Consider the following 57,246-nt stretch of genomic DNA (forward strand, 5'->3'; position numbering starts at 1 on the left):
GCAGCTTCAGCGACGCTCACCTCAAACGCCCTCTGCCGCTCCAGACGACCCCTCTCGAAGCGGTGGTTCTCCTTGTAGATCTCCTGATTCCTTGCCTCTGAGGCGGCGTGTGTCGCGGCCACAGCGGTGGTAAGGCTCTTTGCATGCTCAACGAGGCGCTCCTCCTCCTCCCGCAGGAACTCGGTGTAGCGCGCAAGGCGCACATGCGGGCATCTACCTCCGCCTCCCGCCTTCGGGCGGCGGTGGCGGAGCAGGTGATGACCCCGGCGGCCGACGGTGGGCTGGAAGCCAACGACGGGGTGGAGGCCATGACCACCACCTCCCACCTTCGGGCCACGGTGGCGGAGCGGGTGATGCCCACAGTGGCCGGCAGTGGGGTGGCGGCCACGACGGCTACCTCCCGCCTTTGGGTCGCGGCGGCGGAGCGGGCGATGGCCCTGGCTTTCAACGGTGGTGTGGCGGCAACGGCGGCAGGCAACAGCTACCGACGGGCAGCGGCGGCGGAGCGTGTGGTGGGTCTTCCGCGCACACCCAACAGGGACACCACGCGCACTACACTACGTCGGGGACTGCGCCGCCGCCACGGTGTAGCCTCCCAGCTGGAGCTGTCCTCTGATGACGGCGGAGTGTCTGAGCGACGATGATGGACCGGTGCCATTGGTGATTGTGGGAGAAGCAGACGAGAGAAGCTATAGTGAGGGAGGGGAAAATGCGACGTGGGACTCACCGGCCGTGAGGGTTTTTATAGCAGGCCGGTAAGCATTGGGATTTTGGGGGATTTCACCGAGTCAGGCGGGAAGCTTGCGCGGGAACCCGCGAGGTTGCGCGGGAACGGGCTCAACTATGATTCATTGGCGCCACTGTTTGGCCAAAAGAACGTCCCCGCACGCTGCACAAGCTTGCGCTGTAAGCCGTCTGCGCAGCGGGGTGACAAGACGTGCGAGAGGAGGACGAAAGGCCACGTACACATATGGTTAATAAAAAAATTTTGCAATTTAATTACCTACTATACCACCGTCCTGGTTTATAAGTATGATTTAACTAATAAATACGAATGCATGTCGCCAAAGATTATATAGTTGGATTTGTATTTGAACATAGTTTCCAATTATATAATTTTTATAACATGCATTAACATTTTGTTGGTTAAATTTGAGGGCAAAGTATGGCACAGAATATAAATGAGACTATAGACTAGATGGAGGTGGCAGCATACGGCCGCTCTCTATGCAGCAACGCAACTGTCGGCCGGCTTGTAGGCGACCATTTCCTGTGTGTTCAACTGCTCTTTGCGTGTGGTTGCTTTCGGTTCAGGCGGCCGCGGCGCGCTCTACTCGCGTCCCCCCGCGTGCGCATTGCTCTCACGCCCCTCCGGGTGCTCTGCCCTCGTCCCTCCATGCGCGCTGCCAGTGTTTGGGGCCGGTGCACGATCACGCACGTTCGTGTGCAAGCGGTTGCACCGGGCGCGGCACGAAGATGCAGTTACCCGCTGCAAAAACTGCCATGCGGATACCCCGAGAATCCACGCCGCCCGGCCCCCTTTTATTCCTGCAGCCATTTACCTTCATCTCTCGTCTCACACGACACAATAAGCACACCCACAAGGATACATACAGAGAGGACATCCAGCGATTCCAATGGTGCTCCCAGCGGCCGACGACGACAGCCGCGGGCAGTTCACCACGCATCACGTAGTGGACACCCATATGAGGGGGAAGGCCCTCTCGGTGCTGTACACGAACGATCCAGTCTCGGGGGAGAGCTCCATCCAAACTATGGAGCAGTTCCTTGCTGAGGACAAGTACCGAGTGGTCGGCTTCGACCTCGAGTACACCATCGGTCGTGCCAGGCACGATTAAAAGGTTGTCATCGCCCAGTTGTGCGTGCGACATGACATCCTCGTCTACCACTACCACCTTGCCACAAGGTCTTGCGAGCATTTCTCCAGGTTTATCAACAGCTCCAACTACAGTTTCACTATGGTGGACACCACCAACGATCTAAAAGCGCTCAAGGTTTCGGACTTGAAATGCCCGAATCTTGTCAACATCCAGCATCACTACAAGGTCTAGGGCAGCGACAAAAACAAACTAAACTCCCTAGTTGACCTTGTCTCGGCCATCATCGACCCCTACTACGCGAAGATGAAGGAAGAGAGCAATAAGGACAAGAACGCCTGGCATAGTGTGTGGCATGAGAGACTGGATGAACAACATGTCAAGTACGCGGCCATGGACGCGTACACAAGCTATGAGAAGTACAGGCGGATCGTTGACATGAGGAACTGTCTTCTTCCTGATCCAGACAAGGGATCAAGCCACATAGCAGTGCCGGGAGCATCACAAGAAGTAGATGACTAGACGATCACTTATCCTACTTTAGAATGCATGCAATTGTTTATTGAGGTGTGTGCGAATGATCTGTCTAGTCACTTATGTAATTGGATGTTTATTTCAGTTATATATATGTGTGTGTGTGTGTGTTATTATACTGTAGATAGAGCAATTCACATGGCTTATTAGCAGCAATCGTATGTGTTATTATTGTGTTGCCTAATCACACACAATTCATCCCAGTGAATCATATGCTGTATATCGCACACGCCTTCATCTGGCTGCCCGTTTCTTTTGTTCCTCCTCATCCCAAATGGTTCATTGAGCTGAACCGTATGCCCTGCATCGCATACGCCACTAAACTCTAAACCGTGTTTGATGCATCCGTCATTGCGAATGTTTTGCACCTTTTTTGACTGTTTTACACCACCGTTTGCGATTATGGCATCGCGCACAGTTTTGTCGAAGGGTCTCTGATCGTAGTGTCGCGTTTGGACCATCCTGCAGTAGTGAAGGTATCAATCTAGTAGGAGACAATGCACAAATCACCTAATACCTGCACAAACAAACAAACAACTTGCACCCAACGCGATAGAGGGGTTGTCAATCCCTTCACGGTCACTTGCAAAATTGAGATCTGATAGAGGTAGATAAACGGTAAAGTAAATATTTTTGGTTTATAGATCGGAAACTAAAATATTGCAAAATAGTAGATCGGAAACTAATATGAAGGAAAATAGTAGATCTTAAACTTATATGATGGAAAATAGACCCGGGGCCATAGGTTTCACTAGAGGCTTGTCTCAAGATAGCAGATAATAAATATAGTGGGTGAACAAATTACTGTTGAGCAATTGATAGAAAAGCGCAAAGTTATGATGATATCTAAGGCAATGATTATGAAATATAGGCATCACGTCCATGTCAAGTAGACCGAAACGATTCTACTTCTACTACTATTACTCCACACATCGACCGACTCCTTCCTGCATCTAGAGTATTAAGTTCATGAAGAACAGAGTAACGCATTAAGTAAGCTGACATGATGTAGAGGAATTAACTCAAGCAATATGATGAAAACCCCATCTTTTTATCCTCGATGGCAACAATACAATACGTGTCTTGCTGCCCCTACTGTCACTGGGAAAGGGCACCGCAAGATTGAACCCAAGCTAAGCACTTCTCCCATTGCAAAAAAACCAATCTAGTTGGCCAAACCAAACCGATAATTTGAAGAGAATTACAAAGATATAAAATCATGCATAAAAGAATTCAGAGGAGATTCAAATAATATTCATAGATAAGCTGATCATAAATCCACAATTCATCGGATCCCGGCAAACACACCGCAAAAGAATATTACATTGGGTAGATCTCCAGGAACATCGAGGAGAACATGGTATTGAGAAACAAAGAGAGAGAAGAAGCCATCTAGCTACTAGCTATGGACTCGTAGGTCTGAGGTAAACTAATCATGCTTCATCTGAAGGGCAGGAGAGTTGATGTAGAAGCCCTCCATGATTGAATCCCCCTTCAGCAGGGTGCCGAACAAGGTCCCTAGATGGTATCTCACAGGTACAGAAGGTTGCGGCGGTGGAAAACTCTTTTTGTGGATACTTCTGGTGGTTTGGAATATATGTGAATATATAGGCGAAGGAATTAGGTCAGGGGAGTCACGAGGGGCCCACAAGGGTGGGGCGCCCTACCCCCCTGGGCGCGCTCTCCGTCCTTGTGGCCGCCTCATGGATCTTCCGACTTGATCTCCAAGTCTCTGGCATGTCTTCTGGTCCAAGAAAAATCATCGCGAAGGTTTCATTCCGTTTTGACTCCTTTGGTATTCCTTTTCTGCGGAACTCAAAAACAGGGAAAAAACAGAAACCGGTACTGGGCTCTAGGTTAATAGGTTAGTCCAAAAAATAATATAAAATAGCATATTAATGCATATAAAACATTCAAAACAGATAATATAATAGCATGGGACAATAAAAAATTATAGATACATTGGAGACGGATCAATGACGCTTTATGATTTTTTTGAGATTTGCAAATTACCTTATGAGGGCAGCGTTAGTGAACCGCGTCCTAGAGAAGTGGATGACTTTATTGCTGAAACTACTATAGGGGAAGAGAGAGGGGTGTCGGAAGCGGGAGTTACTAGCTTACATTTTCCTGTTTTGCGCTATTATTCATTATTTGCGGGGAGATGTCTGATTGGTCGTGGGGAGAGTGGAGGTCGTAGTGCCCCTGACCTTGCTATTTTGTGTCGTGCTTATATTGTGATAGGACTTTTAGTTTGGGCGCTATTGTTTCTCGTTAGTTAAACACAAACCGCACGAAGGGTCCCATTTGTGGAGGCATTTATGCCTCCCGCCTTGCTTAACATTTTGAGATACCCATTAGGCTTGATGATAAGGAGGAAATGTTGTTACCCACTAAGTATTTAGACTATGCCAGTATGGTAGCACGTGATTTTATTAAGAAGTATAAGGACAAGAAACTCCTCTACAACCTAGTATTTAGCCAGGATACTTGTGAGACTATTGCTCTATCTGCTTCTTGTTGGTTCGATATTCGTTCAGGCAAGTACACTATTATGCCCGAGGACATCTACAGATTTTGGGGTCTTCCACAACCCCCAGTACCTAAGCCAGCACCAGTTCCTGATCCATATCAGGAGCCCATTTTCAGTGGGAGCCATAGGAGCTCGCCAACCAATGGAACCCTCGGGACCCTCTGGAGTATCGAGGAGAGGGTTAGTTCGAGCTGTGGCCTTAGACCAAATTAGGCCAAAAGCCTAAGCATGGGGGAGTACGTATCTCTCACCGACATTACATTCATGTTCACACACTCATTCCAGTTGTGGGCGTTCATACTTTTTTATTGTACTATCCATGCTAGTTTATTTTTCTCGCTTTCTTCTTGTGTGTTTGAAAAACTTTGAGAAAATCCAAAAAAATAGTTCTCGCTTATTTTTAGTTTTCTTTTCCATGTTTATTTAGTAGTAGTATTAAAAGAAAACCCAAAAAGGTTTCTCATTCTTCTTTTGCTTGTTGGGAGCTTTCCCGTGTAAATTGATTTTTTTCGTTCTTGTTTTTCTTTCTTCAGAAAAACAAAAACTCCAAAAATATTTCAGTGTGTTTCTTTGAAATTCTTTTCTTTTTCATTGGGTTGAGAGGAGAAGACCACGATGAAAATGTTGAGTGGCTCTCATATGCATTATTGTTGATCTAACAGAGAGCCCATATTACCTTGTCTTCTCCTTTGAATAAATGTTTGCAGATCCCAGCTTAGTCCAATGCACGTGCACTCCTATTATTATCCACACCATTCGGTCGTGCGAGTGAAAGGCAATAATGAAAATATATGATGAAATGATTGAGATGGAGAAAAGCTGGTACGAACTCGACCTATTTTGTTTTTCTAAATATGATTAGTTCATCGTTCTTGATTCAGCCCATTATGAATGAAACATGTTTGCAATGACAATTAGATATTATAGTTATTCATGCCATGCTTAATTAGCTAGGAGTTGATAATGATTTACCTTGCGTGTCAACATGCTTTTAAAATGGTTGTGATGTAGTATGATAGGATGGTATCCTCCTTTGAATGATTCGAGTGGCTTGACTTGGCACATGTTCACACATGTAGTTGAAACAAAAACAACATATCCTCCACGATATTTATGTTCATGGTGATTTATATCCTACTCATGATTGCACTCAATGTTGGTTAATCTCAATGCATGTTTATGACCATTTTCGCTCTCTAGTTGGTCGCTCCTCAATCTTTTGATGGCATTCACTTGTACTAAACGGGAATACTGCTTGTGCATCCACTTCCTTAAACCCAAAGTTGTTCCATATGAGTCCACCATACCTACCTATATGTGGTATCTACCTACTGTTCCAAGTAAATTTGCATGTGCTAAACTCTAAACCTTCAAATAATAATCTATTTTTTATGCCCGAATCGCTCATGTAGCGACTTGGGGCTGTCCGTATCTTCCATGCTAGGTGGGTTATTCTCACGATGAGTGTTTATTCACTTGTCATTCATGAGAAAGTGGATGGTATTCGGGATGCCTACTTCCATGCTCAAATCAAATCAAAATTTAGTTAAACAAAACTTCCCAGGACTGTTGTTGGTATGGACGGTACCCGTGGATTCGGATCAGCCATGGAGTGTGCTTGTTGGTGGAGGGGGAGTAAAAACTTTACCATTCTGTTTGGGAACCACCTATAATGTATCTAGCATGGAAGATACCGAGATCTCTTGGTTGTTATGTTGACAATGAAAGCATACCGCTCAAAATTATATGCATCTCTGTTTTAAAAGCTCGAGCTCTGGCACCTCTGTAGATCCCTGCTTCCCTCTGCGAAGGGCCTATCTATTTACTTTTATTGCTAGGTCATCATCCTCTTATAAAAAGCACCCGTTAGCGAGCACCACTGTCATTTGTATGCTTTGATATTCATTTATATTGAGTATGAGTGTGACTGGATCTCTTTTGCCATGAATTATAATGTCTAGTCAGTCCTTGATCTTCAGGGGTGCTCTGCATTTATGTTTTGCGGTCTTAGGAAGGGTTAGCGAGATACCATTTTGTCATATCATATCATGATTGTTTTGAAAAAGTGTCGTCATCCGAGATTTATTATTATTGCTCGCTAGTTGATTACGCCATTGATATGAGTAAATGTGAGACCTAAATGTTATTGTGAATATGGTTAGTCCATAATCTTTGCGGAAAACCTGAATGCTGGCTATACATATTTGCCACAACAAGATCAAATAGAGTTTGTAAAAGTTTTTCTTCGTCACTTCCATTTTATCAACTGAATTGCTTGAGGACAAGCAATGGGTTAAGCTTGGGGAGTTGATACGTCTCCATCATATCTACTTTTCCAAACTCGTTTGCCCTTCTTTTGGACTCTAACTTGCATGATTTGAATGGAACTAACCCGGACTGACGCTATTTTTAGCAGAATTGCCATGGTGTTATTTTCGTGCAGAAATAAAAGTTCTCTGATTGACCTAAAAATTTACAGAGAATTTTTTTCGAATATATAAAGAATATTGGTGCAAGAATCAACCAGAGGGGGCAACTAGAGGCCACAAGCCCTGGGGGTGCCCTGTAGGCTTGTGGGGCCCCTGGAGCTCCTCCGACCCCAATTCCAACTCTATAAGTACCTATTTGCGGAGAAAAAATCAAAGAGAAGGATTCATCACGTTTTACGATACGGAGATGCCGCTGCCTCTTGTTCTTCATCGGGAGGGCTGACCTGGAGTCCGTTCGGGGCTCCGGAGAGGGGGATTCGTCGCCATCATCATCATCATCAACCTTCCTCCATCACCAACTTCATGATGCTCACCGCCGTGAATGAGTAATTCCATCGTAGGCTTGCGAGACGGTGATGGGTTGGATGAGATTTATCATGTAATCAAGTTAGTTTTGTTAGGGTTTGATCCCTGGTATCCACTATGTTATGAGATTGATGTTGCTACGACTTTGCTATGCTTAATGCTTGTCACTAGGGCTCGTGTGCCATGATTTCAGATCTGAACCTATTATATTTTCATGAATGTATTTGTGTTCTTGACCCTATCTTGCAAGTTATAGACACCTATTATGAGATATGATCCGCATACCCCAAGGTGACAATAATTGGGATTCTTTCCGGTGATTACCGTATTTTGAGGAGTTCATGTATTCATTAAGTGCTAATGCTTTCTTCTAGTTCTCTATTAAAAGGAGGCCTTAATATCCCTTAGTTTCCACTAGGACCCCGCTGCCACGGGAGGGTAGGACAAAAGATGTCATGCAAGTTCTTTTCCATAAGCACGTATGACTATATACGGAATACATGCCTACATTATATTGATGAATAGGAGCTAGTTCTGTGTCACCCTAGGTATGACTGCTACATGATGAATATCATCCGACACAATTATCATTGCCGATCCATTGCCTACGAGTTCGTCTCATATTGATCTTTGCTAAGTTACTTTCATTGCTACTGTTGTTACAATTACTACAAAACTGCTACTGTTACTTTCGCCATCGTTACCGTTACTTCCATGCTACTTTGCTACTAAATACTTTGTTGCAGATATTAAGTCTTTCAGGTGTGGTTGAGTTGACAACTCAGCTGCTAATACTTGAGAATATTCTTTGGGTTCCCTTGTGTCGAATCAATAAATTTGGGTGGAATACTCTACCCTCGAAAACCGCTGCGGTCCCCTATACTTATGGGTTATCAAGACCGTCGGTGATTTGACACGGCGGCTCCTGCAGCGGCTTGGATGCGGGGTGGAGTGGAGTCGTTGTTGACTACAGAAGTAGTTTGCTTGCTGGGCGACCATAATTTTCAACATCTCGATGTCGTTCTGGGATTTGACTTCAAATGGTGTATTCCTTGTGATTGGAAGCGCTGCGAGGTTGGTGGCTGCTGCTAGTAAGTTATCCATGGAGTTGGAGAAGTGACCCGGCGGTGTCAGGAAATGATCTGGAGTCGTCCTGAAAGACGATGGGTGCAAGGTCGGCTCAAGGTAGCGTTGTTGAGCTGACTGACGAGGCTAGGCCGGCGGCGGCTGCCCGTCTCCATCCTAGGGCATGGCCCGATTTAACTAGGGTATAATCGAAGCCTCCGGAGTGCTTGACCCAGCACCCGGAGCAGGCGTGTTGAATAGACACATGGGCTCATAATTGGGGGGCAGACGACTCGCGTGCCGACTTCGATGAACCACATCTGAAGCACTTCGTCATAGGCCCATTTTCTAGGCCTATGTCTTCAGGTGCTCCACCTCATTGTGAATCTAGGCTTGCATGTCCACCATGCGAGTATTCTCAGTGTTGATATCTTCCCGAGCCTTGGCCATCTGCTCGCGAAGTTTAGCTACCTTTGCATTGCGCTCTGCCTGGTTCTCCGCTGTTATCGGTGACTTTAGGAGTGTCGCAACAAGGCGACCAGCACCGAAAGAACTTGAGCCGGTAGCTTGACCGGACCAACAGCGTACAGAGCCGATGTTGAAGTTTCGATTCCTCCCATGGCGCCTGCTGAAGGAAATATGCCCTAGAATAATAAAGTTGTTATTTATATTTCCTTATATCATGATAAATGTTTATTATTCACGCCAGAATTGTATTAACCAGAAACTTAGTACATGTGTGAATGCATAGACAAACAAGGTGTCACTAGTTTGCCTCTACTTGACTATCTCGTTGAATCAATGATGGTTATGTTTCCTAACCATAGACATGAGTTGTCATTTGATTAACGGGGTCACATCATTAGAGAATGATGTGATTGACTTGACCCATCCATTAGCTTAGCACGATGATCATTTAGTTTGTTGATATTGCTTTCTCCATAACCATACATGTTCCTATGACTATGAGATCGTGCAACTCCCGAATACCGGAGGAACACTTTGTGTGCTACCAAACGTCACAACATAACTGGGTGATTATAAAGGTGCTCTATAGGTGTCTCCAATGTTGTTTGTTGAGTTGGCATGGATCAAGATTGGGATTTGTCACTCCGATTGTCGGAGAGGTATCTATGGGCCTCTCTATGTGACGCCCTGAGACCGTTGTGCCAGGTGTCTTCCGGTGTTTTGTTGTTGTTGCCTTGTCATTTGCTTGTGTGCCACATCGAGAGCGTTATAAGTTGGTATCAGAGCCTTCCCTGACTTAGGAGCCCCCTGCTTGATCGAATCATTGGCGTTGTTGAGTCTAGAAAAATGTTTTGAGTCATTTAGGATTATTTATATCGGAGAGTTAGGAATTGTTTTTACTCCTCAGTCCCTTCGTCGCTCTGGTGAGGCATCCTGACGTAGAGTTTTGACTCTTCTCTTCTAAAAATTTCACTAAATTTTTTTTAGGATCACGCGAGTATCTTGGAATCGTTCCGATGGTTTTGTGACGAGAACATTGTTCTTGGTGCCTCCTGACATTTAGGGGTTGTGGCAGTGTCCCGGGGAGTTGAGCTCCGAGGTGTTGTCGTCACAATTTTATCGTTGTAGTTCTGGAATACCTGAGTTTCGCCGACATCGAAAATCTCTTTTATGCAGTTGTTGGTGAGATAACCTCGACGCAACCCAGTACTGGGGCGGGAGTTCGGGAGTATCGCCATAACTCGTATAACGGATGCTTTTCGAAGGTTGAGGTAAACGATTTCCGAAGGTTTCTTGGTTATGCGTTGAAGTATGGATACAGCTGGATGTAGGATTTGCTAGTTTTGGGTGAGATATTATGCTTCCCCTGTATCCCCAACACCTGATTGCATAACCGGAAAATTTCAGGAGTTTATAAGTGGGAATTCAAGTAGCTCTTAGGATATCTTTCCGACAGATGTATGATATGAAATTGGGGTTCGACGTCTAGTGGTCCGCCTATCCACGGTTGGTTTTACAGTGGTCTCGTTGTGTCTTAAAGAGTCCTTGGCTATGCTGACTCGTGGACGCTTCGTATGTCATGTGCACTGCCTTGTACATGATGGTGATGTACGATCGAGCCCGTGTGGGCCCCACCACGAAAACTTCGGACGAAATCTCAATCATATGTTTGTTCCGGCTTATTTTGCAAGCCAATCCTTTGTTTTGTTCTTTGTTGTGGTATTCGAGTTGCTTCAATGTCAAGTGTTGATTCCATACCTTTTCTAAGCGGTGTTCGCATACTCCTATGTGAATACCAATCCTTCATGATAATCGAGATTGTCATGTCAATCCTTTTCAACCGGCGTGTTTTTCTTCAAGTGGATCCGATCATTTCAACGTTTGCAAGATCCAATCTCAGTTTTCTGTCAACGGTGTTTGCTTCATCCGTTCCAAGTAGCCTTTGTTTTTCCGCCCACCCACCCCTTTTTCTTCAAGGACTCATATATCTTAATAAAGTATCCATTTTATTCATGTGAAGACTCTTCATTCTTGTCTTTGAATGTTCTTCTCCGGTGATGCTCATAAGATTCTAACGGAGCCTCAAGTTCATCATTCTTCATTCTTTTCATCTCCGGTGGATTCAAGTCAAGATTTGTCGATTATATCCTTTTATCATTTCAAATGCTTACTTATGCCGGTGCACCTCTTAATCTTCCCCGCTTGCTATTCAATTGTTCCGGAGTGTTCAAGATATCTCGAAGATTCGTGTTTCCACTCTGCTTTCGTAATCCTTTCAAGCTCTTTCGAGATTGTTATCTCATTCTAGCCATTTAATTCAACCGGTGCAACCTCTCTTTTAAATCTTTTCAATGATGTATCTTTTTTTTGACAGAAAGACTGTAGGGGAACCCCCTACAGTATAATTGGTGCAACGAACCCAACTTGCAACCTCTCTTTTAAATCTTTTCAACTTTCAACGGTGTATCTTTTGAGTGGGCCCTAACCCACAGGTCTTTTCCCAGGTTCTTACCTGACTCTTCTTATTTTCCCGGAGCTATCCTAAATTCTTTTTGAAGTTTGACGTAAGAACGAATCAGCATCAGTCAAATGTATTTCCCCAAGATCTTTCAAACTCTTTTCATTGTTGGCTCAACCTCTTCGCTTTCATTCTCCCGGGGTGTCTCATCGATTAATCATGGTGGTGTTTCTCATCATCATTCTCAGATTTGAAGACCGAAGAAGATTTTTCCTCCATATCTTGTTCCATTCGCTTCAAGATTCATGGTTCTAGCGTCACGCCATCCTTTCTTAATTGTTTTCGATTCTAACAATTCTTTTCTTCCTTCCGGAGCAATTCAGAAGTCTTTTCAGTTCTCCGAAGGCCATCAATTCAGGATTATTCATTCTCAGCTTTCAGCTATCATTCTCCAAAATCATACCGGTGCATCGTTCAAGTATTCTCTTATCAGCTCGTGATCTCTTCGTTTCACTTGTATCTAAATTCTCTCAAGCATCTTCGTTCATTTGCTAATTCTTCCCAGTGTTTCTTTATGTTATCTTCGTTCATTTTCAATTCTTACGGTGGTTCGTTCAAGATGTCTCTTCCTTCGTTATCATATCAATTCATTCGTTCTTTTCGATCCCGACCGGTGATTCGTTGAAGATCTTCCCAAGTTTGAGCTATACCTCTCTCTAATCCTTTCTATGAGAATAAGTAGTGTGCCAAATCCATTGGTTTTCATCAATTTAATTGGTGAAGGATAAGCATAATGTAATTCTTATTCTTGTTTCATTGAGTGAATTCAATTCCTTATTCCGTAGGTTCATCATATCACATTCTCGGTTCGAGAGGCTTTATCTTTTCTTTTCCAAGAGTTCCAAGCTCTCGCAATTATATTATCACGGAGATCTATCTAAATCATTACAAGGTTTCACCTCATGTTTTCAACTTCACTTTCTTTTCGTTATCCTTTTGTTACCGGAATTCTTCATGGAGGCTCTACATGATGGCCCATCAAGCATTTAATTCCTTTTCGAAGTTTTCATCAAGATTCTTCTCTAAGGAGCTCAAGTATTCTTCATCTTGCATTCCGAAGTGCTATTCGTTCAATCCTATCTTTTGGAGGTGGTGTTATGTCATTTTTGATAATTTTCCTTCGTGTTTCATGATTCACAAGTTATCAAGAATGAGATATTTTAAATCCATCAATCTCGTCATTGGAGTTATCTTCGGTTATATTTCACCTACAGCCTTACCTAAGGATTGTTGCTATCTATGGTGCTCATAAATGACCCAAGTTCTTCATTTATCCTCCCGGTGAAATAGTTTCTCATCTCCTTGTAATATCAATCCAATCAAATCTTTTCCGTGAGTGGCAAGTTGTCACCTCATAATTTTGAGATGTCTTCTATAAGTACATATCAAGCTTATCCTTTTCGTTGTTGGTTTTCCAACAATTCCATTCGACCCTTCTCCTAAAGATGCTTTCAAGCTCATTTGAGGTAGAAGATGTTGTTTTCTTCTCCGTTCTTTTGATTCCATTCTTTTATCTCTTACGGAGGCATTGAGGTGTTGCTCTTTTCACTCATCATCTCGGATTGTTAGGACCATGTTCTTTTCGTGCTTATCCTTTTAACCGGAGTGTCGTGTCCTCTTTTCAAGTATCCTCTCATCTTGTCAAGTTCAATTCCTTCCATTTACAGGCGGAGTGCTCTCCAAATTATATCATTCTTATTCCTTCCCTATCTTGTTTTAACCAGAGTTTTGTGCCCCTTTGCTCAAGTTCTTTTCGCCTTATCAAGCTTTGCATCTCTTTTCAACCAGAGTGTTGTCCGAATTTGTTCTTCCTTATTACTCTTTCCTACCGGAGTGCTTTCAACTTTGTTCTTCCTCGTTCCTCTTTCCTAACGGAGTGCTTTCAACTTTTCTCATCTCCGTTGTATTTTTTCTCGAAATGGCTTAACCTTTTCAAGGTTCTTTGGTTTCACTCTTTTGTCAAAGAAGCAACTTAGTTTTACCTCTTCTCTTTCTCTTCCGTTTTCCCTCCGGTGCCATTCTAGATCTCGGGACGAGATCCTCTCGTAGTGGTGGAGTGTTGTGACGCCCCGAGACCGTTGTGCCAGGTGTCTTCCGGTGTTTCGTTGTTGTTGCCTTGTCATTTGCTTGTGTGCCGCATCGAGGGCGTTACACTCAGTAATGTACATCACTATAAGCCTTGCAAGCAATGTAGCTAATGAGTTAGTTACAAGATGTAGCATTATGGAACGAGTAAAGAGACTTGCCGGTAACGAGATTGAACTAGGTATTGAGATACCGACGATCGAATCTTGGGCAAGTAACATACCGATGACAAAGGGAACAACGTATATCGTTATGCGGTTTGACCGATAAAGATCTTCGTAGAATATGTAGGAACCAATATGAGCATCCAGGTTCCGCTATTGGTTATTGACTGGAGACATGTCTCGGTCATGTCTACATAGTTCTCGAACCCGTAGGGTCCGCACGCTTAACGTTCGGTGACGATCGATATTATGAGTTAATGTGTTTTGATGTACCGAAGGTAGTTCAGAGTCCCGGATTTGATCACGGACATGACGAGGAGTCTCGAAATGGTCGAGACATAAAGATTGATATGTTGGACGACTATATTCGGACACCAGAAGTGTTCCGGATGATTTCGGAGAAAACTGGAGTGCCAGAGGGGTTACCGGAACCCCCCGGGGAAGTATTGGGCCTTAGTGGGCCTTAGGGGAGAGAGAGGGCAGTACCCCAAAAGGTGGCGCCCCCCTAAGGGGAGTCCGAATAGGACTAGGGGAGGGGGCGCGGCCCCTCTTTCCCTCTCCCTCTCCCTCTCTTTCCTTCCCCCTTCTTCCTAGTAGGACTAGGAAAGGATGAATCCTACTCCTACTAGGAGGAGGATTCCTCCTCTCCGTGGGCGCCACTAGGGCCGGCCGGCCTCCCCCCTTGCTCCTTTATATACTTTATATACGGGAGCAGGGGGCACCCTAGGACACACAAGTTGATTGTTCCAAGCCGTGTGCGGTGCCCCCCTCCACCATAATCCACCTTGGTCATATCGTAGCGGTGCTTAGGCGAAGCCCTGTTCTGGTAGCAACATCATCACCATCATCACGCTGTCATGCTGACGAAGCTCTCCCATGAAGATCTACTGGATCGTGAGTTCGCGGGACGTCACTAAGCTGAACGTGTGCAGATCGCAGAGGTGTCCTACCTTCGATGGTGGGATCAGTCGATCGTGAAGACGTACGACTACATCAACCGCGTTGTCATAACGCTTCCTCTTACGGTCTACGAGGGTACGTAGACGATACTCTCCCCTCTCGTTGCTATGCATCACCATGATCTTGCGTGTGCGTAGGGAATATTTTGAAATTACTACGTTCCCCAACAGTGGCATCCGAGCCAGGTTTATGCGTAGATTTTATATGAACGAGTAGAACACAAAGGAGTTGTGGGTATGGGTATATACATATTGCTTGCCGTCACTAGTTGATTCTTGATTCGGCAGTATTGTTGGATGAAGCGGCCTAGACCGACATTACACGTACGCTTACGCAAGACTGGTTCTACCGACGTGCTTCACACACAGGTGGCTAGTGGGTGTCTGTTTCTCCAGCTTTAGTTGAATCGGATTCAATGAACAGTACTTTGCCTACAAGATGGAGGAGAATAGCTCAACGAGTGAGCATGAGCTCAGAATGTCTGAGTACTACAATTACTTGAATCAAGTGGGAGTTAATCTTCCCGATAAGATAGTGATTGGCAGAGTTCTCTAGTCACTATCACCAAGTCACTAGAACTTTGTGATGAACTATAATATGCAAGGGATAACGGAAACGATTCCCAAAGCTCTTCGCGATACTGAAATCGACGAAGGTAGAAATCAAGAAAATGCATCAAGTGTTGATGGTTGACAAGACCACTAGTTTCAAGTAAAAGGGCAAGGGAAAGAAAGGGAACTTCAAGAAGAATGGCAAGCAAGTTGCCACTCCCATGGAGAATCCCAAAGCTAGACCCAAGCCTGAAACTGAGTGCTTCTACTACAAAGGAAATGTTCACTGGAAGTGGAACTACCCTAGGTACTTGGCGGATAAGAAGGATGGCAAAGTGAACAAAGGTATATTTGATATACATGTTATCAATGTGTACTTTACTAGTGTTTATAGCAAACCCCTCGGTATTTGATACTAGTTCAGTTGCTAAGAGTAGTAACTCGAAACGGGAGTTGCAAAATAAACAAAGACTAGTTGAGGACGAGGTGACGATGTGTGTTGGAAATGATTCCAAGGTTGATAAGATCACCATCTCACACTCCCTTTACTTTCGGGATTAGTGTTGAACCTAAAATAAATGTTATTTGGTGTTTGCGTTGAGCATAATATGATTGGATCATGTTTATTGCAATACGGTTATTCATTTAAGTCAAAGAATAATTATTATTCTATTTACATGAATAAAACCTTCTATGGTCATACACCCAAGGTGAATGGTTTATTGAATCTCGATCGTAGTGATACACATATTCATAATATTAAAGCCAAAAGATGCAAAGTTAATAATGATAGTGCAACCTATTTGTGGCACTGTCGTTTAGGTCATATTGGTGTAAAGCACATGAAGAAACTCCATGCTGATGGGCTTTTGGAATCACTTGATTATGAGTCACTTGATGCTTGCGAACCATGCCTCATGGGCAAGATGACTAGGACTCCGTTCTCCGGAACAATGAAGCGAGCAACTGGCTTATTGGAAATAATACATACTGATGTATGCAATCCAATGAGTGTTGAGGCTCGCGGCGGGTGTCGTTATTTTCTGACCTTCACAGATGATTTGAGTAGATATGAGTATATCTACTTAATGAAACACAAGTCTGAAACGTTTGAAAAGTTCAAAGAATTTCAGAGTGAAGTGGAGAATCATTGTAACAAGAAAATAAAGTTTCTACGATCTGATCGCGGAGGCGAATATTTGAGTTACGAGTTTGGTCTTCATTTGAAACAATGTGGAATAGTTTCGCAACTCACGCCACCTGGAACACCGCAGCATAATGGTGTGTCTGAACGTCATAATCGTACTTTATTGGATATAGTGCAATCTATGATGTCTCTTACCGATTTACCACTATCGTTTTGGGGTTATGCATTAGAGATGGCTACATTCACGTTAAATAGGGCACCATCTAAATCTGTTGAGATGACACCGTATGAACTGTGGTTTGGCAAGAAACCCAAGTTGCCGTTTCTTAAAGTTTGGGGCTGCGATGCTTATGTGAAGAAACTTCAACCAGATAAGCTCGAACCCAAATCGGAGAAATGTGTCTTCATAGGATACCCAAAGGAGACTGTTGGGTACACCTTCTATCACAGATCCGAAGGCAAGATATTCGTTGCTAAGAATGGATCCTTTCTAGAGAAGGAGTTTCTCTCGAAAGAAGTGAGTGGGAGGAAAGTAGAACTTGACGAGGTAAGTGAGTGTTGGGGAACGTTGCAGAAAACAAAAATTTTCCTACTCGTTTCACCAAGATCATCTAGGAGTTCATCTAGCAACGATTCACTGGATGCATCTACATACCTTTGTAGGTCGCGCACGGAAGCGTTCAAAAGAACGGTGATGATGTAGTCGTACTCGACGTGATCCAAATCACCGATGACCAGCGCCGAACGGACGGCGCCTCCGCGTTCAACACACGTACGGGACGGGAGACGTCTCCTCCTTCTTGATCCAGCAAGGGGGAAGGAGAGGTTGATGAAGATCCAGCAGCACGACGGCGTGGTGGTGGATGCAGGGCGTCACAGAAGCAGGGCTTCGCCAAGACTACGAGGGAGAGACGTAACGGGGAGAGAGGGAGGCGCCAGGGGCTGGGGTGAAATCCCTCCTCTCCCCCCACTATATATAGGGGTGCCATGGGGGGGCGCCGGCCCTAGTAGATGAGATCTACTAGGGGGGCGGCGGCCAAGGGGAGGTTTCCCTCCCCCCCAAGGCACCTAGGGGTGCCTTCCACCACATGGACTCTTCCATGGTGGAACCCTAGGCGCATGGGCCTATAGGGGCTGGCGCCCCAGCCCACTATGGGCTGGGTTCCATCCTATTTCAGCCCATGGGGCCCTCCGGGATAGGTGGCCCCACCCGGTGGACCCCCGGGACCCTTCCGGTGGTCCCGGTACAATACCGATAACCCCGAAACTTGTCCCGATGCCCGAAACAGCACTTCCTATATATAATTCTTTACCTCCGGACCATTCCGGAACTCCTCATGACGTCCGGGATCTCATCCGGGACTCCGAACAACATTCGGGTTTCTGCATATACATATCTTCATAACCCTAGCGTCACCGAACCTTAAGTGTGTAGACCCTACGGGTTCGGGAGACAAGCAGACATGACCGAGACGACTCTCCGGTCAATAACCAACAGCGGGATCTGGATACCCATGTTGGCTCCCACATGCTCCACGATGATCTCATCGGATGAACCACGATGTCGAGGATTCAATCAACCCCGTATGCAATTCCCTTTGTCAATCGATATGTTACTTGCCCGAGATTCGATCGTCGGTATCCCAATACCTCGTTCAATCTCGTTACCGGCAAGTCACTTTACTCGTACCGTAATGCATGATCCCGTGACCAGACACTTGGTCACTTTGAGCTCATTATGATGATGCATTACCGAGTGGGCCCAGTGATACCTCTCCGTCATACGGAGTGACAAATCCCAGTCTTGATCCATGTCAACCCAACAGACACTTTCGGAGATACCCGTAGTGTACCTTTATAGTCACCCAGTTACGTTGTGACGTTTGGCATACCCAAAGCACTCCTACGGTATCCGGGAGTTACACGATCTCATGGTCTAAGGAAAAGATACTTTGACATTGGAAAACTCTAGCAAACGAACTATACGATCTTGTGCTATGTTTGGGATTGGGTCTTGTCCATCACATCATTCTCCTAATGATGTGATCTCGTTATCAATGACATCCAATGTCCATAGTCAGGAAACCATGACTATCTGTTGATCAACGAGCTAGTCAACTAGAGGCTTACTAGGGACATGTTGGTGTCTGTTATTCACACATGTATTACGATTTCCGGATAATACAATTATAGCATGAATAAAGACAATTATCATGAACAAGGAAATATAATAATAATGCTTTTATTATTGCCTCTAGGGCATATTTCCAACAGTCTCCCACTTGCACTAGAGTCAATAATCTAGTTACATTGTGATGAATCGAACACCCATGGAATTCTGGTGTTGATCATGTTTTGCTCTAGGGAGAGGTTTAGTCAACGGATCTGCTACATTCAGGTCCGTATGTACTTTACAAATCTCTATGTCTCCATTTTGAACATTTTCACGAATGGAGTTGAAGCGACGCTTGATGTGCCTTGTCTTCTTGTGAAACCTGGGCTCCTTGGCAAGTGCAATAGCTCCAGTGTTGTCACAAAAGAGTTTGATTGGCCCCGACGCATTGGGTATGACTCCTAGGTCGGTGATGAACTCCTTCACCCATATTGCTTCATGTGCTGCCTCCGAGGCTGCCATGTACTCCGCTTCACATGTAGATCCCGCCACGACGCTCTGCTTGCAGCTGCACCAGCTTACTGCTCCACCATTCAACATATACACGTATCCGGTTTGTGACTTAGAGTCATCCAGATCTGTGTCGAAGCTAGCGTCGACGTAACCCTTTACGACGAGCTCTTCGTCACCTCCATAAACGAGAAACATTTCCTTAGTCCTTCTCAAGTACTTCAGGATATTCTTGACCGCTGTCCAGTGTTCCTTGCCGGGATTACTTTGGTACCTTCCTACCAAACTTACGGCAAGGTTTACATCAGGTCTGGTACACAGCATGGCATACATAATAGAACCTATGGCTGAGGCATAGGGGATGACACTCATCTCTTCTATTTCTTCTGCCGTGGTCGGACATTGAGCTGAGCTCAATTTCACACCTTGTAACACAGGCAAAAACCCCTTCTTAGATTGATCCATATTGAACTTCTTCAATATTTTATCAAGGTATGTGCTTTGTGAAAGACCTATGAGGCGTCTCGATCTATCTCTATAGATTTTGATGCCTAATATATAAGCAGCTTCTCCAAGGTCCTTCATTGAAAAACTCTTATTCAAGTAGGCCTTGATGCTGTCCAAGAGTTCTATATCATTTCCCATCAAAAGTATGTCATCTACATATAATATGAGAAATGCCACAGAGCTCCCACTCACTTTCTTGTAAACGCAGGCTTCTCCATAAGTCTGCGTAAACCCAAACGCTTTGATCATCTCATCAAAGCGAATGTTCCAACTCCGAGATGCTTGCACCAGCCCATAAATCGAGCGTTGGAGCTTGCACACCTTGTTAGCATTCTTAGGATCGACAAAACCTTCCGGCTGCATCATATACAATTCTTCCTTAAGGAAACCATTAAGGAATGCCGTTTTGACGTCCATTTGCCATATCTCATAATCGTAGAATGCGGCAATTGCTAACATGATTCGGACGGACTTTAGCTTCGCTACCGGTGAGAAAGTCTCATCGTAGTCAACCCCTTGAACTTGTCAATAACCCTTAGCGACAAGCCGAGCTTTATAGATGGTCACATTACCATCCGTGTCTGTCTTCTTCTTAAAGATCCATTTATTCTCTATGGCTCGCCGTTCAACGGGCAAGTCAGTCAAAGTCCATACTTCGTTTTCATACATGGATCCTATCTCGGATTTCATGGCTTCTAGCCATTTGTCGGAATCCGGGCCTGCCATCGCTTCTTCATAGTTCGAAGGTTCACCGTTGTCCAACAACATGATTTCCAAGACAGGGTTGCCGTACCACTCTGGTGCGGAACGTGTCCTTGTGGACCTTCGAATCTCAGTAGGAGCTTGATCAGAAGTATTTTGATCATCATTAACTTCCTCTCTAGTCGGTGCAGGCACCTCAGGAACATTTTCTTGAGTTGCGCCATTTGCCGGTTCAAGAGGTAATACTTCATCAAGCTCTACTTTCCTCCCACTTACTTCTTTCGAGAGAAACTCTTTCTCTAGAAAGGACCCATTCTTGGCAACAAAGATCTTGCCTTCGGATCTGAGGTAGAAGGTGTACCCAATAGTTTCTTTTGGGTATCCTATGAAGACGCATTTTTCCGACTTGGGTTCGAGCTTCTCAGGTTGAAGTTTCTTCACATAAGCATCGCATCCCCAAACTTTTAGAAACGACAGCTTAGGTTTCTTCCCAAACCATAATTCATACGGTGTCGTCTCAACGGATTTCGACGGAGCCCTATTTAAAGTGAATGCGGCAGTCTCTAAAGTATAGCCCCAAAAAGATAGCGGTAAATCAGTAAGAGACATCATAGACCGCACCATATCCAATAGAGTGCGATTACGACGTTCGGACACACCGTTACGTTGAGGTGTTCCAGGCGGCGTGAGTTGTGAAACTATTCCACATTTTCTTAAGTGTGTACCAAATTCGTGACTCAAGTATTCTCCTCCATGATCTGATCGTAGAAACTTGATTTTCCTGTCACGTTGATTCTCAACCTCACTCTGAAATTCCTTGAATTTTTCAAAGGTTTCAGACTTGTGTTTCATTAAGTAGATATACCCATACCTACTTAAATCATCAGTGAGGGTGAGAACATAACGATATCCACCGCGAGCCTCAACACTCATTGGACCGCACACATCAGTATGTATGATTTCCAATAAGTCGGTTGCTCGCTCCATTGTTCCTGAGAACGGAGTCTTGGTCATTTTACCCATAAGGCATGGTTCGCACGTGTCAAATGATTCATAATCGAGAGACTCTAAAAGTCCATCTGCATGGAGCTTCTTCATGCGTTTGACACCTATGTGACCAAGGCGGCAGTGCCACAAGTATGTGGAACTATCATTATCAACCTTACATCTTTTGGTACTCACATTATGAACATGTGTAGCATTACGTTCGAGACTCATTAAGAATAAACCGTTCACCATAGGAGCATGACCATAAAACATATCTCTCATATAAATGGAACAACCATTATTCTCAGATTTAAATGAGTAGCCATCTCGAATTAAACGAGATCCCGATACAATGTTCATGCTCAAAGCTGGCACTAAATAACAGTTATTGAGGTTTAAAACTAATCCCGTAGGTAAATGCAGAGGCAGCGTGCCGACGGCGATCACATCGACCTTGGAACCATTCCCGACGCGCATCGTCACCTCGTCCTTTGCCAGTCTCCGTTTATTCCGCAGCTCCTGCTGTGAGTTACAAATATGAGCAACGGCACCGGTATCAAATACCCAGGAGTCACTACGAGTACTGGTAAGGTACACATCAATTACATGTATATCAAATATACCTTTTGTTTTGCCGGCCTTCTTGTCTGCTAAGTATTTGGGGCAGTTCCGTTTCCAGTGACCCTTCCCTTTGCAATAAAAGCACTCCATCTCAGGCTTGGGTCCATTCTTCGGCTCTTTCCCGGCAGCTTGCTTGCCGGGCGCGGCAACTTTCTTGCCGTCCTTCTTGGAGTTCTTTTTACCCTTGCCTTTCTTGAACTTAGTGGTTTTATTGACCATCAACACTTGATGTTCCTTCTTGACTTCTACCTCCGCTGATTTCAGCATTGAGAACAACTCAGGAATGGTCTTTTGCATCCCCTGCATGTTGAAGTTCATCACAAAGCTCTTGTAGCTTGGTGGAAGCGACTGGAGGATTCTATCAATGACCGCATCATCCGGGAGATTAACTCCCAGCTGAGACAAGCGGTTATGCAACCCAGACATAGTGAGTATGTGCTCACTGACAGAACTATTTTCCTCCATCTTACAGCTGAAGAACTTATCGGAGACTTCATATCTCTCGATCCGGGCATGAGCTTGAAAAACCATTTTCAGCTCTTCGAACATCTTGTATGCTCCATGTCTCTCAAAACGCTTTTGGAGCCCCGGCTCTAAGCTGTAAAGCATGCCGCACTGAACGAGGGAGTAGTCGTCAACACGTGTCTGCCAAGCGTTCATAACGTCTTGGTTCTGTGGGACGGGTGGATCACCTAGCGGTGCTTGTAGGACATAATCTTTCTTGGCAGCTATGAGGATGATCCTCAGGTTCCGGACCCAGTCCGTATAGTTGCTGCCATCGTTTTTCAGCTTGGTTTTCTCTAGGAACGCGTTGAAGTTGAGGACTACGTTGGCCATTTGATCTACAAGACATAGTGTAAAATATTTTAGACTAAGTTCATGATAATTAAGTTCATCTAATCAAATTATTAATGAACTCCCACTTAGATTAGACATCCCTCTAGTCATCTAAGTATTACATGATCCGAGTTAACTAGGCCGTGTCCGATCATCACGTGAGACGGACTAGTCAACGTCGGTGAACATCTTCATGTTGATCGTATCTTCTATACGACTCATGCTCGACCTTTCGGTCTTCTGTGTTCCGAGGCCATGTCTGTACATGCTAGGCTCGTCAAGTTAACCCTAAGTGTTTTGCATGTGTTCCAAGGCCATGTCTGTACATGCTAGGCTCGTCAACACCCGTTGTATGTGAACGTAAGGATCCATCACACCCGATCATCACGGCGTGCTTAGAAACGACGAACTTTAGGAACGGTGCACAGTTAGGGGAGAACACTCCTTGAAATTTTTATGAGGGATCATCTTATTTACTACCGTCGTTCTAAGTAAACAAGATGCAAAAACATGATAAACATCACATGCAATCAAATAATAATCGTGACATGATATGGCCAATATCACATAGCTCCTTTGATCTCCATCTTGGGGCTCCATGATCATCTTGTCACCGGCTTGACACCATGATCTCCATCATCATGATCTCCATCATCGTGTCTCCATGAAGTTGCTCGCCAACTATTACTTCTACTACTATGGCTAACGCGTTTAGCAATAAAGTAAAGTAATTTACATGGCGTTTCTTGATGACACGCAGGTCATATAAAAGAATAAAGACAACTCCTATGGCTCCTGCCGGTTGTCATACTCATCGACATGCAAGTCGTGAATCCTATTACAATAGCATGAACATCCCATACATCACATATAGATCATTCATCATTCATCACAACTTTGGCCATATCATATCACAAACCACTTGCTGCAAAAACAAGTTAGACGTCCTCTAATTGTTGTTGCAAGTTTTTCGTGGCTGAATTAGGGTTCTAGCAAGAACGTCTTCTTACCTACGTTAAAGCCACAACGTGATTTGTCAACTTCTATTTACCCTTCATAAGGACCCTGTTCATCAAATCCGCTCCAACTAAAGTGGGAGAGACAGACACCCGCCAGCCACCTTATGCAACTAGTGCATGTTAGTCGGTGGAACCGGTCTCACGTAAGCGTACGTGTAAGGTTGGTCCGGGCCGCTTCATCCCACAATACCGCTGAAGCAAGAAAAGACTAGTAACGGCAAGAAAGTTGAAAAATCTACGCCCACAACAAATTGTGTTCTACTCGCGCAAGAAGAACTACGCATAGACCTAGCTCATGATGCCACTGTTGGGGAACGTTGCAGAAAACAAAAATTTTCCTACTCGTTTCACCAAGATCATCTAGGAGTTCATCTAGCAACGAGTCATTGGATGCATCTACATACCTTTGTAGATCGCGCACGGAAGCGTTCAAAAGAACGGTGATGATGTAGTCGTACTCGACGTGATCCAAATCACCGATGACCAGCGCCGAACGGACGGCGCCTCCGCGTTCAACACACGTACGGGACGGGAGACGTCTCCTCCTTCTTGATCCAGCAAGGGGGAAGGAGAGGTTGATGAAGATCCAGCAGCACGACGGCGTGGTGGTGGATGCAGGGCGTCACAGAAGCAGGGCTTCGCCAAGACTACGAGGGAGAGACGTAACGGGGAGAGAGGGAGGCGCCAGGGGCTGGGGTGAAATCCCTCCTCTCCCCCCCCCACTATATATAGGGGTGCCATGGGGGGGCGCCGGCCCTAGTAGATGAGATCTACTACGGGGGCGGCGGCCAAGGGGAGGTTTCCCTCCCCCCCAAGGCACCTAGGGGTGCCTTCCACCACATGGACTCTTCCATGGTGGAACCCTAGGCGCATGGGCCTATAGGGGCTGGCGCCCCAGCCCACTATGGGCTGGGTTCCATCCTATTTCAGCCCATGGGGCCCTTCGGGATAGGTGGCCCCACCCGGTGGACCCCCGGGACCCTTCCGGTGGTCCCGGTACAATACCGATAACCCCGAAACTTGTCCCGATGCCCGAAACAGCACTTCCTATATATAATTCTTTACCTCCGGACCATTCCGGAACTCCTCGTGACGTCCGGGATCTCATCCGGGACTCCGAACAACATTCGGGTTTCTGCATATACATATCTTCATAACCCTAGCGTCACCGAACCTTAAGTGTGTAGACCCTACGGGTTCGGGAGACAAGCAGACATGACCGAGACGACTCTCCGGTCAATAACCAACAGCGGGATCTGGATACCCATGTTGGCTCCCACATGCTCCACGATGATCTCATCAGATGAACCACGATGTCGAGGATTCAATCAACCCCGTATGCAATTCCCTTTGTCAATCGATATGTTACTTGCCCGAGATTCGATCGTCGGTATCCCAATACCTCGTTCAATCTCGTTACGGGCAAGTCACTTTACTCGTACCGTAATGCATGATCCCGTGACCAGACACTTGGTCACTTTGAGCTCATTATGATGATGCATTACCGAGTGGGCCCAGTGATACCTCTCCGTCATACGGAGTGACAAATCCCAGTCTTGATCCATGTCAACCCAACAGACACTTTTGGAGATACCCGTAGTGTACCTTTATAGTCACCCAGTTACGTTGTGACGTTTGGCATACCCAAAGCACTCCTACGGTATCCGGGAGTTACACGATCTCATGGTCTAAGGAAAAGATACTTTGACATTGGAAAACTCTAGCAAACGAACTATACGATCTTGTGCTATGTTTGGGATTGGGTCTTGTCCATCACATCATTCTCCTAATGATGTGATCTCGTTATCAATGACATCCAATGTCCATAGTCAGGAAACCATGACTATCTGTTGATCAACGAGCTAGTCAACTAGAGGCTTACTAGGGACATGTTGGTGTCTGTTATTCACACATGTATTACGATTTCCGGATAATACAATTTTAGCATGAATAAAGACAATTATCATGAACAAGGAAATATAATAATAATGCTTTTATTATTGCCTCTAGGGCATATTTCCAACAGTGAGGAAGCTAATGATGATGATCATGAAACTTCTGATCAAGTTACTACCAAACCTCGTAGGTCAACCAGAGTAAGATCCGCACCAGAGTGGTACGGTAATCCTGTTCTGGAAGTCATGTTACTTGACCATGACGAACCTACGAACTATGAGGAAGTGATGATGAGCCCAGATTCCGCAAAATGGCTTGAGGCCATGAAATCTGAGATGGGATCCATGTATGAAAACAAAGTGTGGACTTTGGTTGACCTGCCCAATGATCGGCAGACCATAGAGAATAAATGGATCTTCAAGAAGAAGACTGACGCTGGTGGTAATGTTACTGTCTGCAAATCTCGATTTGTTGCAAAAGTTTTTCGACAAGTTCAAGGAGTTGACTACGATGAGACCTTCTCACCCGTAGCGATGCTTAAGTCCGTCCGAATCATGTTAGCAATTGCCGCATTTTATGATTATAAAATTTGGCAAATGGATGTCAAAACTGCATTCCTTAATGGATACCTTAAAGAAGAGTTGTATATGATGCAACCAGAAGGTTTTGTCGATCCAAAAGGTGCTAACAAAGTGTGCAAGCTCCAGCGATCCATTTATGGACTGGTGCAAGCCTCTTAGAGTTGGAATATATGCTTTGATAGTGTGATCAAAGCATATGGTTTTATACAGACTTTTGGAGAAGCATGTATTTACAAGAAAGTGAGTGGGAGCACTACAGCATTTCTGATAAGTATATGTGAATGACATATTGTTGATCGGAAATAATGTAGAATTTTCTGGAAAGCATAAATGAGCGTTTGAAAGGAGTTTTTCAAAGACCTCGGTGAAGCTACTTGCATATTGAGCATCAAGATCTATAGAAATAGATCAAAACGCTTGATATATTTTTCAATGAGTGCATACCTTGACAAGTTTTTGAAGTAGTTCAAAATGGAACATCAAAGAAAGAGTTCTTGTCTGTGTTGCAAGGTGTGAAGTTGAGTAAGACTCAAAGCCCGACCACGGTAGAAGATAGAGAGAGAATGAAAGTCATTCCCTATGCCTCAGCCATAGGTTCTATAATACCAGACCTATTGTATACCCTGCCCTTAGTTTGGCAAGGGAGTACAATTTTTGATCTAGGAGTGGATCACTGGACAGCGGTCAAAATTATCCTTAGAGGACTAAGGAAATATTTCTCGATTATGGAGGTCATAAAGAGTTCATCGTAAAGAGTTATGTCGATGCAAGCTTTGACACCGATCTGGATGACTCTAAGTCACAATCCGGATACATATTGAAAGTGGGAGCAATTAGCTAAAATAGCTTCGTGCAGAGCATTGTAGACATAGAAATTTGCAAAATACATATGGATCTGAATTTCACAGACCCGTTGACTAAACTTCTCTCACAAGCAAAACATGATCACACCTTAGTACTCTTTGGGTGTTAATCACATGGTGATGTGAACTAAGATTACTGACTCCAGTAAACCCTTTGAGTGTTGGTCACATGGCGATGTGAACTATGGGTGTTAATCACATGGTGATGTGAATTATTGGTGTTAAATCACATTACAATGTAATCTAGATTATTGACTCTAGTGCAAGTGGGAGACTGAAGGAAATATGCCCTAGAGGCAATAATAAAGTTCTTATTTATATTTCCTTATATCATGATAAATGTTTATTATTCATGCTAGAATTGTACTAACCGGAAACTTAGTACATGTGTGAATACATAGACAAACAGAGTGTCACTAGTTTGCCTCTACTTGACTAGCTTGTTGAATCAATGATGGTTATGTTTCCTAACCATAGACATGAGTTGTCATTTGATTAACGGGATCACATCATTAGAGAATGATGTGATTGACTTGACCCATCCGTTAGCTTAGCACGATGATCGTTTAGTTTGTTGCTATTGCTTTCTCCATAACTATACATGTTCCTATGACTATGAGATCATGCAACTCCCGAATACTGGAGGAACACTTTGTGTGCTACCAAAAGTCACAACGTAACTGGGTGATTATAAAGGTGCTCTACATGTGTCTCCAATGTTGTTTGTTCAGTTGGCATGGATCAAGATTGGGATTTCTCACTCCGATTGTCGGAGAGGTATCTCTGGGCCCTCTCGGTAATGTACATCACTATAAGCCTTGCAAGCAATGTAGCTAATGAGTTACTTACAGGATGTAGCATTACGGAACGAGTAAAGAGACTTGCCGGTAACGAGATTGAACTAGGTATTGAGATAGCGACGATCGAATCTCGGGCAAGTAACATACCGATGACAAAGGGAACAACGTATATCGTTATGCGGTTTGACCGATAAAGATCTTCGTAGAATATGTAGGAACCAATATAAGCATCCAGGTTCCGCTATTGGTTATTGATCGGAGACATGTCTCGGTCATGTCTACATAGTTCTCGAACCCGTAGGGTCCGCATGCTTAACGTTCGGTGACAATCGGTATTATTAGTTTATGTATTTGGATGTACCGAAGGTAGTTTAGAGTCCCGGATTTGATCACGGACATGACGAGGAGTCTCTAAATGGTCAAGACATAAAGATCGATATATTGGACGACTATATTCGGACACCGGAAGTGTTCCGGGTGATTTCAGAGAAAACCGGAGTGCCGAAGGGGTTACTGGAACCCCCCGGGGAAGTATTGGGCCTTAATGGGCCTTAGGGGAGAGAGAGGGAAGTAGCCCAGGAGGTGGCGCCCCCCCAAGGGGAGTCCGAATAGGACTAGGGGAGGGGGCGCGGCCCCTCTTTCCCTCTCCCTCTCCCTCTCTTCCCTTCCCCCTTCTTCCTAGTAGGACTAGGAAAGGATGAATCCTACTCCTACTAGGAGGAGGATTCCTCCTCTCCTTGGGCGCCACTAGGGTCGACCGGCCTCCCCCCTTGCTCCTTTATATACTTTATATACGGGAGCAGGGGGCACCCTAGGACACACAAGTTGATTGTTTCAAGCCATGTGCGGTGCCCCCCTCCACCATAATCCACCTCAGTCATATCGTAGCGGTGCTTAGGCGAAACCCTGTTTCGTTAGCAACATCATCACTGTCATCACGTCGTCGTGCTGATGCAGCTCTCCCTCGAAGATCTACTGGATCGTGAGTTCGCGGGACGTCACCGAGCCGAACGTGTGCATATCGCGGAGGTGTCGTACCTTCGGTGCTGGGATCGGTCGATCGTGAAGACGTACGACTACATCAACCGCGTTGTCATAACACTTCTGTTTACGGTCTACGAGGGTATGTAGACGATACTCTCCCCTCTCGTTGCTATGCATCACCATGATCTTGCGTGTGCATAGGAATTTTTTTGAAATTGCTACGTTCCCCAACACCTGCTGCCATTGAGTCAAGAGCCAGTGCAATGCCTGCCATGTAGATAGTTGTTCGATGGAGCGGCTCGTGATCGACTGGAGCCGGTTCATCATCGGAGTAGCCCCCAAGTCTGCCATTGTATAGCGGGAGGATCGACTCAGTGTCCCCGACCGATGACTCACCGTCGGAGTAGACAAGGGTGTCCCCTCCAGACGCGGAGTTCTCTGCGAGATCAACCCCCTAGGTGAAACCGACGAAGACATGATCCCGACCGACTTGAGCCCGGGCTGGTCGCGTGCGCCGAGCCGGCTCGACGATCTTGGTGCAGATGTCCGGCTCGGGTCCTGATTCGCCGATTTTGCCGATGAAGGTATGGATCTTACTGAAGGGGACCCGGTACCCGTACTCGATTGAGTCAGCCTCGGGGCCCCAACCTAAATCGTCTATGTAGAGTTTGCCGCGGCGACTCTTGGTCATGCAGCCGATTGCATATCCCTCGATCCCTGGGAGAGCTTCCTCCAAGAACTTAACACCACCGAGCGATAGTCCCGTGGTGGGCGCCAACTGTCGTGGTTTTGTCACGGCAGATGTCCTCAAAAAGGACTTAGTCGTGAGGCCATCGCAGCTAGGTAGTAGCTCAAACGGGGTTGATCGGAATCGAGAGACACGGGTTTACCCTGGTTTGGCCCCTCACGGTGGAGGTAATAGCCTACTTCTTGCTTGATTGATCATTGCTTGGGATCTAGATTACAAGGGTGCAACTTGGCTAACCTAATACTCGAGAGCTTGTAGCTTGGTCCTTTCTACCTCAGGGGCTCCCCTTTATATAGGTTGAGGCCCTGAGTTTACAACAGAGTTCGGATCATAGTTGAACCCGTGCCCTAATCTGTTTTCTAATTATCTTACTTCCGAAGTAAAGGAAATTCCTTCGTCTCCTTATCAAACCGGTGTCCCAGGCACTGGGCCATGAGCCGGCTTGCTTCATGAGTCGCCCTCTAGGCCTTGAACCTCTGGTCATCACGGCCCGTATGATGAATCTGTTTCTTCAAGTCGCCATTGGATAGGGGTTATATCCCCAACGGCTCCCGTTCATTCTTCTATTATGATGGTTTCGCCTAAACAAAAAAACCATCTGTGGGCTTGTTATGTTGTGCCCCCAGCACGTACTTTGCATATTTTATTTCCGAACCTTGTTGTTTGTGTGTGAATTTTCGTTTTCGGATTGATTCTATGCTTATGTGCTTTATATTTATAATAAAGCGGGACACGATTTCCTTTCGGTAGAGACGCTCCGTGGTACAGGCACTAAGAGCAGCCTAGGTGTCAATGATAGATTTACATACGACCAGACGACTATTGGGATGCCTAATAAAGGGAGAGCCCGTTCATAACTTTGCTCTAGCTCATGTTCTTGCTTCCGTGGCCATGTTGGTGAACCAGTTATGATCACGCATGCGTGTAGTACGTTAGTTATCCCTATCTCTTGGAGTAATAATAGTTAGTCCACTGGCGGCAGTAACAAACAGGGTTGAAGGCGAAAAGGGGGCCGTGTTAGGCAGGTTCGCATGATTGGTCCGGCCGGCCGGTTAATCTATCATCCGGGAGACGGAATCATGGAGCTGGAGCTCCCTTTTCCGGCCACTGTCGGCCTCGTCCCTCCACTCACCGCCGTAATCCGCCTCCTCGCCGATGTGACCGATGCCGCCGGATGCACTGCATGCCACTTTAGACCGCGGCCATGCCAGCCAGCCGGCGCGTCCGTCGACACGTCGCCAGTGCGTTCCCGCAACTGGCCTCGTTAATCATGCAAGCCCACACACGTTGCAAGGCGATGCGCCAACGTACGGTTCGAGAATTGACACACAAACACCGTGCAAGGGCAGCCCAACTTCCTTGTTTTGACTTTTTTTTCATTATTAGCTTAGCGTGATCTGATCCTATGTGCAAAAAGGTTTTGGATCTGATCTTTTTCTACCGCAATTGTCTTCGAAAAAGACCCTACTACCATGGTCTTTGACGGTGGATGTGTTACCCTACGTCATGGTCCATGACGGTACGGACTTCATCTTTGGTTATTGCATGTGTGCCTCTATTATAATTGCATGCATGTCCCTATCTTCAAAGACCATGACGGTAGGATTTTTCGCACCGGGCATGATGGTGTAGGTAAGTCCTATCGTCAAAGGCATCAGCGGTAGGTTGTGCTACTCTATCATCAAAGACAATTATGATAGAAAAAGGATCAGATCCAAAAAGAAAATACACGTAGGATTAGATCGTGCTGAAGTTAAGAAAAATGGTCAAAACAGTGAATTTGTCCGCAAGGGCACTCGACGAGAGGTAACTTTTCGGACGCAGATTCCCTGGCGTGGGTGCACCGCACGCAGGGCAACGGGACAAAGACGGCAGAGGAATGTGCCAAGGGAGGCGGTGGCAGCCCGGCAGGGGCGGAGCAGAGCATGCAGAGCAGGTGACTGACGCCTCGTCGTCGTCCGCTCTGCTCAGCCTCTGCTGCGTGCCGACGGGGAGGGAGGAGGAAACCGCCGGGGCAAACCGAACGGCGGGCCAATCATGCGCGGCCCGAGCCCCCGCGCGGCGCGGCCTCGGCAATTTTTTAGCCTATTCCGCGCGCGGCCGCGACGTGGAGCGCCGAGCAGCAGGGAAATTTTGATTCCCCCTCGTCGGGGACGGGGAATTTTCTGGCTTCAGACCGCAGATTCCCTGCTACTACTTGGGTCAGCTGCCATGATCGCCGGATAGATAGATAGACATAGACGGTAGATTCCCCAATAAACAAGTTTATCGGAAACGCATGCACGTACGTAGGAGTACATGCACACGCATACGCGTAGGGTTTCCCTGCCTGTGCAGGTGCAGCGGAGATCACTCACACGGACACGATATGCCTGTGGCCGTGGAGTTTCAGGTGGTACGTGTACACTATAGCTGGTCCATCGGGGTTGTGGTGGCGACATCATAGGAGCGGCGCCTTATCCACGGTACGCGGAAGAGACCAAGGGCGGCACAGTGGGGCGGGCACGGGAGCCACGTCGCGATGCCGACGCCGGGCGCCGGGGTCCGGACCGGCCGCGCGTGGTCCGTCCGTCCAAGCTCCGTCGATCCCCGACCCGACCCCAACCCCAACCCGGCGCGCCACGGCCAGGGACAGCGATCGGACGATCCATCGACCACCTAAGAAAAGCCAGCACCGGGCGGGCGATGGCCCCTGCGTGGACCGAGGGTCAATCCAGGCACAGGCCAAACTGTGGGGCACTTGTGTTCCCCCTCCACGCCCTCCTTTCCAAGAGCACATGTGATTTGGACGCCTTTAAGGTGAACTCATAAAAAGCTTATCTCGGTCTAGTCATCTGGTGGCGGGCGAGAGCATGTATGGCCGCTAGAATCTATACATGTCTCCGGGCTCTTTCATGCACAATGTTTGGATCTAGCTAGCCTATAGCTAGAAAAGTATACTGCGTTGCACAGTGGTCTAAAAATGAATAGGGTGTTTTGTACACTTATCATGATTCACATCCGCATTCACTTTGTAGTGCACAAATGGTTATCTCTTTCTTGCTTTTGCCATGACACAAATGGCCATCTCCAAAGTGTTATTACCTGCAAAGAAAAAAGTATTCAAGCGTTAGAAACAAATAACTCAAAAATGTTTGAACGAAAACGCATGAATTTGAAATGACATGTATCATGCGATCCTATAGGAATCAAAACCACATAAAAACTTTAAAGTTGTCGCTTGAAAAAGGAACCCAATCCTGGCGACCGTTCGCCAGGAAACGATGGCAAGTGCGACACCCCAAGATGGCAGTTTACGTGGTTGGGGGTGGCGTTTTGCAAAACTATCATATCATTTTGTAAAATGTGGGGACTTTTGGGCATAAATTGACACCGTAAGATCTAAATCCAACTGCTCTGGGCATCCGATTTGATCCCACCCCAGCGGACGTTTGTCAGATAGCATTTTTGATGGAAAAAATGCATGATGTGTAGACACAAAGAGAAAAAACATGAGGTAAGACGTCATGTTTGGTTTCTTGCAAAATTTTCCATGCTCTATTCCATAGGAATTTCAAAGGAAAGTAGGATATGAACTTTTTAATTCCAAATGGTACGAAACGAAAATTACTTGGATGACATACTTTAAATTATCGTTTCCCTTTGCTCGAAACATAGCCTAAAGCTAACGGTTATACACTCGTGTAACACCTTAGCTAAAAACCACTAAAATTTTGCCCCACCTTAATTAGGTTATAAATGTATACGTAGATACCACATCGGTATATATCTTACTTCCTTTTGAGTGGATATATATCTTACTGTCCATTCCACTTTTCCCAAAAACGTTTACCTTGAACCAACAAATTTTCTTTTGCAAGTGTAGCTGAATATACACAAAATGGCGATGCAGAACTAAGTTTTTTCGTGTGTGGAGGCAACAATGTGGTAGTGTGGTACTAAGGGCAACTCTAGTAGAGTCGTCATATCTGCCCGATCACCATAATAATCGTTATTATGGTTTTTTTTCCTTTAAAAGGGCATTTTAGAGGAGTGGCCAACCATGTCTGGGATCACTGTAATTTATGGACTGCCCTCCATATCTGGCCTCCTGGTTGTCATACATGGCAACTCGGGGCTGCCTTTTGAAGCGCACGTCATATGGCAGTTACACGTATATTGCATGTGACGTGAAGAAAACTTCACGTCATCCCTCGCCTAACGTAGGATGGTAGTGAGGTTGGGAGATTGAGGGACAGAAGGAGCTGGAGGCCAACAAGGAATGGAAGAAGTTGTTCCACTCGTAGCTCTTCTTTGTTTAAAGCTTAACTCACATTTCGAGACCAAAGAAAAAAAAAGGAATGTACCATTGTCGATTGACTCGCGGTTATGGAGTGAACAAAGTTTAGATTTTTGTGTGTTGACCTCATAGTCTCCATATCTATATGAAGCACAGTACATATGCGATATTGAGACTGTCAATATGCCAACTCTACTAGAGTTGCTCTAAGTTGGCGACAGTTACTTCACTGGCGTAGGCAGCTCCTTCCTCCGAGAACAAACTAACATTACACGCGCGCTAACTCAATTCTCTTTTTAACCCGGACATAATCCTTTTTCATTAATAACTGAAATATCTGAAATACATCTATCCATAACCAGAGAAGAAAAAGGAAAAGCAAGTTCAACGCACCACGCGTTAACTCAGTTCAACGCTCCAAATTTCTCCTTGCATATCCGACGGCCGCAAACAAACGGTGACACCCAATTCACCCTGGTTTCGGTCAGTAGAAAGTGGCAAGGTTCCACAGCCCCTCGCGAGTCAACATCACCGTCATGTCATCCCCCCAACACACAACCTCACCTTCACCGGGACACGGCGAGAGAACGGTGCCCGGAGGCGCCAAGCTGACACCCCGGAGACAGCCGACGAAAAGGAGAGCACCGTTGGTAAAAAGATTCTTTTGTCCTCCACCGGCTGAATCACCACCCGAGGAATGTTACCCCCTCTCACTCGCTCGCAGCAACCGCACTAGCGCGCCATCGACACTATATATAGCGCGCCCGAAGCTTCTGTCTTCACCAAGCAACACATTCCCTCGCTCGCTCTCGCCTCATAGTCCAACGCTCCAATTCCCGGCCATCCTGCTAGCTAGCTCGACCGATCGTGCCCATGGACGGCGGCGGCGGCAACAGCCCGGACCTGCAGCCGGCGGAGCCGGTGCGGTCGCGGTGGACGCCCAAGCCGGAGCAGATACTGATCCTGGAGTCCATCTTCAACAGCGGCATGGTGAACCCGCCCAAGGACGAGACCGTGCGCATCCGCAAGCTCCTCGAGCGCTTCGGCGCCGTCGGCGACGCCAACGTCTTCTACTGGTTCCAGAACCGCCGCTCCCGCTCCCGCCGCCGCCAGCGCCAGCTCCAGGCGCAGGCGCAGGCGCAGGCCCAGGCCCAGGCGCAGGCGTCCGCCGCCTCCTCTGGGTCGCCGCCCGCGCCTGGCGTCCTCGGCTCGGCGGCCTCTTCCACGTCGCTCGGGCTGTTCGCGCACGGAGGCGCCGCGTACAGCTCGTCCTCCTCATCGTCGTCGTGGCCGCCCTCGCCGCCGTCGGTGGGGATGGTGGGGGACATGGACCAGTGCGGGGGCGGCGACGACCTGTTCGCCATCTCGCGGCAGATGGGGTACGCGGACGGCGGCGGCGGCGGCTCCGGGTCGTCGTCGTTCTCTGCGGCCGCCGCGCAGCAGCAGCAGCAGCAGCTCTACTACTCGTGCCAACCTGGTGAGCCCCGCCATGCCATGCATGCCTCGCGCTACCGATGCATGTTTTTGTTCCTCCCAAGTTCTCAACCATGAACAATTCGATCGCACATGCATGCAAGCTAGTTTACGAAATTTCTAATCAACATTTCGGCTTCTTCCTTGATCGGTCGATGGAATTCATTCATTCATTCATTCTTCTTCTTCTTCTTCTTCTTCTTCTTCTTCTTCTTCTTCTTCGCTATAGATTCGGTACAAGAAAATCGTATTGTTTACTTTTTCACCTCTTGTTTGGATTATAACATCAGTGAAGAGATACCTCATGCATCATACATAAATCGGAGGCAATCGAAAAGTTTCAACCAGAAGTTGCATTGTCTTTGCTTTGTTCTTGCATGTATGGACAAACTACAAGTAGTTTCGTGTATGTACTACTTTTGGATCATCGCCGTAATTCTGTTAAAGTTGTCATATATTAGTGGCTTCATTTTTAGTTTTAGTTTTCTATCTGGTAAATAGAGCACAATTGTATTATTTGTTAAAATTCTGTCTCTTTGTTTTAATTGTTTGTTTCATAGGAGTACATGTTTTCAGCCACTTCTAAGGCCAAAAGAGACATGCGCAAGTCAGGCATAATTTCCCCATAATTAGCAACAAACAACCCCATTACATGTATGCTTGTTCTGGTCCAAAATATCACAAGTATTTAAGGCAATGACACAGTCTTCAGGATGAACTCTGACCATTAATCTATGTGCAAACATGTCGTCTCACCTTAAAAAACAGTTAGTGCACATTATAAAATTTTAAATGTAGTAGTAAATATCAATTTCATTGCATGGACGCTTGTACTAGTTCTTTCTTTAAACTTTGAAATGTACTACTACTCCATTTTGGATGGGTGTGGTGCTTAATTAACTGTAACTAATTTAGCCATGTTGAACTCATTCCAAGTTTGTAACCACATTCTATGCTGCGTGCATTATATAATTCTATACTATAGTCGACGCACGCGTGCATATGTACTATGTTAAGCATGCCTGCTCTGAATTTTCCACATCAAACAGCTCATGCATGTTCAGAACAAGGGAACACATTAGCGCGAATATTGGAGGCGTACCATGCCAGATAGCTGATGGGATGTTAATATTTCTTAGAGCTTAATAGAGTATTGATGGTGATTTGTTTGCGTGCGCGCGTGCAGCGGGCATCACGGTGTTCATCAACGGAGTGGCGACGGAGGTGCCACGGGGCCCCATGGACCTGCGCTCCATGTTCGGGCACGACGTGATGCTCGTCCACTCCAGCGGCGGCCTCCTCCCCGTCGACGACTACGGCGTGCTCATGCAGAGCTTGCAGATGGGCGAGAGCTACTACCTGGTCAGTACTCAGTAGCACACGCTGAAAATGCATGCACATACGTATATGATAGACACATCCGATCAACACTAATTCGTGCAAAATGTGTCTTCTCATTGTGCTGTCTTGTAATTTCCTGACGATTGGCAGGTCGCGAGGTCAAATTAATCGAGCTGGCTGGTCGCTGATTGGTGTGAAATTTGAACTGGTTCCTCCGATCGTTGGAGACGGACGCATGCATGCTGCAGGTTTCAGTTAATCTCTCGATGCAAACGGAAGCTTCTTCTAATTAGGACGTACTGTGGAGTGGAACTGGCGACTGCACGATGGGTCGAGAGGCAAGCAGTCCATCAACCGTGCATGCATACGCCATGCCCGTACGTGCCTGGTCGATTGATATAGCAGCAGCTTATAGATATAGCGGCAATATACACTTATAGTGCACCATGTGTCCGGTCCAACATATATCCACCTATGTAATCAATCAACCAAACCATATGCATGCATACCACTGTCACTGTGAAACAGCATTGCAGCCGATGATATCGTGTAGCGTAATCCTAAATTTCACCTCTGCCCGGCCGTCCGAGTCATTCTTTTACCTTACATAATTCCTCTGTATCTGCTTCGTCGAGATCAATGTAACGCCAGATAATACTACAGAGGAGATGTGCACTGTTTCTGCATGGCACGTACGTACAAAAATGTTGCTGTGCACATCGCCGAACCGTAGCTCGCTCGTAGGCGCGGAGATTCCCCCACGGCCACGGGCGGACGTGTCGAGCGACGCCGGGAACAGGTGGGTCGCAAGTGGCGAGCTCACCGCCCCGTGCCGACCAAAAGGAGGACACCGCGTGTCAAAAAGCACGCACACATGTCATTTTCCACCATACTTTTCTCCAACGCGCGCGCGGCCGGGTTCGGAGCTAGGCCTTGGATCTGGTGACCATGATTGACTAATCGAGCATGCACTTGCTCCTCCTCCTCCTGCTTTGGGATCAGATCAGATAAACTACTATGGGTAGTGTAATCTGCCTTCCCTAGCTCATGGACTTTGGTCACCCGCAGCCTACCCTAGCCGATGTATGTCGGTCGAGTGGTGCCTGCCAAAGTGCTGTGGCGTGCATTATCAGTCAGGAATCTACCCGCTTCCCACTAGGAGTACTATATGTGCCAGTCAAACTTAGACACCACGGAAATTCAGTAAGCAACACGCACGCTTTCACGTCTGGCTAGCCGGAGCTTTGACCGCCTCTGCTCTCCGCCTAACATTTGGCTGCGGGGTTGCATCAAAGCTACCGATCGACCAAACGTTATTCCTTCAGAAGAGCCAAAAATGCGCCCAACCTCCAATGGATCAACCAAACGTTGATCATTCAGAAGAGGCAAAATGCAGTGACAGTGAGAGTGCTGCAGTGACGGGCCTCTTACAGGCAGGCCCTTTCGAGTTCCTGCAAGGAGTACACTACTGTATTACACTGCTTCTACTTCAGTGCAGTGCAGGGAGCAAGCATTTTCAGGAGCAAAAATATCCGTTTCAGTGGCAGAGTTAGAATGCTGACACATCTGCTGGGAAGTGAAGAAAAGATGCATGGTGGAGCATGAACAGAAAGAGGCGCTGCACCGAGTCACCGGTCACATCCGCAAAGAGCTTACCGAACCATTGATAAAGAGGGGGCTTTACGACTTGGGAGACTTCCTGAGCTTACAGATCGATGTTGATATAAAGGCGGCACAGTGTGTAGTAGAACAAAGACAAAGACAGGGGCGTCTCAACTAATCAGAATGCAGGCCACAAAGGTGACCAACCACTACTAATTTGGCTTCTAGATAGATAGATAGATAGATACCCATAGCTTACAACCACCACTGGTCATCACTCACATACACACAAATTCCATTCCAGAAGAGAAGCAGATGCATCAGAAAAAATTTCTTCAGAGTTGAACTTCTCGTCAGCTGATTTGTGTTTCTAAATCTTGTGGTTCTCAGTAAACATGCCATGTTCTTGTGGCCATTAAGCAGAACACCTGTATGCATTAAGCAATGCTATTAACAATTATTATCATTGTACAACCAAACACATGCCGACGGTCTGATCTGAACCCGGTGGAGTGTTACAGGCTCTACAAGAAAATTACAGGGTAAAAAACAACACCACTATCCCAATAGTACAGTTGCACAACATCTACATCGCCGATCAGTGCTCAGACAACCATCATTTTCTTGATATAGCATGCTTGAAGAAAAGTAAAAACACGACAGGAGTTTCCCGTATCACGTCGTCTCCTGGAAGGACGCAAAGCGGGATTGAGCCGCGGGGTTCGCTTGCATGACGCGGGCTGCGTTCGACATTTGCTCCCTGCCACCAGATTTCGGCTGGAACGCTCTAAACATGCCACGCTCGCCAGGTTCAATCCCGAGGGTGGTCCAGATCGAACTCTTTGCAGCTTCGTCGGGGTCATCTATCCGGAGCGTCTTCGGAATCCACAAGGATCTTTCTGCCTTTTCACCACCTTGCGGTTCAGAATCTCTCGGGTGTTTTCCGAGGACTGGAGAACCACTATCTGAACATGTACTACTGCTTGTGGGAGGTGCTGCTGACATGTTATAAGCAGGTCCAAGCCACGGCGCGCTCCACGCGCCATTAGGCCAGGGAGAAACCAATGGCCAGATGGAAGGCGGCATTACAGGGAAAGGAATGGGTGGGCCACAGAATCCTGGCATCGGCACCATTGGTGGAAAGTTCCATTGAATGTTACCTCCATGGCCATTTTCTGAACAATTTGCGGGTTCAGCTGGGACTGGGCACACTGGTGCTGCCATGGCAGGAACACCATTCCATGCTGGATTCCATGGGTACATAAAAGGGGCACCGGGAAAGCAGGGTATAGGAGGCATGGGAGTGACGCCGTTGCAATCCCCGGTAATTCCATTTTGATGTGCCCCAACTGCTACTTTAACTGACTCAATCCATGGATTATCAGAAGTTGTTGCTGAAGGTGGACAGGTCTGGTTCTCACCATTTCTGGGATGTGCTGTTGACGCAGGGTTGCTGTTCTTATTCTGCTCTTCAACTCTCAACAAAGAAGCCATGGAGTTAGGTAGAGTTGAATCAGACCCAAACTTAACTGCTGGTTGATTTTCCTTTATAGGCAATGGAATGACGGAAGCATCACCTCCAGGAGCGGATAGACTGCCTCCTGGAATCAATATACCGTTACAGTTTGTGCTGGAGCTCTTACTCTTGCGCCTACCAGCACCGACAGGGAGGTTTCTCATGCTTCCACCTGCCGTCCAATACCTTTGACAACCCCTGCAAAAATGCCTTGGTTGGTGTATGTTGTAATTGTTGTAGTAACAGAACTTTGTGTCCATGCTGTTACACCGAGGACATGGCAGAATCTTGTCTGGCTTCTTTAGGACCTTCTCTTTGTTTGATCCATCACCCTCGGTCTTAGCTGCTTCCAGTGTGGATTCTGGTTCAGTCATCTCATCACCGTTGGATGTCTGGTTCTCACACGCACTCGAACTATTAAGGCCAGAATTATTTGGTTGACTAAGATTTAAGTCCGGCGGTGTGCATGAAATTTCCTCAGTGATCCTTGTGTCTCCTGTATCTTTGCATGAATCCTGATGATTAGATAAAGAGTAAGTTAAACAAGATGAATGGCAAAGAAACACGTATGTTTATGATAGGATAATAGAACAAACAATAACATATACAAATCCAAGTACTAAAAGCCTTTAATAAATTAATTGTATCTAAGTCATTCACAAAAATGGCATTTTCTGAAATAAACACATAGCTATAACACCATTTGAGCAATGAATGTCTAGTCTATCTTCAATGCTTGTTATATACACAAATATATTTTCGGCAACTAGGAAAGCCTTCTGTGTGTAACATCTTATTTTGTACGGAAGCACACACGACACGACAGTGCACGATACTGGCACGATGGCAAATCCAGCCATTTGCTACTGTTTTATACTTGTCCATGGACGGTGTGATACGCAAATCATGCAATTATCAGCTGGCAGACGTCGTCCCTGTAGCGGTGCTCTACTTTGCAAGAGGCAGCAAGCTTAAAAAGACGTACCAATATCTAAATAGTATCAGAAAACCAATTAGTTTGCTTCCAAGGGGATATGGTTGATTTGACTGGGAAACATGACTTGTTCCATTCTTGAATCTGGATGATGGCTATTGTTTTTCTTGCACTCAACATATATTTCTATGTGGCAACACTGACAGACTTTTCCCATGATAGTGCAGAGAGCTTAAAACCTATGGTTACCAGGCAAACATGATGTACATGGTCGAACTCTGGTTTGTGGTTCGAACTTTCAGATGTAAACTAAAAAATTTATAACTTCTAGGAAATTTGGGACTAAGCACAGTGGGCACAGGTGAGTCCAACTGTCGTCAACGATACTATGAATCCATAATTGCTGCTGCGGACCAATCTAAGATTCCAGGACAGTTAAGCTCTATATAGGAACAGAATTTCAGACTAGAAAGAGAAAGGCAACTGTGCATCTATGTCACAGTTGGTGCACAAATCCAGTAGAACCAAGGTAGGAAATTTGATATGGATTTCCATCTACCTAACCCAAAGCACTCATCGCACCCTAAAAGTGAATTTGTCAAAGTACAGACGGTAACTAAAGTGAGCTTTGCATCAAAACGGGCAAACTTTAGAGGAGTTTCCATTTAGATAGAGTCCAAGACTAGCTAGTCCAGAGCTGCTTTAAAATAGCCTGATGTACAAGAACTTGTAACCACATCAAAATCTGCTCAACTATGTAAGATAGGAGAATTGGCCTATCCCTATATGTACCCACCCAAAATTCATGTGCAGATACAGTCAACAGACGCATCACACAGCCATCCTGCAATTACTAGCCATGAAACGAAGCCCATAAATGATACTTTGAACTGCAAAATCAGCTACAAATCGAAAAGCTTGACATGGTCCCTATCTAACTAACCTAACCTAATCAATCTTCCCAAAAGATGCAAAATTAGCAGGGATTCGACTGGGACAAGTGCCTAGCTAAGATCGAGCATATGACTAGATTAGCGACTGCTAAGCCGAAGCGATTATGCCTTGTCTTGCAGTGCTAATTGGAGAATCCATGACTAACTGACATGAACTGATTGAAGCAACCGCCGAGCCGCACCTCCTAATAGCCTTTTCCAATTGCCCACGCGAGAGAAGAAACAGAAGACATATACTTGTACTGTATAAAATCGCACCATTTCCTCGAATCAAATCGCAAGAGGATGAAGAACAGACAGAGCGTCGGACGAACTGAAAGGGGGAGAACAGAACAGAGTAGATTTTGAGGAGGGGAGTAGGAACTCGCGTGACTGCACCTCTGCCGGCGCCTGCGGAGGCGTACGGGGCGGCGCCACGTCGGACTCCGGCGGCTGAGGGTGTGCGGCTCCGGCGAGCTCCATATGGGGGCAAGATCCGACAAGTGGAGTTGGCGACTCAGCTACAAAGGGGGAAAAGATTTGCTCCCATTTAGCCTCGCGTCCGTGCAGCCACACTACTGCACTTTTTGGGTAATTGCATTGTGGTCCTTAGTCTTTAGCGGGTCGGATTCCCCTTCAAATCGCCTCCAATCCACCTAGGGATGGGATTAACCGAACAGAGCCTTAATGGATTCCTGCTTTCGAACTTATTTGTGGTTTTTCTCCTTCCCTTTTTCACCTGTGTTCGTATGAACACGTGATTGTCACAAAACAAAAATGACTGTTGGATTACAAGATAACTTACCTTTCATGTCGAGCGGTGTATAAACACGTGATGATATGGCACATATCATCCTTTTGTTTACTCCCTTCAGTTCATATTAAGTTATGTTAATTTTAGTATAAAGTTATACTAAGCAAATGATTTAATATGGAACTGAGGGAGTACATGTTAACAAGGTCCATACGGCTTCTTTGTCAACTGTGGCGAATCTTGGATGAAAATGAAGGACAGGCTCAATTTCTGAGTACAAGAGTTGGAACGGGTAAACAGCAGGCTAGACACAGGCTAGACACAAGACAGTGGACTGAGATGGGCTAGGAACTAGTAGTAAATTTTTGTTTTTCAATTTCAGAGGGCATGCTTGAGCCTGTTGAAGCATGCCCGGTAGAATCGCCATTGTTTGTCTGGTAAGTCGGCTTTCAGATGGGGTAGGTTCCCGTGTGTTTGTGTTTGGGAGGTGGTGTGCTTTTATTGAGTTTGATGTGTCGTTGGCGGGAGTAGTCTTGGTTATGGATGTATCTTTTTGTCCGGTTTTTCGTGATTAACCCAGCAACAGATCTTCTTCTAAATCAATAGAACAAGCAAAGCTTTTGCCTTGGTTTAACAAAAAAATGGTTCTCATGTGTCCGTGGAGTGAACAAGATCAAAAAGACTAATTAAGTAGATGAATGAGAGTGTCAACTATTGATGTCTTTGTTTTTCTTCATTTGTCACGTCATATCAATCGACCATAATCCCTTTAGATCAAATAGGCATGTCGACGACTATTGCTTTGATAAGATGGGAATGTCAAAAGTTGTGGAATCGGCAAAATTTTGAATATAAGGAGCATGATCCGGAGAACACAAAATCATACGAGGGAGATTATGAACGACTCACCCCCATTCCTACAGGATTACTATGTTATGGACTCCACGGGATTCATGATGAGAGGAATAGCAAAATACTAGAATGATCATGTTGTTATGGTGTATCCGCTTCCTAAAACTTGGCAAAACGAACATATTCATACATTTTGAAAAATTCCAGAAAAGAAGCCACACCCACATGTATCCTTACATTTAACTCTCTCTTTTTTTGCGAGGATCCTTACTTTTAACTTGCTCTCGAAAAATTTGTAAAATATAACCTTCTGTGACCTGGGTGAAAATGATCTTTTCGGAGTTCTTTAAATCTGCAAATATACCTTTTTTCTGAGTTCTAGAAAGTGGATTCCGGTGCAAAAATCCGCTCCCCGTTATAGACGTGGGTATTATCAGCATCCATTTAGCAATGTGGTTACGCGGCGTAGACTTGTTTGTGGTTACGAGATAGTTAGGGGGTTGTTTAGCAAAGGGACACATGTGGTTTACCTCACTGGGAGAGGCCGGTGGCCGGCGACTGGCGCGGCCGGTCCGGGCCCCAGTCAGCGGCCGGGAAGCAATCCTTGGCCACGAATTTCCGCGGCCCCACCGCTCAGTGGGCCCCACGTCCGGCCACGTCATTCCGCCCTCGCTGTCAATCTGAGTGTGCGGTGGGGAAAACAGCCGGGCGCACGTACCCGAAAAGCCGTTGCTGCTGGCGCACTTACGCCTCGCGGAGTAGCATGTGAGGCTGTTTACGTGGGTCCGGTCGTGGCTTGGGCCCGCTGTCTGCGGAGTGAGGGTGCCATCCAGGGAGGAAAAAAAGTAATAAAGACACCTAAAAAAAATAGTAAGAAACGGAGGCCGGCGAGAGAAGCTTTTGCCTTTTGAGTCGTGCCTTTCTTGGAGCAACAACACGTGGACATCACTCCTCCGGTGTAAATTTAGTTTTTGTTTGGTTTATCTTTGGTCATGCAAAAGTTATTACTAAAAAAGTTTTTTTTCAAAGAAATAATTTTACCAAGGATCAAGTCATTCTTTTACGGATTTGAAATTTATTTATTTTATACTAGCGTATATGGCAGGGGGCTGAAAATTGTTTAGAAGGGCAGCAAATTTCCAGCTTGACCAACTCGACGCTGGCTGGACTCTTTATTGCTCCATGAAAAATACATTTTAGACCTTTTAGGCACGAGAAGCTGCATATGCGTCTGTGTCCACACATCCTGCCCTGGCATGTTAGCAACCACATGATAAAAATCTTTTTCTCTGCTCCCAGTTCCTTAGGCAATATATTATACACAGATGGCGCCATTTTTCAGCCTGCAACTTGCACGATGGTGTATACTAATCTCACATGGACCGCATGTTGTTGGTCCCTCTCCATCCTTGGATGCTTAAAGAACCGATGCAGTGGCCACTTGAAAACGATTGCTTCTTTTTTATTTTTATTTTTTTGAAACAACAAACAAGACGTCTCGTGATCTTGCGAATATAGACATACTCAGGATTTCAAGTGCGCCATAGTCTATGCGGGTTGAGATCCTCTACAGTACCGTATGGTGCTGTAGTGTGGATGACATGTGGGGCCAGGTCCTACATGGCAGTGATTGTACAACACCGTACACTACTGCAAAGGATCCTAACCCGATCTGTGCATGATGGTCATGTTTTCTATAAACCGTTCAACCATGCACTGAGGAAGACCCCAAAACAAAGGAAATTCGAGCTGGGAAGGAGAGTAGTGGAGGGGAAACGAGCCTGCAACTTTTTATGCTCTTTTGGAACGAAAATACCACACCCACCGGTCACCACTTTACCGGCTGCTAGCGAGGGAAAGGGAAGCTGATGAGAGGTAAGGGAAAAGTCCATTTAATGAATAGGTTCACTACATATTGTACTATCTCTAGACCCCTCTCTATACTCCCTCATAATATATGGATCCCCCCGGATAATATTGATCCTCCAACAGCTGACATATCTTATCTAACTCCCGGAAACCTGGGCATGGCCTTTTCGAACTTAGTTGATTTCGCAAGAAGCAACTTGAAAAGCACAAAGACTACATCTAAACAAACCTTACGTCTTCGTTCGGCTCATTCTTGCTTATCTCACCCTATTTCCTTACTTTAGCTTAGAAGTAGGCATATGGGAAGTTATACAAAGATGACTTATCGATTGGCCTAAGCTTACTCAATTCCATTCTTTCCAATATCATATACGCCTAGAGAAATGCATCTATCTCCTCTCCCCCCTTCTTTCTTTTTATCCATTTTATATACCTAGTCGAAGACTACTTCAGATTATAGGGCCGGCTTTTCTACCCATTGACTGGGACCGATCACTGTGTTTGACCGCTCTTGGTATTCAGACCTTGGACTTTTTCGCTAGGAGCTGATCCATTCTTGAAGAGCTCTATACATAAAGAGAAGGCGTATTCACTTAAAAGACTGTGAAATCTACCCTATGCCCCGAAAAGTCTAGGCACCTAAATAAAGTAAAGATGGGATCCCTGACCAATAGATTAAGCTATCCAATGAGTTAGGAACCTTTTTCTTCCCCCTTCTCTTCTTCGCTTTGCTATGTTACTCGTTTTGCAGATGGTTGGTCACCACTCTTAGGCTTTTTGTTCTCTGCTTGTGGTGGGTCTCCAATCTTGATCCAATGCTGACTTAATAGGGAAACCTACCCAGAAAATGCCCCCTTTTCCGGTCAGGTTAACAAAGCATGTAAACCAAGAGCGGAACGAAGAGCTAAAACGTCACCTTTACCCTTATCCTATTTCTTTCTTCCTTGTAAACCAGACCGCGTCATTCCTTTTTTCTTTCTTTGGTAAGGAAGGGAAGGCTATTCCCACAAGTTGATCTTGATAAAATGTGCAGCGGTAAGCAACTAATAATCTCGATGCAGGACTGCCGTTCCCATAGGTTCCTCCTCCAAAACCTTCTTAGGCGAAAAAGACTGGAAGGGCTTATTCCAACTGCTGATTACTGATAACCTTCTACCGGGAAAGATTTCCTTCTATGCCTAGTGGTTTTTGAATAGGAAATGGGAAAGGCAGAGATAATTTACTCAAATTCCACTATGTTATGTATACAATGATCGGGTTGCGTCTGGTATGATCGGGGTGCTTTATCTAAACTAGGCAGGATAACTTGGCTAACTTTCCTACTCTGATAGCATCTCTGAATGGCAGGTACCCTCAACCGCCGTAACGAAGGAATGAATCTATTAAGTGGGAAAGAGCCCTCGTGGCAGCTATATCCGCGAGGATTCCAAGTGTTCTAATTCATCTCGTTACAGACCCACATCAAACATGCAACTGCTTGTCGCATACTCCTGCTACTCCGACCTACGCTTCTCACATCGCATCCTTGGTCCTTAAACGACGATATATTCTTTTTTTCGGGTTCTATGAGCGTCAATGGAGACACTTCCCCCTTCTTTGACATATGAATATGCCTCGCCTCAAAGATAAATAAATCATGAGTAAGGAGAGAGATTCTCCACACGAACGAATGACCCGTCAGGTTCGAACTGACTTAGGTTGAACCAGGACCCACCTATCTCCACCAAGAAGGAATCGCTTTGGTTACGCAGTTCAGTTGGTGATAAAAGCCAACCTAATCTGCGGGCCGGTAGGCCAGCCAACTAACTCTTCAAATGAAGAACTTATTTCCCCACACCTATCTCTATGAAACTTCCTTCATAGTTAGGAGGTTTTTTTTAGCTTTTTGTCTCTTTTAGCGCAGGAAGTTCTCCAAAAGTATGAAAGGACGGAGGGCTTTGTACCAACCATTCTAGTGTGGTTGGATTCTGTTCAACAACCCAAGGACTTTCCGCACATTTTTGGTTCTTTCCACTTCTTGAAGTGATTGAGACAACTACGAAGAAACGACGAGTCCCAACTACGGATATATAAGAACCGAAACTGCTCGAAGCATTCCATCTGGCGTAAGCATCTAGATAATCTGGAATGCGACGTGGCATTCCCGAAAGCCCTAAGAAATGCATGGGAAAGAAGGTCAGATTAACCCTGAAAAAAGTGATCCAAAAATGGATTTGGCCTAAAGTTTCAGGATATGTCCGACCAAAGATTTTACCCACCCAATAGTAAAATCCAGCAAATAAAGCAAAAATGACTCCCATAGAAAGTACATAATGGAAATGTGCAACCACATAATAAGTATCATGTAGAGCAATGTCTAGCCCAGAGTTTGCTAGAACTATTCCAGTGAGCCCTCCTACGGTGAACAAAAAGATGAACCCTAGAGCAAATAACATGGGTGTTTTGTATTGTATCGAACCTCCCCACATGGTACCAATCCAACTAAATATTTTGATTCCTATGGGCACAGCTATGATCATGGTACCTGCGGTGAAGTAGGCACGAGTATCAACGTCGAAGCCCACAGTAAACATATGATGATCCCAAACTAGAAATCCAAGAACACCTTGTTGGAAATATGCCCTAGAGGCAATAATAAAATGGTTATTATTGTATTTCCTTGTTCATGATAATTGTCTATTGTTCATGCTATAATTGTATTAACCAGAAACCGTAATACATGTGTGAACACATAGACCACAACATGTCCCTAGTAAGCCTCTAGTTGACTAGCTCGTTGATCAATAGATGGTCATGGTTTCCTGACCATGGACATTGGATGTCATTGATTACGGGATCACATCATTAGGAGAATGATGTGATGGACAAGACCAATCCTAAGCCTAGCACAAGATCGTGTAATTCGTATGCTAAAGCTTTTCTAATGTCAAGTATCATTTCCTTAGACCATGAGATTGTGCAACTCCCGGATACCGTAGGAATGCTTTGGGTGTACCAAACGTCACAACGTAACTGGGTGGCTATAAAGGTGCACTACGGGTATCTCCGAAAGTGTCTGTTGGGTTGGCACGAATCGAGACTGGGATTTGTCACTCCGTGTAACGGAGAGGTATCTCTGGGCCCACTCGGTAGGACATCATCATAATGTGCACAATGTGACCAAGGAGTTGATCACGGGATGATGTGTTACGGAACGAGTAAAGAGACTTGCCGGTAATGAGATTGAACAAGGTATCGGGATACAGACGATCGAATCTCGGGCAAGTATCATACCAGTAGACAAAGGGAATAGTATACGGGATTGAGTGAATCCTTGACATCGTGGTTCATCCGATGAGATCATCGTGAAACATGTGGGAGCCAACATGGGTATCCAGATCTTGTTGTTGGTTATTGACCAGAGAGATGTCTCGGTCATGTCTGCATGATTCCCGAGCTCGTAGGGTCTACACACTTAAGGTTCAATGACGCTAGGGTTATAGGGAAAGTATGTACGTGGTTACAGAATGTTGTTCGGAGTTCCGGATGAGATCCCGGACGTCACGAGGAGTTCCGGAATGGTCCGAAGGTAAAAATTGATATATAGGAAGTGAGGATTTGGCCACCGGAAGTGTTCCGGGCATCACCGGTAATGTACCGGGACCACCGGAAGGGTCCGAGAGTCCACCGGGAGGGGCCACCAGCCCCGGAGGCCTACATGGGCCAACAGTGGGAAGGTACCAGCCCCTAGGTGGGCTGGGGCGCCTCCCACCAAGGCCCAAGGCACCTCCAAGAGGGGAGGGGGCAAACCCTAGGGCAGATGGGCCCTAGGGCCCACTCTGGTGCGCCCCCCTCTCCCTCTCCCCTTTGGCTGCCACCCTAGATGGCATCTAGGGCTGCCGCCCCCCCCCCCTAGGGAGGAAACCCTAGAAGGGGGCGCAACCCCTCCCTTCCCCCTATATATACTTGAGGTATTGGGGACTGCCCAACACATGATTTGATCTCCCTCAAGGCGCAGCCCTACCTTTCTCCCTCCTCGTCTCTCATAGTGCTTGGCGAAGCCCTGCAGGAGTACCGCGCTCCTCCACCACCACCACGCCGTCGTGCTGCTGCTGGACGGAGTCTTCCCCAACCTCTCCCTCTCTCCTTGCTGGATCAAGGCATGGGAGACGTCACCGGGCCGCACATGTGTTGAACGCGGAGGCGCCGTTGTTCGGCGCTTAGATCGGAATCGACCGTGATCTGAATCGCTACGAGTACGACTACCTCATCCGCGTTCTAGTAACGCTTCTGCTTAGCGATCTACAAGGGTATGTAGATGCACTCCCCTTCCCCTCGTTGCTAGATTACCCCATAGATTGATCTTGGTGATGCGTAGAAAATTTTAAATTTCTGCTACGATCCCCAATAGTGGCATCATGAGCTAGGTCTATGCGTAGATTCTATGCACGAGTAGAACACAAAGTAGTCGTGGGCGATGATTTGTTCAATTTGCTTGCCGTTACTAGTCTTATCTTGATTCGGCGGCATTGTGGGATGAAGCGGCCCGGACCGACCTTACACGTACACTTACGTGAGACAGGTTCCATCGACTGACATGCACTTGATGCATAAGGTGGTTGGCGGGTGTCTGTCTCTCCCACTTTAGTCGGATCGGATTCGATGAAAAGGGTCCTTATGAAGGGTAAATAGCAATTGGCATATCACCTTGTGGTTTTGCGTAGGTAAGAAACGTTCTTGCTAGAAACCCATAGCAGCCACGTAAAACATGCAACAACAATTAGAGGATGTCTAACTTGTTTTTGCAGGGTATGCTATGTGATGTGATATGGCCAAAAGGATGTGATGAATGATATATCTGATGTATAAGATTGATCATGTTCTTGTAATAGGAATCACGACTTGCATGTCGATGAGTATGACAACCGGCAGGAGCCATAGGAGTTGTCTTAATTTATTTATGACCTGCATGTCAATGAAAACGCCATGTAATTACTTCACTTTATTGCTAACCGTTAGCCATAGTAGTAGAAGTAATAGTTGGCGAGGCAACTTCATGAAGACACGATGATGGAGATCATGATGATGGAGATCACGGTGTCATGCCGGTGACGATGGTGTTCATGCCGCGCCTCGAAGATGGAGATCAAAGGCGCAAGATGATATTGGCCATATCATGTCACTTTATGATTTGCATGTGATGTTTGTCATGTTTACATCTTATTTGCTTAGAACGACGGTAGCATAAATAAGATGATCCCTCGCAATAATTTCAAGAAAGTGTTCCCCCTAACTGTGCACCGCTACTAAGGTCCATTGTTCTGAAGCACCACGTGATGATCGGGTGTGATAGGTTCTAACATTCACATACAATGGGTGTAAGCCAGATTTACACACGCAATACACTTAGGTTAACTTGACGAGCCTAGCGTGTACAGACATGGCCTCGGAACACGGAAGACCGAAAGGTCGAATATGAGTCGTATAGTGGATACGATCAACATGAAGATGTTCACCGATGCTGACTAGTCCGTCTCACGTGATGATCGGACACGTCCTAGTTGACTCGGATCATGTATCACTTAGATGACTAGAGGGATGTCTATCTAAGTGGGAGTTCATTGAATAATTTGATTAGATGAACTTAATTATCATGATCATAGTCAAAAGGTCTTTGCAAATTATGTCGTAGTTCATGCTTTGGTTCTACTGTTTTAGATATGTTCCTAGAGAAAATTTAGTTAAGAGTTGACAGTAGCAATTATGCGGACTGGGTCCGTGAACTGAGGATTGTCCTCATTGCTGCACAGAAGGGTTATGTCCTTAATGCACCGCTCAGTGTGTTGAACCTCGAGCATCGTCTGCAGATGTTGGGAAACATCTGACATACACGTTTTGATGACTACGTGATAGTTCAGTACGTAATACTAACAGTTTAGAATTGTGGCACCAAAGACGTTTTTCGAAACGTCGCAGAACATATGAGATGTTCCAAAGACCGAAATTGGAATTTCAGACTAGTGCCCACGTCAAGAGGTATGAGACCTCTGACAAGTTTCTTAAGCCTGCAAACTAAGGGAGAAAAACTCAATCGTTGAGCATGTGCTCAGATTGTCTGAGTACTGCAATTGCTTGAATCGAGTGGGAGTTGATCTTCCAGATGAGATAGTGATGGTTCTCCATAGTCACTGCCACCAAGCTATTAGAGCTTCGTGATGAACTATAACATATAAGGGATAGACATGATGATCCTTGAGCAACTCGCGATGTTTGACACCGTGAAAGTAGAAATCAAGTAGGAGCATCAATTGTTGATGGTTAAACCACTAGTTTCAAGAAGGGCAAGGGAAAAGAAGGGATACTTCATGAGACGGCAAATCAGTTGCTGCTCTAGTGAAGAAACCCAAGGTTGAACCAAACCCGAGACTAAGTGCTTCTATAATGAGGGGAACGGTCACTGAAGCAGAACTACCCTAGATACTTGGTAGATGAGAAGGCTGGCAAGGTCGACAGAAGTATTTTGGATATACGTCATATTATTGTGTACTTTACTAGTACTCCTAGTAGCACCAGGGTAATAAATACCGGTTCGGTTGCTAAGCGTTAGTAACTCGAAATAAAAGGCTGCGGAGACTAGCTAAAGGTGAGATGACGATATGTGTTGGAAGTGTTTCCAAGGTTGATGTGATCAAACATCGCACGCTCCCTCTACCATCGGGATTGGTGTTAAACCGAAATAATTGTTATTTGGTGTTTGCGTTGAGCATAGACATGATTGGATTATGTTTATCGCCACACGGTTATTCATTTAAGGAGAATAATGGTTACTCTGTTTATTTGAATAATACCTTCAATGGTGTTGCACCTAAAATGAATGGTTTATTGAATCTCGATCGTAGTGATACACATGTTCATGCCAAAAGATATAAGATAGTAATGATAGTACCATGTACTTGTGGCACTGCCATTTGAGTCATGTTGGTATAAAACGCATGAAGAAGCTCCATGTTGATGGATCTTTGGACTCACTCGTTTTTTGAAAAGATTGAGACATGCGAACCATGTCTATTGGTAGATATGCATGAAGAAACTCCATGCAGATGGATCGTTTGGACTCACTTGATTTTGAATCACTTGAGACATGCAAATCATACCACATGGGCAAGATGACTGAAAGGCCTCATTTTCAGTAACATGGAACAAGAAAGAAACTTGTTGGAAGTAATACATTTTGATGTGTGCAGTCCAATGAGTGCTGAGGCACGCAGTGGATATCATTATGTTCGTACTTCACAGATGATTTGAGCAGATGTTGAGTATATTTACTTGATGAAACACAAGTCTGAATTATTGAAATGTTTAAGTAATTTCAGAGTGAAGTTGAAGATCGTCGTGACAAGATGATAAAATGTCTATGATATGATCATAGAGATGAATATCTGAGTTACGAGTTTGGCACACAATTAAGACATTGTGGAAATTGTTTCACAACTAATACCGCCTGGACCACCATAGTGTGATGGTGTGTCCGAACATCACAACTGCACCCTATTGGATATGGTGCATACCATGATGTCTCTTATCGAATTACCACTATCGTTTATGGGTTAGGCATTAGAGACAACCGCACTCACTTTAAATAGGGCACCACACAATTCGTTGAGACGACACTGTATGAACTATGGTTTAGACAAACCTAAGCTGTCGTTTCTTAAAAGTTTGGGGCTGCGATGCTTATGTGAAAAAGTTTTAGGCTGATAAGCTCAAACCCAAAGCGGATAAATGCATCTTCATAGAATACCCAAAAATAGTTGGGTATACCTCCTATTTCAGATCCGGAAGCAAAAGTGATTGTTTCTAGAAACGGGTCCTTTCTTGAGAAAAGTTTCTCTCGAAAGAATTGAGTGGGAGGATGGTGGAGACTTGATGAGGTTATTGAACCGTCACTTCAACTAGTGTGTAGCAGGGCACAGGAAGTTGTTCCTGTGGCACCTACACCAATTGAAGTGGAAGCTTATGATAGTGATCATGAAACTTTGGATCAAGTCACTACCAAACCTCATAGGTCGACAAGGATGCATACTACTTTAGAGTGGTACGTAATCCTGTCTTGGAAGTCATGTTGCTAGACAACAATGAACCTACGAGCTATGGAGAAGTGATGGTGGGCCCAGATTCCGAAGAATGGCTCGAGGCCATAAAATCCGAGAGAGGATCCATGTATAAAAGAAAGTATAGACTTTGAAAGAACCACTTGATGGTCGTAAGGCTGTTGGGTGCAGATGGATTTTAAAAGGAAGACAGACAATGATGGTAAGTGTCACCATTAAGAAAGCTCAACTTGTCGTTAAGATGTTTCCCGACAAGTTCAAGGAGTTGACTACGATGAAACTTTCTCACTTGTAGCGATGCTAAGAGTCTGTTGGAATTATGTTAGCAGTTACTGCATTATTTATGAAATCTTATAGATAGGATGTAAAAAACATTGTTTCCTCGACATTTTTCTTGAGGAAAGGTTGTATGTGATACAACCAGAAGGTTTTGTCAATCCTGAAAGATGCTGACAAGTATGCAAAGCTCCAGCAATCCTTCTAAGGACTGAGTAAGCGTCTCGGAGTTGGAATGTACGCTTTGATGAGATGATCAAAGATTTTGGGTTTATACAAAGTTTATGAGAAACTTGTATTTCCAAAGAAGTGAGTGGGAGCACTATAGAATTTTTGATGAGTATATGTTGTTAACATATTGTTGATCAGAAATGATGTAGAATTTCTCGAAAGCATGCAGGGTTATTTGAAAAGTGTTTTTCAATGGAAAATCTGGATTAAGCTACTTGAACATTGAGCATCAAGATCTATAAGGATAGATAAAAAACGCTTAATAGTACTTTCGAATGAATACATACCGTGACAAGATTTTGAAGGAGTTCAAAATAGATCAGCAAAGAAGGAGTTCTTAGCTGTGTTACAAGGTGTGAATATTGAGTAAGACTCAAGACCTGACCACGGTACAAGAGAGAGAAAGGACGAAGGTCGTCCCCTATGCTTTAGACGTAGGCTCTACAGTATGCTATGCTGTGTACCGCACTTGAAGTGTGCCTTGCCATGAGTCAGTCAAGGGGTACAGGAGTGATCCAGGAATGGATCACACGACAGCGGTCGAACTTATCCTTAGTAACTAGTGGACTAAGGAATTTTCTCGATTATGGAGTTGGTAAAAGAGTTCGTCGTAAAGGGTTACGTCGATGCAAACTTTGACACTAATCTGGATGACTCTGAGTAGTAAACCGGATTCGTATAGTAGAACAGTTACTTGGAATAGCTCCAAGTAGCACGTGGTAGCTGCATCTACAAGATGACATAAAGATTTGTAAAGCACACATGGATCTGAAAGGTTCAGACTCATTGACTAATAAACCTCTCTCACAAGCAAGATATGAACAAACCCCATGGGTGTTGGATTCATTGCAATCACATAGTGATGTGAACTAGATTATTGACTCCAGTGCAAGTAGGAGACTGTTGGAAATATGCCCTAGAGGCAATAATAAAATGGTTATTATTGTATTTCCTTGTTCATGATAATTGTCTATTGTTCATGCTATAATTGTATTAACTGGAAACCGTAATACATGTGTGAATACATAGACCACAACATGTCCCTAGTAAGCCTCTAGTTGACTAGCTCGTTGATCAATAGATGGTCATGGTTTCCTGACCATGGACATTGGATGTCATTGATAACGGGATCACATCATTAGGAGAATGATGTGATGGACAAGACCCAATCCCAAGCCTAGCACAAGATCGTGTAGTTCGTATGCTAAAGCTTTTCTAATGTCAAGTATCATTTCCTTAGACCATGAGATTGTGCAACTCCCGGATACCGTAGGAATGCTTTGGGTGTACCAAACGTCACAACGTAACTGGGTGGCTATAAAGGTGCACTACGGGTATCTCCGAAAGTGTCTGTTGGGTTGGCACGAATCGAGACTGGGATTTGTCACTCCGTGTAACGGAGAGGTATCTCTGGGCCCACTCGGTAGGACATCATCATAATGTGCATAATGTGACCAAGGAGTTGATCACGGGATGATGTGTTATGGAACAAGTAAAGAGACTTGCCGGTAATGAGATTGAACAAGGTATTGGGATACAGACGATCGAATCTCGGGCAAGTATCATACCAGTAGACAAAGGGAATTGTATACGGGATTGATTGAATCCTTGACATCATGGTTCATCCGATGAGATCATCGTGGAACATGTGGGAGCCAACATGGGTATCCAGATCCCGCTGTTGGTTATTGACCAGAGAGATGTCTCGGTCATGTCTGCATGATTCCCGAGCCCGTAGGGTCTACACACTTAAGGTTTGATGACGCTAGGGTTATAGGGAAATTACGTACGTGGTTACCGAATGTTGTTCGGAGTCCCGGATGAGATCCCGGACGTCACGAGGAGTTACGGAATGGTCCGAAGGTAAAAATTGATATATAGGAAGTGAGGATTTGGCCACCGGAAGTGTTCCGGGCATCACCTGTAATGTACCGGGACCACCGGAAGGGTCCGGGGGTCCACCGGGAGGGGCCACCAGCCCCAGAGGCCTACATGGGCCAACAGTGGGAAGGGACCAGCCCCTAGGTGGGCTAGGGCGCCTCCCACCAAGGCCCAAGGCGCCTCCAAGAGGGGAGGGGCAAACCCTAGGGCAGATGGTCCATAGGGCCCACTCTGGTGCGCCCCCCTCTCCCTCTCCCCTTTGGCCGCCACCCTAGATGGCATCTAGGGCTGCCGCCCCCCTAGGGAGGAAACCCTAGAAGGGGGCGCAGCCCCTCCCCTCCCCCTATATATACTTGAGGTATTGGGGGCTGCCCAACACATGATTTGATCTCCCTCAAGGCGCAGCCCTACCTCTCTCCCTCCTCGTCTCTCGTAGTGCTTGGCGAAGCCCTGCAGGAGTACGACGCTCCTCCACCACCACCACGCCGTCGTGCTGCTGCTGGACGGAGTCTTCCCCAACCTCTCCCTCTCTCCTTGCTGGATCAAGGCATGGGAGACGTCACCGGGCCGCACGTGTGTTGAACGCGGAGGCGCCATTGTTCGGCGCTTAGATCAGAATCGACCGCGATCTGAATCGCTACGAGTACGACTACCTCATCCGTGTTCTAGCAACGCTTCCACTTAGCGATCTACAAGGGTATGTAGATGCACTCCCCTTCCCCTTGTTGCTAGATTACTCCATAGATTGATCTTGGTGATGCATAGAAAATTTTAAATTTCTGCTACGATCCCCAACACACCTATACTTATCATGGCATAAACCATGCCTAGATACCCGAAGACCGGTTTTCTTGAAAAGGTCAATACGATGTGACTAATAATAGCAAATCCAGGCAGAATGAGAATATACACCTCTGGATGACCGAAGAACCAAAAGAGATGCTGGTATAATATTGGGTCTCCCCCTCCTACAGGATCAAAAAAGGTTGTATTAAAGTTTTGATCGGTTAATAACATTGTAATTGCCCCCGCCAGTACCGGAAGTGATAATAAAAGTAGGAATGTTGTCACTAGAACGGACCACACAAAAAGTGGTAATCTATGCATAGTCATTCCAGGTCCACGCATGTTGAAGATAGTTGTTATAAAATTGATAGATCCTAAAATTGGTGAAATACCTGATAGATGAAGACTAAAAATTGCTAAATCAACTGCTCCTCCAGAACGGCTGGTAATACCACTTAAGGGCGGATAGACTATCCACCCAGTGCCACTGTCCACTTCTACTAAGGTTGAGCTTAATAGGAGCAAGAGACTTGGTGGCAAAAACCAGAATGATATATTTTTTAATCGTGGAAATGCCATGTCAGGTGCACCTATCAGAATCGGA

General features: G+C 45.6%; 2 protein-coding genes across 2 annotated transcripts; one reads left to right on the plus strand and one right to left on the minus strand.

Moving 5' to 3' along the window:
• The first annotated feature begins 34,881 nt into the window (after window positions 1-34,881).
• Window positions 34,882-37,579, plus strand: LOC125540959 (WUSCHEL-related homeobox 11). The gene is made up of 3 exons (XM_048704473.2): window positions 34,882-35,582; window positions 36,765-36,940; window positions 37,070-37,579. The coding sequence occupies exons 1-3, from the start codon at window positions 34,979-34,981 to the stop codon at window positions 37,085-37,087; spliced, it is 798 nt and encodes a 265-aa protein (XP_048560430.2). The 5' UTR covers window positions 34,882-34,978; the 3' UTR covers window positions 37,088-37,579.
• A 1,357-nt stretch (window positions 37,580-38,936) lies between these two features.
• Window positions 38,937-42,491, minus strand: LOC125535598 (cyclic dof factor 1). Its single transcript, XM_048698663.2, has 2 exons — window positions 42,303-42,491; window positions 38,937-40,552 (listed from the first exon to the last, which is right to left on the minus strand). The coding sequence occupies exons 1-2, from the start codon at window positions 42,384-42,386 to the stop codon at window positions 39,197-39,199; spliced, it is 1,440 nt and encodes a 479-aa protein (XP_048554620.2). The 5' UTR covers window positions 42,387-42,491; the 3' UTR covers window positions 38,937-39,196.
• Window positions 42,492-57,246: the final 14,755 nt, after the last annotated feature.

Source organism: Triticum urartu, chromosome 2A (genome assembly GCF_056163025.1).
Source record: "Triticum urartu cultivar PI428250 chromosome 2A, HENAU_Tu73, whole genome shotgun sequence".
Taxonomy (NCBI): Eukaryota; Viridiplantae; Streptophyta; class Magnoliopsida; order Poales; family Poaceae; genus Triticum; species Triticum urartu.

Coding starts and splice junctions, on each gene's coding strand:
- LOC125535598 (XM_048698663.2), bottom strand. CDS start 42,386: ATGGAGCTCGCCGGAGCCGCACACCCTCAGCCGCCGGAGTCCGACGTG. Junction 40,553..42,302: donor CTCCGCAGGCGCCGGCAGAG/GTGCAGTCACGC, acceptor TCTAATCATCAG/GATTCATGCAAAGATACAGG.
- LOC125540959 (XM_048704473.2), top strand. CDS start 34,979: ATGGACGGCGGCGGCGGCAACAGCCCGGACCTGCAGCCGGCGGAGCCG. Junction 35,583..36,764: donor CTACTACTCGTGCCAACCTG/GTGAGCCCCGCC, acceptor GCGCGCGTGCAG/CGGGCATCACGGTGTTCATC.